This window comes from Microcaecilia unicolor, chromosome 2 (genome assembly GCF_901765095.1).
Source record: "Microcaecilia unicolor chromosome 2, aMicUni1.1, whole genome shotgun sequence".
Classification (NCBI taxonomy): domain Eukaryota; kingdom Metazoa; phylum Chordata; class Amphibia; order Gymnophiona; family Siphonopidae; genus Microcaecilia; species Microcaecilia unicolor.
Window position 1 is genome coordinate 368,499,794 of NC_044032.1, and position 72,089 is coordinate 368,571,882.

At 43.3% G+C, this 72,089-nt stretch overlaps 1 protein-coding gene across 2 annotated transcripts; it reads left to right on the forward strand.

Moving 5' to 3' along the window:
• The first annotated feature begins 18,920 nt into the window (after positions 1 to 18,920).
• On the forward strand, positions 18,921 to 54,892 carry SPINK2 (serine peptidase inhibitor, Kazal type 2). Of its 2 annotated transcripts, none has more exons than XM_030192472.1 (5): positions 18,921 to 19,198; positions 36,710 to 36,814; positions 42,115 to 42,152; positions 52,084 to 52,193; positions 54,686 to 54,892. In XM_030192472.1, exons 2-5 carry the CDS (start codon positions 36,715 to 36,717, stop codon positions 54,729 to 54,731), a joined length of 294 nt encoding a protein of 97 aa, XP_030048332.1. In that variant the 5' UTR covers positions 18,921 to 19,198; positions 36,710 to 36,714; the 3' UTR covers positions 54,732 to 54,892. The 2 variants fall into 2 exon arrangements, with proteins under 2 accessions (XP_030048332.1, XP_030048333.1); XM_030192473.1 differs by lacking the exon at positions 18,921 to 19,198 and adding an exon at positions 22,796 to 22,838.
• Positions 54,893 to 72,089: the final 17,197 nt, after the last annotated feature.

Consider the following 72,089-nt stretch of genomic DNA (forward strand, 5'->3'; position numbering starts at 1 on the left):
AGTAGTAGTATTGGAGTAATTGCAGTACTGAAACTGTGCTGTTTGCCATCACAGATGGTGTCAGAGTTAATGCAGATCAGGAATATGATACTACATGGTTGCAGCTTGATTTAAAAGCTGCATTCAATACAGTTGGTTGCAGATTATTGTGCCAGTAGATGTATGAGTTGGGGATTTCAGTTCAGCCACTGCTTCATTATTGGAATGTTTTTTATTCAGCTTGGCGTCGTGTGAGTAGTGGGGTCCTCCAACACTTTTTTTTATGTCACCTGCATTGTTTAACTTGTGCTTAGCTCCTTTAGGTGTGAAAATAGAGACATTTGAAATTGGAGGCCATTTATTTGCTGACATTCAATTGTTGGGTTTATGCGTCTAGTAATCAGCGAGGGATGATTAACAGGATGAATGATTATTATTTGACCATGATAAACACCTCACTACAAAGGAAGGGTTTCGATATTCAAAGCAATTAAACCGGACAGTAGAGCCTCCTGCTCAGCTCAATCACATGTGCCTGCCTATTCGATGATATTCACGGCACTTAACTAGACAGTGCATCTGAATATCAGCACTAACTGCCCTGTACCGTCCTGTTAACGCTGCTTCGGTCTGTGGGCGGAGCTAGTACTTAACTGGTTAAGGGGCCCTTTTACCAAACTGTGAAAAAAATTGCCCTTAGCACATCTTTACGCAGGTCATTCCCATGCGCTAAGGCCATTGTTACTGCCGGGGTGAAATGGACGATTTTCCAGTTTTCTGTATTAATGGTCACATGCTAGTTTTCCCATTAGCTTGTGGCCATTAGAGCATGAGCTTCTGCCACCACCCATTATATAGGTGGTAAGGACTCATGTGCTAACCATGCGCTAATTGGTAAGTGTGAGGCAATGCAGCTGAGCTAACCAAGTAGCGTAGAGCACACCCATTCTCTGCCCTTATACCTGCCCCAGTGCTAAAAAATAAATTTTAGTTTTTAGCTCATGGGTAGAGCACGCCAATCCCTAAATTACCACGGGACGCCTGAGTGCACCTGGAAATAAGGCATTTTTAGCTGCGGTGTTTGTTTGTGCTTACTGCAGCTTAGTAAAAGGACCCCTACATAAGCACATAAAATTAGAACTTTATCCACCAAAATAACCACGCACTGGTCTGAATATTGGGTGGTTCACAGTTAACTTCCAACTGGCCACCGTAGCCAAATACTCAGGGCAGGAGCCCGGATGTGGCCTGGCATTGAATATCTGGATTCAGTTCAGCCTGTGCTGACCACCATGAGCAAAATATTGCCCTCCAACCCCCAGATTCTATATAGCTTGACCAAAATTGTGCGCGCAAATCTGGTCATATTCAGGATTTGCATGCACAATTTAGTTACTTAACAAGTCAATCAGTGTTGATAATTGCCACTTAACAAGCAATTATTGATACAAATTGGCATTAATTAAAATTTATGCACACAGCTAGCTAGGCGTATTCTGTAAAGCGATGCATATAAATTCTAAGGTGCATAGCCAAAAAGGGGGCATGGCCATGGGCGTGGAATGGGCAGGTTGTGGATGTTTCTCAAATCTATTTTGTTATACATTACACCCAGTCCACACCTAATTTAGGCTTCAGCATTTATTTATTTATTTGTTACATTTGTATCCCACATTTTCCCACCTATTTGCAGGCTCAATGCTTACATAGTACCGTAAAGGCGTTCGCCAATTCCAGTATGAACTAATACAGTAATGTTTTGGTAGAACAAGGTTCAGGTGTAACAGACACTTCAGGGAATTCTGTAGAGGAAGAGGATCGTAGAGAGGAAGAGTTCTTGTATATCCGTTACGAGCTTTGGTTTCGTTGTGTTGCAAGGTATCGGCATTTAAGTTGGGTCGGTGGGGTATGCCTTTTTGAACAGGTTGGTTTTTAATGATTTCTGGAAGTTTAAGTGATCATATGTTGTTTTCATGGCTTTAGGTAGTGCGTTCCATAGTTGTGTGCTTATGTAGGAGAAGCTGGATGCATAAGTTGATTTGTATTTAAGTCCTTTGCAGCGTGGGTAGTGGAGATTTAGGTATGTTCGTGTTGATCCTGTTGTGTTTCTTGTTGGTAGGTCTGTGAGGTCTGCCATGTATCCCGGGGCTTCACCGTAGATGATTTTATGCACCAGCAGGGTGCAGATTTTGAAAGCAATACGTTCTTTGATTGGAAGCAAGTGCAGTTTTTCACAGAGGGGTTTGGTGCTTTCGAATCGCGTTTTTCCAAATACCAGCCTGGTCACCATGTTTTGTGCGGTCTGAAGTTTCTTTAAAATTTGTTCTTTACATCCTGCATAAATTCCATTGCAGTAGTCTACATGGCTTAGTGTCATTGATTGTATCAAGTTGCGAAATGTTTTCCTTGGGAAGAATGGTTTCAGGCGTTTGAGTTTCCACCAAGTTTACTTGACGTAACTGCCTGCGACTAGATTTAGTTGTGTGGATGGGCACTCGGCATATCCTATGACCCTCACAGAAATTTAGGCTTATTCTATAAAGTACACTTAAATTTAGGTGTACTTTATAGAATATGCCTAGGGTGTAGTTTTTTTTGGCACTGATTTTTTAGGTGTGACATATAGAATCTAGTCCCAAATGTTTAAAACTGAACCCAGAGAAATCCAGAGGTTTCAAGATTTCATAGCAGCAAAGGCAGTTGGAGAAAGTGCCTGCCCAATAAATCTTTTAGGAAGTTGATGATTTTGAGTTAAAAATTGATATGGCACTATATCCCCCAGAATCTATATATGGTGACTAAAGCTGCACGTGCAATTTTGACCATGTAGCCAAATTGCATGCACAACTTAATTGTTTAACAAGCCAATCAGTGCCAATAATTGGCTACTAACAAGCAATTATCAACAATAATTGGCACTAATTAGAATTTATACGCGCAACTTTCTCAGCGTATACTATAAAGTGGTGTGCTTAAATTCTAATGCATGGATCTCAAAAGAGGGTGTGGCCATGGGAGGGGCATGGGCAGGTCATGAGTGTTCCTAAAAATTACACGGTCTGTTATGGAATACGCCCGATCCGGCATGTACACCAGGTTTTCATTGGTGTAAATGGTCGCGCCTAAATATTAGTTGCAGGGACAGGTGCTACATGTATTCTATAAACCTCACCTAACTTTAGGTGAGGTTTATAGAATAACGCTAAGTGCTGTTTTGTTTGGCACTGATTTTTCAGGTGCCATTTATAGAATTTGATCCTATATATCTTCACTTATTTCAATGGTTATTAAATCTTGTTTTTGCAAACTTTGGGGGGGTCTTTTACTGAGGCGCGCTCACGTTTTTAGCGCATGCTAAAATTGGGTGCACGCTAAATGTTAGAGACGCCCATAGGAATGCATAGGTGTCTCTAACATTTAGCGCGTGCCTATTTTTAGCGCATGCTAAAAACGTGAGCGCGCCTTAGTAAAAGACCCCCCTATGGATGCTGTGTAGACTTCACCCATTTTTGGATAGGGAAAAGCTGATTTTTTTTTCCTCTGGCCAAAGCTCTTTCCAAACTTGGTCTCAACCCGTTCATCTACGCGGATGACATCACAATCTACATTCCTTTTAAAAAAGACTTAAGCGAAATAGCCAACAAAATCAGAATTGGTTTGCACACCATGCTTGCTTGGGCTAACTCATTTAAATTAAAACTCAACACTGAGAAAACTCATTGCCTTATACTCTCCTCTCTTTATAACAAGTATAAACCCTCCACCTTAATCACTCCTGAGCTTGCCCTACCAATCTCTGAGACTCTAAAAATACTAAGAGTAATTGTTGATAGAAACTTAACACTAGAGCAGCAAACAAATGCCACCATCAAAAAAGTATTCTTCTCTCTCTGGAAACTAAAACGTATAAAACCTTATTTCCCTAGAGAAGTATTTCGCAATTTAGTTCAATCACTAGTTTTAAGCCAACTTGATTACTGCAATGGAATATATGGAGGGTGTAAAGAAATGCTTCAAGAAACGTTACGAACTGCCCAGAATACAACTGCTAGACTGATCTATGGAAAATCGAGATTTGAAAGTTCAAGACCACTTCATGAAAAACTGCACTGGCTTCCTGTCAAGGACCGAATAACTTTTAAGGTTTGCACCCTGGTGCATAAAATCCTCTATGGTGAAGCTCCTGCTTATATGGATACCCTTATCAACTTGCCATCAAGGAATTCTCACAGATCATCTCGTTCGTACTTAAATCTCCATTACCCAGCATGCTGTGGCCTCAAATATAAGACCACTTATGCAACCACCTTTCCCTATATTAGCGCACATTTGTGGAATGGATTACCTAAATCTGTAAAAACTATTCATGATCATCCGACTTTCAGAAAATCTTTCAAGACACATTTATTTGGAAAAGCTTACGCCAAAGTCCCTCCTTGTATCCATAACTCCTGAACTGTAGCTATCATAACAACTTATTGAACCCTATTGCCCTTCTCCTTCTCTTCTCCTCTGTAATCACTCCCTAACCTCTTGAACTTCAATGTACTTGATTGTTTATTGCCTGTTTGATGTATGTCTTTCAGACTGATGTAAGCCACATTGAGACTGCCCATGGGTGGGAAAATGTGGGATATAAATGCTATAAATACATAAACAAACAAATAAATAAATAAATTTTGTTGATGCATTGTCTGGTTTTATCAAAAACTAAGGGTCTTGTTTACTATTCAGGAAATCTAGACTGCCCCAATTTGATTGTCTGCACATTTTGTCCATTAGATTGTAAGCTCCTTTGAGCAAGGACTGTCCTTTGTTAAACTGTACAGCGCTGCGTAACCCTAGTATCGCTTTAGAAATGTTAAGTAGTAGTAGTAGTAGTAGTAGTAGTAGTAAGGGACAAATCCTTTAATTCCACAGCAAGGATCAAAATGGTACATCAATCTCCCACAGCCCAGCTTAGTAAACAGTGCCCTGAATTTGTAATTCATTGTATCAAGGCCTTCCAGTGGTTTCTTTGTAGAGGTTACAGATATTACAGAATGAAGTTATCAAGTTGCTTTTGGGTTGGATGAAGGTTGGTCATATGATACCTCTGTTTTATCAACTTCATTGGCTATTGAGGCACAGGTGCACTTTAAGGTGTTGTGCCTGATCTATAAGTGCTATTATAAAGGTCGTCCTTGTTATCTGGCTAAGGTGGTTGTGTTTTATGTTGTGGTTCTCCCAAAACAATCTTTTGCAGGTGCCATTAGTGAATGAAGTATGGCTCATGTCCAGTAGAAAGCGAGCAGGCTTAAATTGTGGAATGATTTGCCTCAGGGATTGCATGAGGAAATAAATTATCTGCATGTTAGGAAGCATTTTGAAAGTGTCCTTTGTATGTGTGTTGATGAGTGCTGGGTGTGTTTACCGTAGAGTGTTCTTTAAAAAATGCATCTCTGATTTATTATTGTAAATTGCTTTGATATAATTTCTATTGTTAAAGGCAGTGCATACAACAAAATAATGGGTTCGTTTACTAAGCCACGTGTGCCTGGCAGTAATTTCATTTTTGTTGCACGTCCCCTATGCGTGTCGGAAAATAATTTTAATTTTCTGGTACACGGTGCTACCGGGCGGTAAAAGGCATTTGACATGCATAGACCACCCGGTTAACGTGTGAGACCTTACTGCTAAGTGAATGGGTGGTGGTAAGGTCTCAGACCAAAAATGGATGCACGTCAATTTTCATTTTGCCACACGTCCATTTTCAGTCAAAATTTTAAAAAAGGCATTTTTACAGGTGCGCTGAAAAATAATTCTGGGATGTAGATTGGAAGGTTCCGCCTGCGGAATCTGAAAGAAGTAGAGAGATCGTGGATGCTTTTCAAAGTGCTTTGCTCAGACAAATGGTGACGGAACCCACGAGGGAGGGAGCAACGCTAGATCTGGTACTCACAAATGGGGATAGTGTGTCAAATGTCCGAGTGGGTGCCCACCTGGGCAGCAGTGACCATCAAATGGTTTGGCTTGATATGACAGCTGAAGAGGAGGGTGGCCACTCAAAACTCAAAGTCCTGGATTTCAAGCATGCTGACTTTAGTAAAATGGGGGAATACCTGAGGAAGGAGCTGATGGGATGGGAGGAAATACAAGAAGTGGAAGGACAGTGGTCCAGGCTGAAAGAAGCTATAAATAGGGCCACAAACCTTTATGTAAGGAAAGTAAATAAAAGCAAGAGAAAAAGGAAACTGATATGGCTCTCCAAGCAAGTGGCTGAGAAAATAAAGGCTAAAGAGTTGGCGTTCCAGAAATACAAAAAAACTCAAGAAAAGGAACACGAGGAGGAATACCGGATGAAACTAAAAGAAGCCAAGAGAGAGATACGTCTGGCGAAAGCGCAAACGGAAGAACAAATGGCTAGAAATGTAAGAAGGGGTGGCAAAATTTTCTTCAGGTATATTAGTGAAAGGAGAATGACTAAAAAGGGAATTGTGAGACTAAAAGATACTGCGAACCGCTATGTGGATAATGATGAAGAAAAAGCAAATTTGCTAAATAGATACTTCTGTTCTGTTTTCACAGAAGAAAATCCTGGAGAAGGACCGCGATGGACTGGAAAAAGTACAAATGAGATTGAAGTGGATAGAGCACCGTTCACGGAAGAGAGTGTGTATGAACAACTTGAAAAGCTAAAGGTGGACAAAGCCATGGGACCGGATGGGATCCACCCTAGGATATTGAGGGAGCTCAGAGAGGTTCTGGCGGGTCCTCTTAAAGATTTGTTTAATATATCCTTGCAGACGGGAGAGGTTCCGAGGGATTAGAGAATGGCGGATGTGGTCCCTCTTCACAAAAGTGGTGATAGGGAAGAAGCTGGAAACTACAGGCCGGTAAGCCTCACTTTGGTTAGATGCTGAAGGACAGGATAGTGAATTTCCTAGAAGCCAATAAGTTGCAAGATCCGAGACAACATGGTTTTACCAAAGGGAAATCATGCCAAACGAATCTCATTGAATTCTTTGATTGGGTGACAGGAGAATTGAATCAGGGACGAGCTATGGACGTAATCTACTTAGATTTCAGCAAAGCTTTTGACACGGTTCCCCACAGGAGGCTCTTAAATAAACTGGATGGGCTGAAGATAGGACCCGAAGTGGTGAACTGGATTAGGAACTGGTTGACAGACAGACGCCAGAGGGTGGTGGTGAATGGAATTCGCTCGGAGGAGGGAAAGGTGAGTAGTGGAGTGCCTCAAGGATCGGTGCTGGGGCCAATTCTGTTCAATATATTTGTGAGTGACATTGCTGAAGGGTTAGAAGGTAAAGTTTGCCTATTTGCGGATGATACTAAGATCTGTAACAGAGTGGACACCCCGGAGGGAGTGGAAAACATGAAAAAGGACCTACGGAAGCTAGAAGAATGGTCTAAGGTTTGGCAATTAAAATTCAATGCGAAGAAATGCAAAGTGATGCACTTAGGGAGTTGAAATCCATGGGAGACGTATGTGTTGGGCGGGGAGAGTCTGATAGGTTCGGACGGGGAGAGGGATCTTGGGGTGATAGTATCTGAGGATTTGAAGGCGACGAAACAGTATAACAAGGCGGTGGCCGTGGCTAGAAGGTTGTTAGGCTGTATAGAGAGAGGTGTGACCAGCAGAAGAAAGGGGGTGTTGATGCCCCTGTATAAGTTGTTGGTGAGGCCCCACCTGGAGTATTGTGTTCAGTTTTGGAGGCCGTATCTTGTTAAGGATGTAAAAAGAATTGAAGCGGTGCAAAAAAAAGCTACAAGAATGGTATGGGATTTGCGTTACAAGACGTATGAAGAGAGACTTGCTGACCTGAACATGTATATTCTGGAGGAAAGGAGAAACAGGGGTGATATGATACAGATGTTCAAATACTTGAAAGGTATTAATCTGCAAACGAACCTTTTCCGGAGATGCAAAGGCGGTAGAACGAGAGGACATGAAATGAGATTGAAGGGGGGCAGATTCAAGAAAAATGTCAGGAAGTATTTTTTCACGGAGAGAGTAGTGGATGCTTGGAATGCCCTCCCGCGGGAGGTGGTGGAAACAAAAACAGTAACGGAATTCAAACATGCATGGGATAAACATAAAGGAATCCTGTTCAGAAGGAATGGATCCTAAGGAGCTTAGCCGAGATTGGGTGGCAGAGCCGGTGGCGGGAGGCGGGGATGGTGCTGGGCAGACTTATACGGTCTGTGCCAGAGCCAGTGGTGGGAGGCGGGACTGGTGGTTGGGAGGCGGGGATAGTGCTGGGCAGACTTATACAGTCTGTGCTAGAACGGGTGGTGGGAGGCGGGGCTGGTGGTTGGGAGGCGGGGATAGTGCTGGGCAGACTTATACAGTCTGTGCCAGAACCGGTGGTGGGAGACGGGGCTGGTGGTTGGGAGGCGGGGATAGTGCTGGGCAGACTTATACGGTCTGTGCCCTGAAAAGGACAGGTACAAATCAAGGTAAGGTATACACAAAAAGTAGCACATATGAGTTTGTCTTGTTGGGCAGACTGGATGGACCGTGCAGGTCTTTTTCTGCCGTCATCTACTATGTTACTATGTTACACTACTGCAGCCATTTTTCAGTGCACCTTAGTAAAAGGACCCCTAAATGAAATGAAATTAGGTGCCACTGTAGAATTGCAAAAGTAATTTATTTTTTTCAGAAAGGGGGAAATATTTGGAACTTTTAACACTGTGAAATCTTGCTTACCTGAGTAAAATGTTACTTTGAAAATGCCCCCTCCTCCAATGCGGATAAAAACCCTTGCAATTTCTTAGCATATGTAATTTGGCCTGCATTAAAAGTGGGTCAGAGTTAGGTCAGAAGGTAAATCACATGTGGTACTTTCATACTTTCAACCTGTGTGTGAACAGTAAATTCTGTGGAATGTTTCCCTTTGAAAATGAGCAGGCCTGCAAACCACCTGGAGGGACTGAAATTGTTCAGAAGGTGTTTTACACATGTAACCTTTCTACAGAACACTGTGAACTGCGTGTCAGCTCCAGACTCCATCGTAGACTCAAGGTTCGTAGGTCCAAATCCTGACAAAGCCAACTTGCTTTTTGATTCTTCCAATGGAGATAAAATGAACACTATTAGTAAGTAGAAAACTGTGTACAAAATGCTCTCAGACCTTAAGAATGATGAATTACCTTAACAAAAGCAGTGTCTGCCTGTGTGCCAGGAATGCAAGGTATTGTTCAAGAGTCAGGAAATCCATTAGCATGCTTCCAAGCTTCTCTCTTCTGCTGAGCTACTAGATATTAATCACCGAAAAGCTGTCGGTAAAATTTTGAGTGGGCAATTTTTTTATGCCCATACTAGAAACAAAATTCATAAGACCCTTTTGGATTGTGTGTGATTGCTTAATTTGTGGTCGTTTTCATTAGCTAAGAGCCAATTTCAAATACCATGTTTCTGTGTCTGGTTATTGAGGAGGGACTTGTCAAAACCAGGACTTAGAATCTAGCAGAAAGAATAATGGATGGGAGAGATGCCAATGGGCATATCTTCTCATCTTTCCTCGCCTTCCAATCCGTCAAAGGTGCAATTACGAGACTTTCCTCTTAGCCTTTGTTCAGTGTGGATTGCTGCCATTGTAATTAAAGGATTTGTAGTTATAATACGGATACATAAGTACTGTTCTGTCTTTTGAGATGAGATCACCTGAGGAAGTCAAACTTTTATACAGTATAAACCTTGTTTGTCCTCACTGGGAACAGAGAACAAAGTGGAATATATATATATTTTTTATTTTGCTATAGTGGAACGCCCTTTAGATATACAACCTTTTAGAAATACAAGTTTTGACCTAACAAGGGAGTTCAGTGAGTACAATGTCACCAGCTACATTCCATGAGGAATTATTAGCCAAAAAAGATTACTTTAAACACTGGTTATCCACAGGTACAATAAAATTGATGGATACAACAAGTTGAGTATTATGTTTGTGTTGGAACAGCATAGGCAACTGTGGTTTTGGCCATTGCTACAATCCAAGAATATACAATAAATAATACCATCTTAGATAGGTCGAAGAAGTAGGAATTGAGACATACAGGCCCAAGCGTCTCAATTTTCACTTGTATTTTAGATCAGAATCTGCCAATGTAGAACTTGTTATAAAATACAGGGAAATGGATGTTTATGCGCTGGGTGCATGCAGCATAAAGTCTATTAAAAGAAAGAAAAAAAACATATACTGGCCAATATTCAGCCCTATTTAACCAGTGAGAAACAGCCGCTGACTGGTTAAATAGCATTTTGGTGCCTAATCACAAATATTCAGTGCAAGATAATTGGTTCTCATAGCTGGCAATATTCAGCGTTGACCGGCTAAGTTTAGCAGACAAATTGGACTGCATAAATTGCAGTCCTATCTTCGGCTGCTATAAACTTAACCGGCCAGCACGGAATATTCACTTTGCCCCAGTTTCTATATATTACATTAGGTTTGGTTGCGCTGCCGAGATGTGCACACAACTTAATTGGCTAACGAGCTGTTAATCATTAATAATTGAATGCTTACATCCAATTACTGATATTAATTGGCACCAATTAGGATTTGAATGTGCATCTGACTGCATGGGCACCTATGTCCCATAACACATAACTCAAAAGGGGATGTGGCCATGGGAAGGGCATGGCTAAGTCCGAGGCCTTCCAAAAAGTTGCACGCAGTGTTATAGAATAATGGTTCTCTCTCTCTACGCCCAACTTGAGTGCCAGGATTTATACCAGGTTTCATCAGGCGTAGGTCTGGCACACAAAGTTGGGCATGGAAACCAGCTCTATTCTATAAAGCACCCACTTCTGAATACCATTTATATAATTTCTTCCTAAATATCTTTGAACTCACCATGCCCTTGTCCCACCCAAGACGTGCCCAGGCCACACCCCTTTTCCATTTGCATGCACTTGGGTCTAATGCGTGCATATTCCCACTGCAGCTCCTTGTGACTCTGGGCAACTCACTTAACCCTCTATTGCCCCAGGTACAAAATAAGTGCCTGTATATAATATGTAAACTGCTTTGATTGTACAGAACAGTTGGTTTGTCAAGTCCAATCCCCATAGCCCAGACTTTGCAAAATAGGGACTTAGACGTTTATGCAAGATGAACATTTAAATGCTGGTTTATAAACATATTAGCTCAAATAGGGTATTGTAAAATGAGGGCCAAATTCAATACAACAAGATCATACCATTGAGGAGCCAAATGGGTCAAACCCATTTACATTGTTTAAATAATGATTTACATATGCAAATCAGCTGACTAAAAGTTGCCCCCTTGATAATGTTAAAGTGTAGGTATTGTTCCAAGATTAGCAACGTTCAGGGCAGGCACTCCCAGGGCATGTATTGTGGGGGACTGGGAAAATAATATGTTAAACTGGATTTTCAAGTCTACATAAGTTATTTTCTGTAGATATCTACACATCCTGGGTACTTTGCATTCCTGAGCAGTTTGAAAGGGAAAATATGCATATAATTTCTGTTTGAAATTGGTGAATAGCCAGCGGACACTGAGAGGGGGGAGTGCAAGATTCTCTGGGCCTGGCCTCCAAGGGGGGGCCCTAATGTTGGCAAGGCTTCCAGAGGTAAAATACATAGCTTATGCCCCTGTAGAAAGGAAATCTTTGGGGATAAATGGTGTGACTATGCTTGTGTGAGTGTGAGTGTGTGTGTGTGTGTGTGTGTGTGTGTGTGTGTGCTAATATTGCAGGACCTTCCTAATAAGGACCACCACAGTAATGCATAGAAATACAAGATTAATAAAGGATTCTTAAGTTGCTTTAAAGTACTAATGAAAGGAACTGGAAAATATTGGCAGTTTGAAAAACAGGGTGTTACTAGCTAAGAAGCAATGTGGAAAACGAGATAAGCTATAACCAGTAGGTGTGTGTGGGGGGGGGGGGGGGGGGGGATGAAGCCTACCATGCCTGAAACTACTGATGCAGAAACAGCCTTCCGATAGCTACTGAAAACTGACCTGTTCAAGAAGGCATACCATAACGATCCATCGTAGATACAAAACAATCAGACTCTACATCATCTAGACAAAACCGAACTCTCTTCACTTGACTAGTTAACCTCATTGATACTAACGAAAATTACGCAATGTGCACTACCACTTTACCCCTTATACTGAAAATGAACTCTCTACAGTCGACTATCCAATATATGTTATAACTTACTCTACCACTCAGGAACCTCTATGTAATACCATAATGTACTCTACTTTACCATGTATGTATCTGCTTTAATGTAATACCATCTGTAATCTTCAACCCGGAATGGCGATCGCCATTACGGCATAATGTAAGCCACATTGAGCCTGCAAATTGGTGGGGAAATGTGGGATACAAATGCTACAAATAATAATAATGTAAGTCCTCAGGACACGAAGGTCTGAAGGCTGAGATAAGAGAATGTAAACCAAGCATAAGAGCTACCAGTGGGTAGACTCATGCAAGATAACACCAGAAATAGAAACTCTGTAACTATGGAAAATTTTCAGTTTTCAGAAGAAAAAAAAAGGGAACAGCAATAAGGGGTGGAAGTTGACATACGATGTTTAGAACTAATGTAATAGGTTATAGATATGAAATCAATATCCAGTGAAGAATTTAAGGGCAGAAACCTATGTTACAAGGAATATAAGCTAAAAGAATTAAGGGATGTGTGTGCCTGCTTACTATAAGAGACACCCATTCTTGCAAGATTGTATTTCAAATTAATTAATTAATTAATTAAGACTTGCTTCACCAATTTGTTTGTGAGAGTTCTTTCTTTGTATAGGTTCTCAGGTTATCTAGAACCCATTTCTAACACTATCTATTACACAAACAATGCAATTAAATACAAATAATACTCATATTAAATATACACAACAATACACCCTGCCTCCATGATTATGGAGGCAGAACAAAAGCTGTAAGCAAAACATGTGCCATGTCAGATAAGAAGTCACCTAGCTGAAAAGTAAAGAAGGAAGATCACTCTAGATGAGTACAAAGTTTATTTTATTATAAAAGAGATAAATATAAGTACATAAAAAGATGCATAACATTTGAAACGGGCCGATGAAGAAGTGAGCATATAAATCATGGCAGATTAAACATATGTTCTGCTACGTATTTTCAACTGAGGCCCTTTGATAAGAAGAAGAAGAAATGTGGTTTACCTGTTAATAATTATTATACTTCAGGTCTGGAAGTATTGCATTGATTTGAATTGTACCCTACCTGCTCTGTGAAATATTTGGCTCATACTTTTTAGCAGCAGTAAGTTTTCTAAGCTTGTAATCCAGTTACCTCTCTATAGTTAGGAAGCTAGATAGTTTCAGAGATCTACTAAATTAGGACCAGGTTTAATTTTGAGCAAAAGAAAAGGCAAAAAATGTGCAAAAAGAAACAAGCCAAGAAAGGGAAATGGGACTTGATATACGCCTTTCTGAGGTTTTTGCAACTACATTCAAAGCAGTTTACATATATTCAGGTACTTATTTTGTACCAGGGGCAATGGAGAGTTAAGTGACTTGCCCAGAGTCACAAGGAGCTGCAGTGGGAATTAAACTCAGTTCCCCAGGATCAAAGTCCACTGCACTAACCACTAGGCTACTCCTCCACTCCAAAAAAAAAAAAAAAACTAAACCAAAACAAAACAAACCCCTGTCCTATAAACTAGTTTCCTAGTATAGTCATGATGGAGTGCATCTTTTGTCCAAAAATGAAGCGAATCATTAAACATGGAAAGTGTGCAGCTGTGGACTTTGCACCACATTTCAAAAGGAAGGTAGACAGATACTTTTTTCAAGGAAAATAATGCCCATGAAATTGAAAATGTAGTCTGTGTGTGGTGTTATTATTACCATGCTAAGCACATTCTATGAACACTTCCTTTAAATGAAGCTAAAAGTATATGTATAGTGAAATTACTCATATACTTTAACTTGAGTGGAGTGGAACAGGTGGATGTGAAGTGTCTGTTCACGCTTTCCAAAAATACTAGGACTAGGGGGCATGCGATGAAACTACAGTGCAGTAAATTTAAAACAAATCGGAGAAAATTTTTCTTCATCCAACACGTAATTAAACTCTGGAATTCGTTGCCGGAGAATGTAGAGAAGGCGGTTAGCTTAGCAGAGTTTAAAAAGGGGTTAGACGGTTTCCTAAAGGCCAAGTCCATAAACCACTACTAAATGGACTTGGGAAAAATCCACAATTCCAGGAATAACATGTATAGAATGTTTGTACGTTTGGGAAGCTTGCCAGGTGCCCTTGGCCTGGATTGGCCGCTGTCGTGGACAGAATGCTGGGCTCGATGGACCTTTGGTCTTTTCCCAGGGTGGCATTACTTATGTACTTATGTAACTACACTAAGGGAGGGTCAGTTTCAAGCAGCCAATTGGGAAGAAAGATGGGAGAACGAAATATGATAGAGACATTTAAATACCTATGCGACATAATTGCACAAGAGGCGGGTCTCTTTTGATTGAAAGGGAGCTCTGGAACGAGGGGACATAGGATGAAGGCAAAAGGGGATAGACTCAAAAGTAACCTGAGAAAATACTTCTTCATGGAAAGGGTGGTGAATTTGTGGAATGGTCTCTCGGTAGAGATGAAAACTGTATCTGAATTTAAGAAAACTTGGGACAAGTACATAGGATCTCTAGGGGAGAAGAAGGGATAGTAGATGGTCTGGATAGGCCACATGGACTTTATCTGCCTTCATTTTTCTATCTTGGGGAAGGGAAATGGGACTTGATATACTGCCTTTCTGTGGTATTTTTCAACTACATTCAAAGTGGTTTACATATATACAGGTACTTATTTTGTACCTGGGGCAATGGAGGGTTACGTGACTTGCCCACAGTCACAAGGAGCTGCAGTGGGAATTGAACCCAGTTCCCCAGGATCAAAGTCCACTGCACTAACCACTAGGCTATTCCTCCACTCAAATATTGCTATTTGGTTGCCATATACAGTATATGGCTATGGAAATTGTTCTGCAACATTTGGAAAGGACTATAAGAACATAATAACCTAAGGGTCATCCTACTGGGTCAGACTGATAGCCCATCTAGCCCAGTATCCTGCTTTCAAAGGTGACCAATACAAGTATCTGGGAGAATCGCGAAGAGTAGCTAGATTCCATACTACCAATCCCAGGGTATATTCCATAACAATGATTCTATCAACAAAGGCTTGTGCACTGTGATGCTTTTGCCTGTTTCTTAAATGTAGCCATATCAGTCTCGGGATTTCTTGCAGAACACTGTCCACTGTTCCAGCATCAGCCACAGCCCCAGTAACACAACCCACTTCCCCATCTATCTACTTTTCTGTCTTTCTTGGCTGCACTGACACATCTTGCACCCTTTCACCTCCACTTCTCTCCTTCTTCCTCCTCTTGACGGTGGTATCATTTGTGAGCAGCTTGAAGATAGTGAGAATGGTCCTCCTTTGTGGCCAGTAGGATAGACTGTGCCTAATGCAGTAGTGGCTTTTTCCTTTATGGTAGGTGGCAGGAAAGCATGGTCAAACTGCAATCACACATCCTTCTCTACAGCAACTCCTTTCATCAGCAGTGGGTAGCACAGGCTCCTGGACTGGCCACTGTGGCTGTTACTCTCGGTTCTGTGGTAACCAGCGAGATGGGCTCTGCTGGTCAAAGCAGGTCGCCCTTCAGATAATACCCCTCAAATGTTCTGGCAGGGTCACTGGAAGAGGCAGATGAGCTGAGCTACTACTGAAGGCCCTAATGTTTTATGCCAGGGGGTGGGACACCACTGTTGCTGTTGTTAACAAAGCATAAATAAGTCCTTATGTAGCTGTTAGTGTGTGGCCATGACATGGCAGGCTGGGGGGGGGGGGGGAGGGAAGGGAAGGAGGGAGAGACCCTGTTAGCTGGGTGTATTATCAGAAGAGGATGAGCCCCCCCCCCCCTTCCCACTTTTGAAGGGTGAACCCTCTTGGAACTGTCTGGGGTTGCACTGGTTATAGATTTAGGATCCTTCTTTAAAAGTGCTTGCAGTGCCACCTAGAGGCTCTACCAGAATAATATACTTTACTGGGATATCACTGGTTGCTAGAGAGAAGGATTTTTGTCCTGTGTTTAGTAAAATAATCAGGTAAGGGGACTAATTTTAGAGGGAACATGCTAGCAAGGGTGGGGCGGTGGGGGCGGTCCACCCTGGGTGTCAACGGGCGGGGGGTGCATCCGTCCACCCCCCCCCCGGCGCAGCGCCTCCCCCACGACACGGTCCCCACCTGCCTACGAGCTCCATCCATCTGCAGCGCTGCTGTAAAGAAGAAATCGCTTCGTCGGCCCTTCCCTCACTCACTGTGTCCCGCCCTTGAGGAAATAGAAAGTTACGTCAGAGGGCGGGACACAGTGAGTGAGGGAAGGGCCGACGAAGTGATTTCTTCTCTACAGCAGCGCTGCAGATGGATGGAGCTCGTAGGCAGGTGGGGACCGTGTCGGGGTGGCGCTATGCCGGTGGGGGGGGGGGGGGTCGACGCCGGTGGGGGGGGAGTGTCGTGTTGGTCTGCACCGGGGGGGGGGGGGGGTGCAGCGGCGATCCGCCCCGGGTGGCAGCCGCCCCCGCTATGCCACTGCCTATACATAGTTTAAATCTTTGTCTTTGGCTCCTAGCTTCCCTGGGCGCCAACCTTCATGTTGAGGAGAGAGCTCATCCAGCCCAAAGGCCCTAGACATCTAAGCCCAAGCAAGCTCAGGAGATGGAGATAGATAGAGCAGTCTATAAGAAGAAACCTAGGAGCCTGTACAGTGACAGAAGTCACTAAAAATCTGTGGTGGGATTAGGACAGTGGGATTGAGGAACCTGCTGCACCCACTTTTGGACAAAGGAGTAAAGGAGGCTGTAGAAACAAGAACCACTTACAACTACCTAGCTCCTGGGGATCAGCCTACCTCCAACCAGGACCTTGACATCTTAAGTGTATGGGCGAATGCTCACATAAAAAATGTATTAGTTTGGAACCAGAGCGAGGACCGGCAGAAACCAGAAGCCCACGCTGTTCACAGTCAGTAGACAACAGCGTGTGCCTACAGCCTTCTGGTTTCTGCCGGTCCTCGCTCTGGTTCCAAACTAATACATTTTTTATGTGAGCAGTCGCCCATACAGTCTCCGGGCAAACACTAGAGGCTTGCTTTACACTGACACCAGATGTATGGCTTTGCATTCCTTATGTTAATTCCACAGAATGTTCTAAAGTATTTAGTAAATGCTTTTATAATCATGATTGTCACTAGGGTTACCATATGTCCGGATGTCCCCAGACATGTCCTCTTTTTCAGGGGACTGTCAAGGGTCCGGGCAGTTTTTTCCAGCCTGTAGCACTGTAGCAATGTCCGCTGCAGTGGTGTACCAAGGGGGGGGGGCGGTGGGGGCGGTCTGCCCCGGGTGCACGCCGCTGGGGGGGGGTGCCACGCGCCTGTCGGCTCTTCGTTTTCATGCTCCCTCTGCCCCGGAACAGGTTACTTCCTGTTCCGGGGCAAAGGGAGCATGGAAACGAAGAACCGACAGGCGCGCGGCACCCCCCTCCCCCAGCAGCGTGCACCCGGGGGTTCTTTCGCCGGGGGGGTCGCGCTGTTCCGGGGGGGTCGCACTGTTCCGGGGGGGGGGGGGGGGCTGCACCCGGGGGGCGGGGTGCATCGGCGATCCGCCCCGGGTGTCAGCGCCCCTAGGAACGCCACTGGTCCGCTGTAGAAGGTAAGAAAGGGAGGCCTGCAGATGGGAGAAGAAGTTAGAAGAGAGAGAAGGCATACAAGGATAGATCATGGAGAAGAGTAATAGGAGAGAGGAAGGACTAGGACACCCCCCCAAATTTGATAATAGAATGTCAAGGAAACCCATTTAATAGAGACTATGCCTTCCCTACCAAAAAAAAAATAAGAGCAGCGTCTATGCAAGTAAAATATCTATGGTTTCAATTATACCAAATGCTTGAAACCACAGATATTTCTCCAGGGTTCCAATCTTATAGACATCTATCCAAATGTTCCCATATTTCCTGCAGTCCTGTAATAATAATAATAATGATTATTATTATCATCACCATTTACATGTAATAATTGCTTCTCTGGTCAACTAGTATCAATCTACAAAATATCCAGAAATTCCAGTAGTTGGGAAACAAGGCCAGTATCGGGTGGACTTCTACAGTCTGTGCCCTGAAAATAGCAAGGACAGATCAAGATCAAGTATATATATATACTAGTAAAACATGCCCGTTTCTTGCGGCAATGAAACGGGCGCTAGCACGGTTTCCTTCCGGACCTCCCCCCCCTTCCGTACTCACTCCGTCGGCGTTCGTCCACCATTGTTGCTGACCTTGCACGCCACTTTCAATCTGCTGTCATTGCTCCGCCCTCGACGTCATCACGTTAGACGCGAGGGCAGGGCCTCAACACATTGTTTTCGGTGGCTTCACCACCACGAAGGCTTCGAACCGGAAGGAAATGCCCGGAGGACCTGACAGTGACGTCAGTGTCCTCAGAACGTTAAGGGTGAGTTTTATTATATAGGATATGTTATATTGCAGATCGGATGGACCATGCAGGTCTTTAACTGTCATCATCTACTATGTTACCACGTTATTATCCCTACCCCCCCCCCCCCACACACACACACACACACACATATATTTAAAGTGCAATAAAACAATAAAGCATCTTTGACAATACCTCATTACACAAACATTTTTTTAAATGTGTGTAGGGGGTACCATGAATGTGTCCCCTTCTTGACGTAGTGATGATATCAAATAGAGCACATGGACCACTGCTATGACTCAGTATGGCTACTCGTATGTTCGTATATAAAACTCATGAGCCCCTTTCATTCAAATTCTTTTTCCTTCCTCTCCTGGGAATGTGCTGAGACTTGAAGGAGGAGCTCTCAGGGACCCAGGAGTGGGAGTCTTTGATAATTGAACAGTATCTGTAGACCTGGAAAGGATAAGAGGGAACATTAGTGAAGAAAGGTTGACTCCATAATCCTGGGTCTCCTTATAGAAGTATCTCAGTGTGTGATCTGAGGAGTTTTGCTGTTGGGACCGATAGGGAAGACTTCCCCGCAAGGAGAAATTCTGCTGTGTTCTTTTGGGTCCAGGTTTAACAGCAGCTCACCATTTGTGGATAGAAGGAGTTGCTGCCTCAAGAACTGGTCTGCATGCAGGACCTCAGGTATTAAAAAGGGGAGAAACCAGGGAAGGTCCTGTTTCCTGTATCCCCTAAGAATGCTTAATAGTGTAATGTGTATATATGTTCTACTTATTGTGAATTTTCAGGGCTAGAAGCATTACAGTGGTTATTCGGTTTCTGGACTGTGTATTCTGTTTCTTGTTTGCACAAGGATTGTATTAGCATCGAGTGCATTGTATGTGGAATTTTCCATTTGCAACAAGTTACCAGTAAGGGATTTGCTTGTGCCTGACAACCTCAACAGCCTAGGACCCTGAAGGATGTTCTCTCCCCCTCCCCCTACTTCTTCTTCCCATAGGAGCCAACTTTGTGGGTGCAGTGGGTGATGAGCACCACCAGTATTGAGCAAGACTTTATTGTGTCCAGGGAGGGGCAATTTGTATTGTGTTTGGCACCTCGAATGATTTTGAAATGTTAGTGCCTGTGCTTCCTGCTATCCCCTCCCCCTCCCCCACCCCTCAGAATTCATAAAGAATCTAGGGTGCATGGGGTGTTTACCTATCCTGAATGTACCCCATAACCAGGCAAAATGGGTTACATTTGAATTCCAAAAAATCCCACTGCTTTTAAGAGACATCCTCCTGCACTCCCCCCCCCCCCCCCCCCCCACTGATCCTTCCCCAGCAGCAGTGATCATGTAACATCAGAAATCTAACAGCTAAAGTAGGCTGATTTTAGAAGTGCTGGTGTCATTCACAATGTAAAAAGCTGATTTGTCAGGAAATGCTTCTACAAACTTATTCGTTCTGTAAAATCACTATTAATAGGAAAAGCATTGAAAACTTTAGTTCATTCATTAGTCCTCACACATTTGGACTATTGTAACTCCTTATTTAAGGGTATTCGTGTGACAGAAATTAATCGAATGCAATTAATACAAAATACTGCGGTAAAGTTTATAAATGGGCAGTATTCTTTAAAGTACTAGCTCAAAGTACTGAAGTAAAAGTAAAAATAAATGCATATTCTAATACTTAAGTAAAAAGTACAGTGAGGAAACCATTAAAAAATGTACTTAAGTAAAAAGGTTATTGCCTAATATAATTTTTGAGTAAAAAGTAAAAGTACCACAACTACAATGATTGCAACTATTATTAATGTTTTTATCCCAACAACTTTATTGCTCTATAATTCAATCCACTTTGCTTTTAGTAAAACTAAGGGGTCCTTTTACTAAGATGCACTGAAAAATGGCCTGCTCTGTTCTTGGAAAAGGAGTAAACCCCTTAAAACATAGTAGAGGTGGCGCTAGGAGAGACTATAGGGGAATGCCCTTGATACAGCTCGTGGCAGAGCGAAACATGCATGTCGGGCAGCTGAACCCCCTAGTCTGATACTGAAAAAGATAAGATAAGTAATTTAATCAATAAGTGGAGCGGAGGAGTGGCCTAGTTATTAGGGTGGTGGACTTTGGTCCTGAGGAACTGAGTTCAATTCCCATTACCGCCTGGGGTTCGCGGTAGCCGGGCGGTAGTTCCAAATTGACCGCGCATAGGTGCCCATGCGCCTTAGTAGAGAGGCTCTTAAATTTTGACAATGACTGTCACTCATATGAGTGTGCTTGTGAGTCATTAATCCAGCACAGCTAAAAAGGTTTTCAACAACTGCAGTAGCAGGAAGTGGAGTGTTCAGTCTGATAAAATGTTCCTTTAAATCAGACTAGGCTGCAATATTACTGATATCTTCTGACTGGATTCTGCAAGTATTGATCAAGGGAATCTCTGTCTGAAACACTTGACTTCCTTAAAGCAATGAATATTTTATCACCATCATTATCACCCGAATTAGTAGTGCTGTCTAATTCATCACTTGCATCTTCATCTTCGTTATCATTGCCATGCTGTCCAATTACAGAAAAGGCATCCTCAAAGTTGGAATCATTGTGTTTTGTTCTAACAATTTTTTGTGATGGCAAACTCTGAATATCTTCGAGAACTGATGCAAGAATATCAAGAGGCTCATTTTTGAAACAGAAAAACGTCCAAAAAATGGCATAACAGGCAGATAAACATTACTCAATGAAAAACGTCTAAAGCGTTATAATCAAACAAACAAACAAAAAACACCCAAGTTCGCTATCTGCCAAAAAGAAGAGGTTCCCAGAGGGGGCATTTCCACATGGGTGGTATGGGAGCATGTATTGCCGATAATGGATAGCAAAATGACTTCCTGGGGGCGGAAAGAAAAATGCCTGGAATTAGACCTGCTTTAAAAGCGTCTAGGGTAAGGCCAAACCTGTTGATTTTGGAGAGTGAAGAGGTAGAAGTGGTCATTGGTGAGAAACAGTGGAGAGTTGTTGAGTGCTTTGTTACCTTTGTGTGTTTGCCCCAATCTGAACCTTTTGACTTTCACATTTCCTGCCTTGCCTCCTCTGTGTCTCACCTCCACAACTCCTTGCCTACACCTGCTAGTCCCCCCCCCCCCACCACACCCATCCCTTCCTCTGTATCTCACCCCCTTCCCTCACCAAATCCTCACTGTCCCCAAACCCCCACACCTACCAATATACCTCCCTTGCTTGTCCTCTGTCTCTCATTGTCCTCTGTTTGTCCATACCTAGTTTTTCACTGTGCTCTGTGCTGTGGCTGTGTGTGTGACGACTGTTTGGTGGTGGAAGAGTGAGTGCTTGGTGCTGCAGCAATGTGTGTTTGGACTGTGTGTTGGTGGTGGGAGAGTGAGTGTTTTGGGCAGCTGGTGTGTGTCTCACAGTTGTGTGCGGGTGTGGGTGCTGGTGCTGGGTCTCGCAAGGTACAGTGAGTGGAGGTGTGCACAGTGGTGTTTCTGGGGTCAATGGGTTGCATCTGTGGTAGTGGGACACCTGTACGACAATCATGGATGTGCTGAATGCTTTGGTGGCTCACACCTTACTGGAGGTGGATAAGAGTTTGGAGGGGAGGCCCCAGAGGAAATATCCCTATCAGAAAACCTTCAGGACCCTCACCTGCTTCCTGGATCTCACTGACCAGGAATGCCTGACTAGGTTTCGCTTCAACAGGGCCACCATACAGCACCTCTGTGACAAGCTACAACCCTTCCTCCAGCCCAAGACTTGCAGAAACAATCCTGTGCCAGTCCACCTGAAGGTCATTGCCTCCCTCGCTAGGGTTACCATATTTTGTCCTCTCAAAAAGAGGACACATGTCCCGCCCCTTTCACATCCTCGCCCCACCTCCTGTCACATATTCCCCTCCCCCTGGGTCACATATTCCTCTCCCCTACCCCGGGTCACCTCCCCTCCCCTCCCCTTACTTACTATCTACTGCCCTGGTGGTCTAGTGACCTCTTCGGGGTGTAGACCTCAATCATATCTTCCATCAGTCACCACTTTTCCAAGCTGAAGAGCCCTAACCTCTTTAGCCTTTCCTCATACAAAAGGAGTTGCATCCCCTTTATCATTTTGGTCGCTCTTCTTTGAACCTTTTCTAATTCCGCACCATGGAGCGATACAGAGGCATTATGGTATTTTTGGTCTTATTCACCTTTCCTTTCCTAATAATTCCTAGCATCCTGTTTGATTTTTGGCCACCACTGCGCACTGGGCAGACGATTTCAGCGTATTATCTACAACAACACCTAGATCTTTTTCTTGGGTACTGAACCCCAAGGTGGACCCTAGCATCAGGTAACTATGATTCAGATTATCCTTTCCAATGTGCATCACTTTGCATTTACTACTACTACTACTATTTAACATTTCTAAAGCGCTACTAGGGTTACGCAGCGCTGTACAATTTAACATAGAAAGACAGTCCCTGCTCAATGAGCTTACAATCTAAAGGACAAATGTACAGTTAGTTAAGTAGGGGTCAATAAATTGGGGCAGTCTAGGTTTCTTGAAAGGTATAGAGGTTAGGTGTCGTAAGCAACATTGAAGAGGTGGGCTTTGAGTAAGGCTTTGAAGATGGGTAGGGAGGGGGCTTGGCGCAAGGGCTCAGGAAGTCTATTCCAGGCATAGGGTGAGGTGAGGCAGAATGGGCGGAGTCTGGAATTGGCGGTGGTGGAGAAGGGTACTGAGAGGAGGGATTTGTCCTGAGAGCGGAAGTTTCGGGTGGGAACGTAAGGGGAGATGAGGGTAGAGAGGTAGTGAGGGGCTGCAGACCGAGTGCATTTGTAGGTAAGAAGGAGAAACTTGAACTGAATGCGGTATCTGATCGGAAGCCAGTGAAGTGACTTGAGGAGAGGGGTGATATGAGTATATCGGTTTTGGCGGTATATATGACGTGCAGCAGAGTTCTGAATGGATTGAAGGGGGGATAGGTGGTTAAGTGGGAGGCCAGTGAGGAGTAGGTTGCAGTAGTCAAGGCGAGAGGTAATGAGAGCGTAGATGAGAGTTCGGGTGGTGTGCTCAGAGAGGAAGAGGCGAATTTTGTTGATGTTAAAGAGGAAGAATTGACAGGTCTTGGCTGTCTGCTGGATGTGCGCCGAGAAGGAGAGGGAGGAGTCGAAGATGACTCCGAGGTTGCGGGCGGATGAGACGGGGAGGATGAGAGTGTTATCAACTGAGCATTTGTCCACATTGAATTTCATCTGCCATTTGGATGCCCAGTTTGTATGTATTTTAACAACCTTGGGAAAAATATCCTGCAATTTTTCCCAGTTTGTACTGTATGTGTTTTAACAACCTTGAATTGTTTTGTGTCATCTGCAAATGTAATAACCTCACTCATTGTTCCGATCATTTATAAACATGTTAAAAAGCACCAGTCCCAGTAAAGATCCCTGTAGCATTCTTGTATGCACCCTCCTCCAATGAGACAAGTAACCATTTAACCCTACCCTCTGTCTTCTGTCCAATAACCAATTCCTAATCCACACCTATTCCATGACTTTTTAATTTTCTCAGGAGTCTCTCATGAGGAATTTTATCAAGCTTTCTGAAAAGCTGAAGAACTTGAAGATGGACTAACACGGCTACCACATCTCTCTACTGAAAATCTAGATACACTACATCGACCGGCTCACTTTTATCCATGTTTATTCACGCCTTCAAAGAAATGAAGCAAATTTGTGAGGCAAGACTTCCCTCGGCAGAACCCATGCTGACTCTGGCCCATTAAACCATGTTTGTCTATGCGTTCTGTAATTTTATTCTTTATAATAGTTTCCACTATTTTACCCGGCACTGACATTAGGCTTACCAGTCTGTAATTTCCCGGATCACCTCTGGAACCCTTTTTAACAATCGGCGTTACGTTGGCCACCCTCCAATCTTCAGGTACTACAGACGATTTTAATGACAGGTTACAAATCACTAACAGCAGATCAGCAATTTCATGCTTGAGTTCTTTGAGTAAGCCTTGGATGTATGCCATCCAGTCCCACAATCTAGGCACTGTTTCTACAGGATTTGTATTGAACAAAAAGACACATAGGCTAAAAATAGATGCCTTTCTGACCTAGGGGTCCTTTTACAATGGTGCGTTAAGGGATTTAGCACACACTAATGAATTAGTGCGCGCCAATTGACATGCAGCCCATAGGTATACAATGGGCTGCTCGGCACTTATAGCACTGTAAGAACATAAGTACATAAGTATTGCCATACTGGGACAGACCAAAGGTCCATCAATCCCAGCATCCTGTTTCCAACAGTGGCCAATCCAGGTCACAAATACTTGGCAAGATCCTAAAAAAGTACAAAATGTTTTATGCTGCTTATCCCAGAAAAAAAGCAGTGGATTTTCCCCAAGTCCATTTTAATAATGGTCTATGGACTTTTCCTTTAGGAAGCCGTCCAAACCTTTTTAAAACCCTGCTAAGCTAACTGCCTTTACCACATTCTCTGGCAACGAATTTCACAGTTTAATTAAACGAGCGAAGAAAAATTTTCTCTGATTCGTTTTAAATTTACTACTTTGTAGCTTCATCAAATGCCCCCTAGTCCTGAGCCCCTACGTCTTGCCCCATCCTTGGCCAACTTTAAATCTAGACTGAAAGCCCACCTCTTTAACATTGCTTTTGACTCGTAACCACTTGTAACCACTCGCCTCCACCTACCCTCCTCTCCTCCTTCCTGTACACATTAATTGATTTGATTTGCTTACTTTATTTGTTGTCTATTAGATTGTAAGCTCTTTGAGCAGGGACTGTCTTTCTTCTATGTTTGTGCAGCGCTGTGTACGCCTTGTAGCGCTATAGAAATACTAAATAGTAGTAGTAGTAGTAGTAGTAGTATTTTTGGAAAGAGTAAACAGACGCTTCACGTCTACCCTTTCCACTTCACTCATTATTTTATAGAATTAATGTGTGATAAACGCTGCACAGCTCATTGTATACCTATGGGCTGCATGGCACTTGGTGCACACTAAGGGCCTTATTTACTAAGGCGTGTTAGCATTTTTATCATGCCTACAATTAGCGCTTGCACTAACCGTGTAGGTGCCTATAGGGATACTGTAGGCACGTACACTGTTAACACGCATACATGGTTAACATGCATTAAAAATGCTAACGTGTCTATAACGCAGCTTAGTAAACAGGGCCCTAATTCTTTAGCATGTGGTAAATCCCTTAGCACACCTTAGTAAAAGGACCCCTAGTAAGCTAGGCACCCTATAATAACATTACACTTTTAGGGGCCCTTTTACTAAGTTGCGGTAAAAAGTGGCCTGCAGTAGTCTGGATGCATGAATTTGGTACGTACTGAGCCTTTTTTTTTTTTTTACCATGGCTGGACAAAAAAAGGCTTTTCTTAGTAGGGCGGTAAAGGGCCGTGTGCTAAAACCAAAAGTAGCAGCTCTAATAGTTCCATATGTTCCATTGCGCTCCTCCGTTAGTGAATGGCTTGTTGTTCTCAATCTGGCACACACTAAACTACGACTAACTCATCATTCAGTTTTCTTCTTCCTCAGTCCCTCTCTTCCTTTTTCACTTAGATCTGAACAATCTTATTCACGTTTCAAGATAGCTGCTCTGAAGACCCATTTATTCTCCATTGCTTATTCTGATTGATCCTCCCTAGCTTGCTGTTATTGTTGGGTTGCTCTATGTAATGCTCCGGGTAGCGTTGTCCTTTGGGCAGTGGCGCTGGTGTCTCTGCAGCTTTTTTTTCTTGCTTGCTATTTTTTTCTGATCTATTTTCTCTTGGGCCAATGATCAAAAGTCAACGTGAGCGCTAAAGGCCATTAGCGCCATTTTTGCGCTCGCACTCACCAACATGGGATGATCAGTGGGGTTACCGCAGTAAACAAAGAGTGCGCCAGGCACTTGCACAGATGGCATGTAAATGTAGTCCATCTCATGTAAATAAAGCCATTTCCTATTCCTCCTAGATGATCAAAAACTAGTGCCGCAATGAACAGAGGTGTTGAATGGCGTTAGACAGAAAACAACACCACAAAATAATGCCCGGTCCTGGCTGGTGTTATTGTCGAGCAGGTCCCATCAGAGCTAAAAAAAAAAGTTATATATGTGAAGGCAAGGGGACCGTCAATTGGAGCAAGGACAGGCACCTGAAAAAATAGAAAACAAAAAAGCATTACTTTTAAGCCCCCCACACAAATAATGGGGATACTGAAATACACATGTCTAGTCCAGGGGCATAGCCAGACTTCGGCGGGAGGGGGGTCCAGAGCCTGTGGTGAGGGGGCACATTTTAGCCCCCCCCGGTGCCGCTGCCACCACCACCAACTTCGACCTCCCCCTGCCGACGACCTTCTCGACCCCCCTCCTGCCGCCAACCCTCCCCCGCCGCCGCCTACCTTTGCTGGCGGGGAACCCCAACCCCCACCAGCCGAGGTCTTCTTTCTTCGTGCCGTTTCTGAGTCTGACGTCCTGCACGTTTTACATGCAGGACGTCAGACTCACAGAAACAGAACAAGGCCTTGCAATCTGCAGGGCTTTGTTCTGTTTCTGTGAAGTCTGACGTCCTGCACATTGTACGCACAGGACGTCAGACTCAGAAACAGAACGAAGGAAGAAGAGGACCTTGGCTGGCGGGGGTTGGGGTCCCCCACTAGCAAAGGTAGGCGGCAGCAGGTTCGTGGCGGGAGGGGGGGTCGAGAGGGTCATTGGCAGGGGGGTCCAGGGCCAAATCTACGGGAGCCCAGGCCCCCGTGGCCCCACGTAGCTACGTCCCTGGTCTAGTCACTTACCTCAAACTGGTCTGTGATGCAACAAAAAAAGCCAGGAAAGGTGCTACAAGCACAGTCAAACGAGGTAGAAAGCCAATGCAAACAGACTAAGGCCAGCTATAGAACAACAGGACAAGCTATCTTTTTACGGTATTTTCAGACAGCATGTTTTGTCACGCTTTACGGCAGGGCGCACTTTATGACACACCGACGAGCTGTCCTACGGAAGGACACACACGATGGCGTGCCCCACCTATGCACATGAGCGTTGTTCCTGGCTTCTTTTTAGCTCATCAGATTAGGGCGCATGCACCCCGGCTGCTTAGCATATTTTATCACGCTGTTTTAGAGGGGGTTAGCGCTACTACAGCACTGCTTATATCTGCATATATTAACTCTGATCCTGACCGCACTACTATTCTGCGCTTCTATGGCGGTGGAACAGCAGTATTTTGAGAGCGCTATCCTGAATAGTGCAGGGATTTGATCATCGGCCCATCTGTGTCTTATTGCATTGTAGCTTTGGCCTCGTTAAAGGCGGTATATTAAATTTTATTAAACTAAAATACATTTATGTGCTTAAGTCCCAATTAAATCTAATTAGTGTCAATAATTGTGTGCTTGTTAAAAAGTCAATTATTGGTACTAATTGGCTCATTCTATTACATTTACATGCACAAATTGGGGCCATGACTAAATTTGTGCACACAATTTATGATGACTTTTATAGAATTAGGGAAGAGAGCACATAAATGGAAGTGGTTGTCCACCTGGGTGGAGCGTGGAAGGCGCTGCCTCTTAGGTGTGCAGCTTGCAGAATGCCGATAGTTAAGTTTGCTCTTGCCACATTTATAGGATCAGTTACATCAGCTCTATGGCTGGTGTAGCCGCTGCAAGTACATAATGTTAGGCATGTTGATATCAGGTCACGCTAGTATTCTGTAACGAGATCTAGATGCCCAGATATCATTATAGAACAGGCTCTCAACCAGGGCGTAGCCAGGCTTCGGCGGGAGAGGGGTCCAGAGCCCGAGGTGAGGGGGCACATTTTAGCCCCCCCCCCCCGCCATTTTTGACCCCTCGCCGCCGCCATCACCACCAACTTTGACCCCCCCCCCTGCTGACGACCCTCTCAACCCCCCTCCCGCCGCCGTTGCCTACCTTTGCTGGCGGGGGACCCCAACCCCCGCCAGCCGAGGTCCTCTTCTTCCAGCGCAAGGCTTCGTTCTGTTTCTGACTCACAGAAACAGAACGAAGCCTTGCGGATTAGCCATCAACGCGGCCACTGGCTGATCTGCAAGGCTTCATTCTGTTTCTGTGAGTCTGACGTCCTGCACGTTGTACATGCAGGACGTCAGACTCACAGAAACAGAAAGAAGCCTTGCGCTGGAAGAAGAGGACCTCGGCTGGCAGGGGTTGGAGTCCCTCGCCAGTAAAGGTAGCCGACGGTGACGGCAGCAGCGGGGGAGGGTGGGGTCGAGAGGGTTGTTGGCAGGGGGTCCAGGCCAAATCTATGGGGGCCCAGGCCCCCGTGGCCCCACGTAGCTACGCCACTGGTGTGGCATTGGGGCACCTAAAAGGAGGTACTTATTTATAGAGTTGTGTCTTTGAAAGCTGCCCTCTGGGGCCCTTTTACCAGGGGCGTAGCTACGGGTGGGCCTGGGTGGGCCCAGGCCCATCCAATTTCGTCTCAGGCCCGCCCACCCAAGCGCACCACACACACTGCAGCAGCCCCGGCCCTTTTCACGTTTTCAACTGTCTGAGACTGTAAATCGCGACTTGCGTAGACAGCAGAGAAGGCACGGCACCCGATCAGCTGATCTCCGGTCCAGGCTCCAGCCCACCTACCTACCTTTCGGGCTTGCAGGTCGCGTCGCGAAGCTCAGGGGCATAGCTACGGGTGGGCTCTCAGCTCAGGCCCACCAAGGCGGTAGGCAGCTCTTCAATCCTCCTCTTCCCTGTCTAAATGTTTTTCCTGATCCTGAAGTCGTAGGCCATTGTAGCGCTGCACACTGGTGCCACCCACTATTCACTCCGTGTCTGGTTTCACTCCGGAGTCTTTGAACTCTGCTTTGCTGCTTTGACTTGTTCCTCCCCCCTGTGTGCATGATGGCACCGCACCGCAGTACTGCATGGGAAGGGAACATGTACCGGCTGCCGTCAGTGTCGCGGTTCCTCCCCTCTGCCCTGCTGTGTTTGTCATGTTGGTGCCTTGGTGGGGTTTTGGGTGCAGTGCTCGGGTTAAAATAAAAAAAAAGTTTTAAATTTAATGTAGGCAGATTTCTGGGTGGCGGTGGGCTCTGCAGTGCCCAGGACATTAAACAAAAAGTCTTATATTTAATGCTGGTCTGCTTCATGGTGGGGTTAGGAGATGCCAGACCATGGGAGGGGGGGATTGGAGGGGGTAGGATAGGGCTGACACTAGGCTACAGGAAGGGGTGGGGAGTAGGGTAGGGCTGATACCTAGATATGGGATGGATGGTGGGGAAGGGAAGACCTGATACCAGACTATGGGGATAGATGGGAGGGAGAGTAAGGTAGAGAAGGGAAGGGCTGATGTTGGGCTATGGTGATGGATGAGGGGTAGGGAAGGGAAAAGCTGATGCCGGGCTGAAGGGCAGGGAATGGCTGATGCCAGGCTACAGGACAATTTCTAATTTTTGGTCCTCTATTCTGTAATTGATAGGAGTTGGTATGTTTTCTGCATGTGAATAAAGTGAGAGATTCTGCTGGCATGTGGTTTCTGTGGGGATGTACGAGTCTGACCTGTCTGACTTTTCCATTGGGATGTACATTGCTGTTATGTATATTTACTGCTGCCTTTATACAATTACTGTTATTGGTATTCATGTTCAGAATTGATGTTGTTTGAAACCTAGGCTCTAAGCTTCTTTGCAGAATTTAGTGTTACTTCACAAAGTACCTGGCAGTGAACGGATTTTCTATTGCTATTATTGAGGTGCTACCAGAATTTGAAGTACATTTTTCCTATGTAATTATATTGCAAGATCCTGTCATGTGTGTTGAGAGGTTTGCCATTGTGGTAGACTTATGTCGGTCAATTTTAAGATATGGGATAATGTAACTATATTTAAAAATATCGGTTTCTCCATTAAGTATGTATGTGGTTTCTGCTAATGCAGGTCAGCTATTGGGCAGACTGCTTAGAAATCCTCCAGCAAGTGCAAAATTGCCCACTCATATTAGCTCTGGGCCCGCCCAAAATGTCAAGTCTGGCTACGCCACTGCCTTTTACTAAAGCGCTGGTGCATGGCAACAAGCTCGCCTTGCGCCAATCCGGAACTACCTCCGGGCTACCGCAGGAGCCTTGTGGTAGTTCCCACCCCCCATCCCCCAGTGCACGCCATTTCTGGCGCTACAAAAGTTATCTATTTTTGTAGCGCCGGTGCTTACCTGGTAGTAATCGGGCAGCAGTTACCACCAGGTTAGCATGGGAGCCCTTACCTGCCATCTCAATGGGTGGTGGTAGTGCTCCCTCCGAAATGGCCACGTGGTTCGCTTACTACATGGCTGTTTCTTTTCCAGAAAAAAGACAGCCTTTTTACCCACTGTGGTAAAAAGGGGCCTCAGCACACATGAAAAACTCGCACTAACGCTAGCGCAGGCCCACTTCTACCCCAGCTTAGTAAAAGGACTCTTGTGTGAAGTAAAATTTGACGAGTTTTTTTTTCTGTTCATGATTTCTTAATATTCACGTTAATTAGCAAGAAAAGAAGCAGTCAGTTGGAATATTGTGAATATTTAAACAGATGAGAAAGGACAAACATCATCCCGTGCTCTGGCCAGTACTTCATTAGAAAAATCATTTTTATTTCTTTTTGGATAAGCATGGTGCATCTGTGTTGTAGCTCTGCCCCCTGTTTTTGAAACTCTGCCTCCCAGCGCCCTCTCTTCCCTTGTTTGTGCTTTGTGTGATGGCTTCAGGGCTGCCAAGAGACTGGGCCGAGCACAGGACAAGGCCGCCGCTCACCCCCTCCATCCCCTCTGTCCGCCACCGAGCCGGGCCCTCTGCATTGAAATCACAGCGTCTCTCACCTCCGTGTGAAAGCACTTCAGGCAGCAGGGCAGCAGATCGCCATCCTTCGGCCCTCCTTCCCTCCTTGTGTCCCGCCCTCACGGAAATTACTTCAGACGAGGGTGGGACACAGGGAGGGAAGGAGGCCCAAAGGGAGGCGATATGCTGCCTGCAGCGCTTTCACACGGAGGTGAGAGGCGCTGTGATTTCAATGCAGGAGGCCCAGCCCGGTGGCAGACTGTCCCGGTGGGACTGTGGCGCCAGGCCCCCCTTAGAGGCCTGGGTCCGGGGAATTTTGTCCCCCCCTGCCCCCCCTCTCGGCGACCCTGGATGGCTTCATGGGTTTGTGACAAAGGAGCAGAACCGCAGTGACTGAAGAGGAGCTGAACAATTATTTCTCCTCTAAACACACATCAAAATGAAAAGAGGGTTTCTTCAGGATTTATTCAACTGTTGGCTGAGCCTTGATTGTTTGTTTTAAAGGGTGCTGTTGCTTTTATTCCCCTGCTACTGGTATATGAATAAATGGGGCTGTGTCCTGCAGCATGCTGGTGTTGTAGCACCATCTAGAGGACAGAGAGGAATGTGATGAAATATCACATCCCTCCCTTCTACTATGGAGTTTTCCTAATGGCAATACGATTTGGGTTTTTTTGCTTTACTACATGATTTCCTAAATCTGAACCCAATGCAAGTTACAGTCAGGGACACAAGTTATTTCCCTGCCCAAATGGGCTTGCAATCTAAGTTGTACCTGGAACTGAGCACGTTCCATCCTGCTTCTCTCCTACCCCAAAGATGCCAAATTACCCAGTTCCAGACTGCAGACTTTTTGGCCAGTCTTAGTTTTAAATTACATCCCAAAACAGTGTGGGATGTGTGGTGCCTGATCCTGCCCACTGCAATCAGTACTGCAACTCCCATAGTGCATCAGGATTGGGTGGTCAGAAATCCAGGACTGTGCTAAAATCTCCTTCCTGGAACTGGGCAACTTTGCATCTCTGCTACCCACCTCATTCCCTGCTTTTCTGGTGGCCTTATCCAATTAGATAAGTGACTTATCCACCCACCAAACTGCTTTCAATTTTAGCCTAGGCTCTAATGGATAAAACCCAGCTGGTTTAGTATCTGCCAGATCTAGCTTTCTCAACAACTTAATGCCTCCTATTTATGTGTATTTACACTAAGTAATTGCTGATAAGTAAAATATACAGAACAAGAATTGACTATTAAATATTTACAGATCCCAACATCTTACTTAGCTCAAAGGCTTAGTGGGACTGATAGTCAAAGCAATTTAGCCAGCTGCTGACCAGGGCTAGCCACTAATATTCAGCAGCACTTAACCGGCTGAGAGCCAATGAATATCGAAGTTAACACCAAACTCAAAAGCCGGCTATGTTGGGGGTGTTCTGGGTGCAGAGTCAGAATTTGGCCACTTAAGTGCTGATAGTCAGCCCTTAAGGGGGAGATTCTATATATGGCGCCTAAAACATCAGCACTGAAATCAGAGCTGACAAAGCGTATTCTATAATCGGTGCCTATGAAATGAAAATGTGGCGTAAATCCCAGCACATTGATTTAGGCGCACTGGGCCATATTTTTTACTAGACGCGTACATTTTGGAATGCCCATTTTCCCGCCCATAACCATGCCCCGTTTTGCCTGCACGTGTTAGAAGTTCGGCACACATTGTTACAGAATAAACTTAGTGAGTCATGCGCCTAAATTGTAATCAGTGCCAATTAGTTCTCATTATTGCTTGTTAAGTGCTGTTATAAGTACATAAGTACATAAGTAGTGCCATACTGGGAAAGACCAAAGGTCCATCTAGCCCAGCATCCTGTCACCGACAGTGGCCAATCCAGGTCAAGGGCACCTGGCACGCTCCCTAAACGTAAAAACATTCCAGACAAGTTATACCTAAAAATGCGGAATTTTTCCAAGTCCATTTAATAGCGGTCTATGGACTTGTCCTTTAGGAATCTATCTAACCCCTTTTTAAACTCCGTCAAGCTAACCGCCCGTACCACGTTCTCCGGCAACGAATTCCAGAGTCTAATTACACGTTGGGTGAAGAAAAGTTTCTCCGATTCGTTTTAAATTTACCACACTGTAGCTTCAACTCATGCCCTCTAGTCCTAGTATTTTTGGATAGCGTGAACAGTCGCTTCACATCCACCCGATCCATTCCACTCATTATTTTATACACTTCTATCATATCTCCCCTCAGCCGTCTCTTCTCCAAGCTGAAAAGCCCTAGCCTTCTCAGCCTCTCTTCATAGGAAAGTCGTCCCATCCCCACTATCATTTTCGTCGCCCTTCGCTGTACCTTTTCCAATTCTACTATATCTTTTTTGAGATACGGAGACCAGTACTGAACACAATACTCCAGGTGCGGTCGCACCATGGAGCGATACAACGGCATTATAACATCCGCACACCTGGACTCCATACCCTTCCTAATAACACCCAACATTCTATTCGCTTTCCTAGCCGCAGCAGCACACTGAGCAGAAGGTTTCAGCGTATCATCGACGACGACACCCAGATCCCTTTCTTGATCCGTAACTCCTAACGTGGAACCTTGCAAGACGTAGCTATAATTCGGGTTCCTCTTACCCACATGCATCACTTTGCACTTGTCAACATTGAACTTCATCTGCCACTTGCACGCCCATTCTCCCAGTCTCGCAAGGTCCTCCTGTAATCGTTCACATTCCTCCTGCGACTTGACGACCCTGAATAATTTTGTGTCATCGGCGAATTTAATTACCTCACTAGTTATTCCCATCTCTAGGTCATTTATAAATACATTAAAAAGCAACGGACCCAGCACAGACCCCTGCGGGACCCCACTAACTACCCTCCTCCACTGAGAATACTGGCCACGCAATCCTACTCTCTGCTTCCTATCTTTCAACCAGTTCTTAATCCATAATAGTACCCTACCTCCGATTCCATGACTCTGCAATTTCTTCAGGAGTCTTTCGTGCGGCACTTTGTCAAACGCCTTCTGAAAATCCAGATATGCAATATCAACCGGCTCCCCATTGTCCACATGTTTGCTTACCCCCTCAAAAAAAATGCATTAGATTGGTGAGGCAAGACTTCCCTTCACTAAATCCGTGCTGACTTTGTCTCATCAGTCCATGTTTTTGTATATGCTCTGCAATTTTATTCTTAATAATAGCCTCCACCATCTTGCCCGGCACCAACGTCAGACTCACCGGTCTATAATTTCCCGGATCTCCTCTGGAACCCTTCTTAAAAATCGGAGTAACATTGGCTACCCTCCAGTCTTCCGGTATTACACTCGATTTTAGGGACAGATTGCATATTTCTAACAGTAGCTCCGCAAGTTCATTTTTTAGTTCTATTAATACTCTGGGATGAATACCATCAGGTCCCGGTGATTTACTACTCTTCAGCTTGCTGAACTGACCCATTACATCCTCCAAGGTTACAGAGAATTTGTTTAGTTTCTCCGACTCCCCCGCTTCAAATATTCTTTCCGGCACCGGTGTCCCCCCCAAATCCTCCTCGGTGAAGACCGAAGCAAAGAATTCATTTAATTTCTCCGCTACGGCTTTGTCCTCCTTGATCGCCCCTTTAACACCATTTTCGTCCAGCGGCCCAACCGACTCTTTGGCCGGTTTCCTGCTTTTAATGTATCTAAAAAAATTTTTACTATGTATTTTTGCTTCCAACGCTAATTTCTTCTCAAAGTCCTTTTTTGCCCTCCTTATCTCCGCTTTGCATTTGGCTTGGCATTCCTTATGATCTATCCTGTTACTTTCAGTTGGTTCTCTTCTCCACTTTCTGAAGGATTGTTTTTTGGCTCTAATGATTTCCTTTATCTTACTGTTTAGCCACGCCGGCTGACGTTTAGTCTTTTTTCCCTTTTTTCTAATACGTGGAATATATTTGTCCTGAACCTCCAGGATGGTGTTTTTAAACAGCATCCACGCCTGATGCAAGTTTTTTACTCTGCGAGCTGCTCCTTTCAGTCTTTTTTTCACCATTTTTCACCATTTTATCAGCGCCCATTAGCTTGTTGAGCTTGTTAAATTATGCACAGTTATAGAATCTGCACTGATTTCAGCACCAATCTTTAGGCACGCTACTGTATATAGAATCAGTGAGTAAGTGGCCAGGCTTATTGCAGAAACGGGAACGCATATAAGTCTGTCCTATTTCTAAGCCTAGGGAGTATGGACTATATTGGACAGTTGCCATTGTTGCTTCTTTTGATTATGGACTGCTTTGCCTGGATTTGGTGCTGGTTGATAATGTTTTTGAAATTGTTTTTTTTGTTATGTATGTAATTTTTATGTATGTTTCTTTTGTTCGCCACCCTGAGTAAGGGCAGGTTGTAAATAATAAATCTAAATCTGACTGGTTACATGGGAAGAAGAGGTGACTGGACAGAGCATGGGTGAAAATTGGGTATGGACTTCATATTGCAGTTAGTGGACAGTAAATATATACACTGTCAAATGTGCACTTAACACTGGTATACTTAATACCACCAGAAGTGGCATTAGGTGAATCCATTCTAATTGTGCTTCACATTAACATGCCATCAGGAATCTGTGCAGTTACTGCAGGGGGAATGCTGGACACAGAGGCCAATCAAAACTGCCACTAACTGTCCGAAAGCTTTCGGCCAAAACCAAATCAGCAGCCAAAGATGAGCTGAAATATTAGTTCAATATAGGGTGTTAACAAGGTAATTTCCTATTCCCTTCCCAATGCTCGGAGAACGCACAAAACAAAGCCACCCTTACAGCTGCAAACCAGCTCGGATCTGGCATTAGGGTGTATTGAATTTAGAAGTAGAAGGAAGCCTCTAAGCCCTGGGAGTGCGAAACACATGTGTGTGAGTCCAAGCAAAGCCGAAAATTAAAGCACACGTTGGCGCCTATTTTCTGCACTTAAATTATAAGCCTTCAGTGAAAAATAAATTTGAAAGGCCTATATTTAAAGGTGCAGAGGAACAGCACCAATGTATGCTTCACTTCCGGGTTTGCCTGCCACATGCGCACAAGAGACACGCTTACTTATGCACGTTCCTCCCCCTTACTTTTGGTCTTACATTGTGCATGTTATTTGCATGCAATTAGTGTTGAGCATCGGGGACCTATATTTCTGCATGGTTCCTGTGCTATTCCTGGACACTGTTCGCTATAGTGCTGGAGTTCTGAGCATCGGCCCATAAGAAGTGTGAGTTTAGGCTGGACAAGTGACATTAAAAATTCAGTCTAGCTTCAGCTGTAGAGGTCTCTGAGGTGCAAGCAAGCTTAGCAATGTGGCTGAACCTGCTGCAGAATACTGTGCACTTGTGACATAAAATAATCTGTACAAATGTTTGGAATGTTTCAGGGATTATGAACTCTAGAACCCTGGCACCAGATGGAAAGTATCACTCAGGAGTCCCTCCAAGCATGAAGCAGCTACTTCTCTGTACCTTGTTCATCCTTACCACAGGTATGGCTAAGTAAAGAAAGTGAAGGGCTGGATGGTCTCGATCAGTGCATTTTGTCTAGCAAAAAAGGTGCTGGTACTCAAATGCCAGGCCACCCTTCAGGGGTGGAGTGATCATTGATGGACCCACCCTACAATATGCCCCTGCAACCAGTCATACAATCTATGACAAGGCAGAATTTGAATGTAGAACCTGAGCTCTTTCATTAAAATATGAGAACCATGGGTCAAGTTTAGCAGGCAGTGGAAAAGGTGCCAGTACTCAGTACCCTCAAGTACCCCCCTCAAAAAAGCCCTGGTCTCGATGCTTCTCAGTTGTTCCAGACATCCTTAGTTTCTGATAATCTTCCATCTACACTTGTGATGACATTTGCTTTGTGTTGTGAATGTTTAGGCTGTAACGCCTCTATTTTTCCAGATGTTTCTTGGTTTGTTTACTGGCCTTGTGGCTTCAAGCCCTCTAAGCTGAAGCTCAGTTTTTTTCATTGTTTTCCTTCTAAGTGTTTACTTAAATATCAGGGGAACAGCTATATTTTGGGATAGCCAGTTCATTTGAAGCTGCTCCTTTCTGATACATTGCCTGCTTGCGTTTTTTTTGTTTTTTTTTTGCTTCTGAGTGTAATGATTAGCATTATGGATTCTTTTTTGTTCTGCTGTTTTCTCTTGTTTATGTTTATGGGCTTTTGACTACCTTTGACATTTTTCTGTTTTTCTTGTCTGTCCTCTTTATTGTGGTCTAACGGGACTTTCCAACAGTTTCTTTTTTTTTCTAGTATTATTAATTGCAATTTTCTTTTTCATGATATTTCTGTTGGTGGATGTTATTTCTGATTATTGTATTGCTATAATTGATTAATTTGAAACTTACTAAATCATTTTAAAAAATAAAGGGTATCTCACTGTTCTCAGCATGGCTACTAGACACAGAACTGCCAAGGGGGTCCAATTTTTGAGAGGGAGATTTTTTTTCCCGAATCTTTATTGATTTTCAATGAACATACAATAGAACGAGAGGGATATTTTAGAACATGCCCCAGTCCTGCCTAACTCCACCCCCAGACCTGCCTCCTAGCTTCACCCCTGTAATACCTCAACCCACAGCCATTTCAAGAATACCTTATTGGCACTGATGAATACTGGGATGGAGGAGAACTACAAATAACTGTTTCCCCTATTCTTACTGCCATCTCCTCTCGACTCTTCCTTCAATTTAGCTTCCCTATCAGTCACTTTCCCCATCTTAGGATGTCTTACGATTAAATTTACAGATGAAACAAAACTATTCAAGTTTGTTAAAACATGTGCGGACTGTGAAATATTGCAGGAAGACCTTAGGAAATTGGATGGCTGGGCATCCAAATGGCAGATGAAATTTAGTGTGGACAAGTGCAAGGTGATGCACGTTGGAAAGAATAATCCGAATCATAGTTATCTGATGCTAGGGTCCACCATGGGGGTCAGCACTCAAGAAAAAGATCTAGGTGTTGTAGATAATACTCCGAAATCTTCTGCTCAGTGTGCGGCAGCTGCCAAGAAAGCAAACAGGATGCTAGGAATTATTAGGAAAGGGATGGTGAATAAGACCAAAAATACTATAATGCCTTTGTATTGTTCCATGGTGCGACCGCACCTTGAGTATTACGTTCAGCTCTGATCGCCTTATCTCAAAAAAGATATAGCGGAATTAGAAAAGGTTCAAAGAAGAGCAACCAAAATGAAAAAGGGGATGGAACTTCTCTCGTATGAGGAAAGGCTAAAAGAGATTAGGGTTCTTCAGCTTGGAAAAGAGACGGATGAGATGAGATATGATTGAGGTCTACAAAATCCTGAGTGGTGTAGAATGAGTAGAAGTAAATCAATTTTTCACTCGTTCCAAAAGTACAAAGACTAGGGGACACTCAAGGAAGTTACATGGAAATACCTTTACAACAAATAGGAGTAAATATTTTTTCACTCAACGAATAGTTAAGCTCTGGAACTCTTTGCCAGAGGATGTAGTAACAGCGGTTAGCATATCTGAGTTTAAAAAAGGTTTGGACAAATTCCTGGAGGAAAAACCTATAGTCTGTTATTGAGACAGACAATGGGGATGCAACTGCTTGCTCCGGGATTGGTAGCATGGAATGTTGCTGCTAATTGGGTTTCTGCCAGGTACTTGTACTAGGCTAGATGGATCATTGGTCTGACCCAGTATGGCTACTCTTATGTTCTTATGTATAAGTATTACACTAGACCCTAGAACACCAATACAATTACTGTTGAGAAACTACAACAAGTGGGGCTACTATAGATCCCTGCACAGCAACCATATGCTTAGCATGCAGAATACAGACAGACCCTCTCTGATAATAATAGACCCTATCTTAGAAAGAAATGCAGTGGACAGGCAGCTGATGAGTAATCCTGAACCCAAGGGTGTATTGGGAAGTCCATCCTTGAAAGGGGCCTCCCTGAGTCCTCCTGCAAGAACGCTTCCACCTCAGCCAAGTTTACTGGTTCATTCTGGAACTCTTGAGAAGCAAACTCCTGATGATGGACATGCTTCCCAGACCCCATTGCTGATTCCTAAGGAGGTACCTTTTCCATCTGACAGCCATACGTATCTCCTATTTCTGATAAAAAAAAAGTAACTTTAAAGGACATTTGGTCTGTGATATCTAGAACTGAGACTTTACTTAGGGATGTAATCCCTCAGCTTTGTCAATTTTCCTCAGACTCAGTCCTTAAGTTTAAAGAAGTGGACAAAAATTATTTACAATTATCTTCATAAGCTAGTTCTATGGGAAATAAATTGTCCATACTTCAAAACGTTAATCTCTCTGCAATTAAGGAGTCTCTCTTCTTGCGTCACAACTTTGTTATAACTTCCCTCTTTGTTTCCTGTCAGGTTAACTTCTACTAGAAATAGAATCTTCATAAAATCTTGAAGACTTGTTTAATTAAACTAGTTTTGGTTTTCTGAGCCTTAATTTCTCTTTTTTTTAAATCTCTGTTTCATTAGAACTGTTTTAATTTTCTGTGTTGTGTTTTACCTTTGTTATCAGCATTGTTTGTATTTATGTTATTAATTTACATTTAGTTCTTATTTAGTGATTGTACCATATTTGTTATCTTTAATTATATTTTGTTCAAAATGTTATTGTAAACCGCTTTGACACTTTATTGACTTAAGTGGTATATCAAATCAAATCATACCTTTGGCCTATTCTCACTCTCTGTAAGGCCAGGGGTTCTCAGGACACACCCAGCCAGCAGGTTATTCAGGATAACCCACAATGAAGTAGAGCGTGCATATTTCATTCATGCATATTATTTGCGGATATCCTGGAAACCATACAAACTAGATGTGACCCGAGGACAGGGTTAAGAACCCCTGTTCTAGGCTATGACTCTGCAATTTTCATTCTAGTCACACTGGGGTCCTTTTACTAAGCAGCAGTAAAAAGTGGCCTATGGTAGTATAGGTGCGTGTATTAGACGCGCTCCGGGCCAGTTTTTACCGCATCTACAAAACATGGCTTTTTTTTTTTTAATGGGACGGGAAAGGGCCTGCAGTAAAAATGAAACCAGTGTGCGCCCAAAACTGGCCTGCGCCCTTAATGCCACCCATTGATCTAGCAGTAGAGGCTCATGCGCTACACATGCAGTGACTGGTCGGCATGCGCCGGTTACTGCCAGAGGAAATAAATAAATAATTCAGTCACGTGTTATGGGCGCGCACCAAATCTGAAATTACCGCCAGGAAGGCACAATGGCCTGGCACTAGTCTCATTTGGGCGTGTGCTGCACAAGCGTAGAGCATACTGCGACTTAGTAAAAGGGCCCCACTATCCACTGTACCAGGGCACAGATGCACCTCTACCTTGTTAAAAGATAAATTAAGTTCCCTTATCTGTTTCCATTGCACAGTGTAAGGTCTCCACCACCAGGAGACTCTTGAGTCCCTCGGCCCTTTAGCTGAGCTGTGTGCTGTAATCCACTGCTAAAGAGCACACGGCAATCTGCAAGGTCAGATCATTATACTTTATTGTAATCCCTTTGTGTAAACTGCTCCTCCAAAGGTAGTTCCCACCACAGCATTTCTCAAGAAGCATAGCAGTTCAACAGCGTAGTATTCAAAACAAAACAAAATTTAAAAAAATTAAAAAAAAAAGGTTCCAAAATCTCAGCAGTTCAAATAAGAAGTTATGCAAAGCAATTCTTCAAACAAAGTAGCTCAAAAATGACAAACTCCCAGCAGTTCATGTATAGCAGGTATGCAAAGTAATTCTCCAAACACAGTAGCTCCAGAAAGGGTTCAAACCCTCCCCAGCAGTTCGTGTCAGCAGTTAGACAAAACAATTCCCCAAACACAGCAGTTCAGAAAGGGTTCAAACTCCTAGCAGTTCATGTATAGCAGTTATGCCCAAAACCACCACTCCTCCTCTCTCCCTTTCAAAAGAAATCAACCTAGGGAGAGTGGCAAGGGTCCCTCCCCAACCAGGCCAGCATTATACCCTGACCACCACCCGCATGACCCTTCCGTGGTAAACCTGATCTCGCAGCTCCCCTCATGGGATAGCCACCTTTTCCCTTCTTCTACTAGGCTCTCCTCCCGAGTAGCCCTCTCCTGTTTCACCTCCTTTCCTTTCAGTTTAATCAAAGCAGCAGTCTCCATCGGCTCCTCTTGCTCTAGTTCCCCCCACTTGTCTTCCCCTTGCCAGTCCATAGGTTCCTCCCCACACCCATTGCTCAGCTGCTCTCCATTTGCTTGATTGGGCAGGTTCAGAACTCCTTCCCTCATCCTGGCTCTCTGGGACAGGTTTTTCCAACTCCCTTCTCCTGACCTCCTCTGGGGGCTGTTGGGGATTAAAGTCCCTATTTCTACCATGGGACCTACTCAGGGGCTGCTGGGAATTGTAGTCTTTTCCTTTTCTCCAATCCCCCGGGGGAAAAGCCTCCTTCCTTTCTCTACCCAGTCTCCCTCCCTCTCGAGCCTCCTCATTCCCCCATGTGCCTTCATTCTCCCTCTCACCCTCATATTCCTCACAACAGTAAGCATATATCCATAAAATATGGTGCTGCACACCCTGAGGAGAGAATATTTTAATAAAATGTAATGTTACTGATGGCTTGTTAAACCTATGAAACTGTTTCTTAGGTCTTCTGCGCACAAGGATAAAGTACATTGTACAATATTAAATCAAAAAATGTCTTGGTATGTGTTGAAACTCTCGTAGCAGCATCTACAGAAATGATCTTTGCAGTATTGTGAAGTACTGTGATGAAATATCAACATTCTCTTTCTTTCTAACCTTTTCTAGGGATCATCTTTGTACCTAAGACTGAAGGTTACTTAACAGTAAGTAAACATTAAAATGCCCTTCACTTTTCTGAATATACAGACTGCTGAAAGGTGAGATTGCTCAAGCAGGTGCTTTATTCCTAACCAAGGGGTTGATGCAGCAGAAGTTCATAGATGTTGGTGCACAGCTCAAATGAAAGCTTCCTGCATTGGCCCAGTAATGAATAGAGAAGATGTACATTCATTTGAAATCACCCAGGATATGTCGTTTCATGCCATTGTATGAACATAAGAATGTAAGGATAGCCATACTGGGTCAGACCAATGGTCCATCTAGCCCAGTATCCTGCTTCCAGCAGCAGCCAATCCAGGTCACAAGTACCTTGCAGAAACCAATTTGTAGCAACATTCCAATTAGTAGCAGCTAGCAATCCCAGGGCAAGCAGTGACTTCCCCATGTCTATCTCAATAGCAGACTATGGACTTTTCCTCCATGAACTTGTCCAAACTTTTTAAAACCCAGATACGCTAACCACTGTTACCACATCCTCCAACAACATTGAATGATAAACATTTCCTCCTATTTGTTTTTAAAAATTTCCATGTATCTTCATTAAGTGTCTCATAGTCTTTGTACTTTTTGAAAAAGTAAAAAAATCGATTCACTTCTTGTTCTACACTACTCAGAATTTTGTAGACCTCAATCATATCTTCCATCAACCATCTCTTTTCCAAGCTGAAGAGCCTTAACCTCTTTAGCCTTTCCTCATATGAGAGGAGTTCCATCCCCTTTATCATTTTGGTTGCTCTTCTTTGAACCTTTTCTAATTCTGCTATATCATTTCTGAGATGCAGCAACCAAAATTGAATGATATACTCAAAGTGAGGTTGCACCATGGAACAATACAGAGGCATAATATTCTTGGTCTTATTTTGTATCCCTTTCCAAATAATTCCTAGCATCCTCAAGGTGAGGTTGCACCATGGAGTGTCACAGAGGCATGTGAGGGGGTATACAGAACACTGCCCCTCACTCTTAAGAAGGATTCCTCAGGTATTGCGAGCCACTTTAAAACCCTTAGCCCAACCCAAGGAGGAAGTGAGATGGAAGGGGTGGAGCCAAAACCAGGAACTATAAAAGGCAGGGCCAGAGTGGGGTTAAAAAGGCCCAGAGATGAGTGAAGACCTACTGCATATACCCCATCAGGTACCTGTGGAAAGGAACTGCAACAATCAGGTAGATCAAGTGAAACTTGGACCTCGTAGCTTTGCATGTTGGATCTGGCCTGAGGCAGGCTGGCTGGTGAAATACTAAGAACTGTACTTATAATTTTGGGAAGAGTCAAGAAAAAGCATTTCCTTACCAAGAGACTAGTGCGTGCAGTATCCTGCAGGAGCAGGCCATGGAGGACATTCTTCTGTTCAAAGACTGGCTATTTCTCCTTCCCCTGTGAACTAAACAGGCCCCCCTTTCCCAACACCACTAATAAATACTAATTTCGCTCACCCTAAGCTACTGCATGGTGTCACTTTATCCGGACCCTGAGTCCGCCCATGCTCATGGTATCGCATACTATGGCAGTGGTGGGATTTGGAGCTTATCCTGCCAGAGGAAGCCAGGACTCATGACCTCCGGGACTCTGGACCTTTTACAGATACCATGCCAGAATATTGGGCAAGGACCCCCCTTTAAGGTAGCACTCCCATATTTCATAATAAAGAATGACTTCTTGTACAGGGTGGCCAAGGAAACCCTAGAGGGGGAAGAGGTAGAGCAACTGATAGTCCCTCAATCTTACCATAGGCAGGTCATGCAATTAGCCCACAGTCACCCGTTAGGAGGTCACTTGGGGGAGGAGAAGACCCAGGAATGGATTTTGGCTCTGTTTTTCTGGCTGAATGTATTCAAGCAAATTAATCTCTTTTGTCAGTCCTGCTCGATCTGCCAACTGAGTAGTCCTGCAAGGGTTCCACCTGCCCCTTTCATGCCCATGCCCATTGTCAATATCCCATTTGAAAGAGTGGTGAAGGACTTTATGGGATCCCTAGAACGTACCACCCATGGCAACAAGTATATCCTGGTTATGTTGGACTATGCCACTCGCTACCCAGAGGCCACTGCCCTGTTTAATTCATATCAACCCTGGACCTGACCAAGGAATATTGACAGGTACTCCTTACTTCAGCTGCTAAGGAAAAGATAGCCTTTTCCATACCCCAGGGTTTGTTCCAGTTTATTATGTTGCTGTTTGGCTTTCATAGAGCTCCAGCTACCATCTAGATCCTCATGGACCGCCTGCTTAAACCACATGGTTACTACATGGCTACTTACTTAGACGACATTGTTATCTACAGTAAGAATTGGAGGACCCATCTTATTCAGGTAGAAGCAGTATTGGATAGTCTACGGACTGCTGAGCTAACAGCAAATCTGAAAAGTGCTTCCTGGGAGGACAAGAAGTCCAGTACAAGTGAGACCCCAGATTGGGAAGATAGAAGGAATCACCCAGGTACCAGTACCTCAGATGAAAAACAGGTATGAGTCTCGGGCTCGTTGGTTATCACTAATGATTTATTATAACTATTAACCCACTTTCTGCAGAAGAAAGCTCCAGAAAAAATATACTGGACTGTAGAGCTGGAAGCTGCCTTCCAGACCCTGAAGAGGGACATTTGCTCAGAGCTGGTGCCAATCAGCCTGAACTTCAACCGGCCCTTTACTGTGTACATTGATGCATTAGAAGTTGGACTTGGGTCCGTTCTGTCCCAGGAAATGGATGGGGAAGACCACACGGTGGCCTATATTAGCGATAATTCTTTCCAAGAGAGGAGAATTATGCAGTAATTGAAAAGGAAACCCTAGCTATTAAATGGGTCCTGGAGACATCCCAATATTATTTAATGGGGCAACACTTCCTATTGGTCACCGGCCATCAACCCTTTCAGTGCATGACTCACCATAAAGACTCAAATGCATGCACTGTGCACTGGTTCCTCAGCCTCTGGCCTTTTAGCTTTTGGATGAGACATTGGGTGGCCCGAGAGCACGTTAATGCTGATTGTTGTCTCGAGAGATGGATCCTGATATTGCAGGCGCTCAACCAGGCATGGTTTTGGTGAGGGGGAGGGTATGTGAGGGGACATACATAACACTGCCCCTCACCCTTAAGAAGGATCCCTCAGGTAATATGAGCCACCTTAAAACCCTTAGCCCCGCCCAGGGAGAAAATGAGATGGGAGAGGTGGAGCCAAAACCAGGAACTATAAAAAGCAGGGCCAGAAGGTAGGAGTGAAGACCAACTGCATATGCCCCAGTAGGTACCTGTGGAAAGGAACCACAAGAGTCAGTTAGGCCATGTGAAACTTGGACCTTGTAGCTTTGCATATTGGATCCGGCCTGAGGCAGGCTGGCTGGAAAAGTACTACGAACTGCACTGATAACTTTGGGAACCAGACCAGAGTTAAGAAAAAATATTGACTTACCAAGAGACTGTAGTGCATGCAGTGGCAGGCCATGGAGGACATTCTTCTGTTCAAAGACTGGTTTTGCATTTGATTTCTCTGTTCCCTGTGACCTCAACAGGAACCTCTTACCCAACACCGTTAATAAATAGTAATTTTGCTCACCCTAAGCTGCTGCGTGGTGTCACATTATCTGGGCCCTGAGCCCGCCCTCGTTCACGGTATCACAAGGCATTATAGTATTCCTGGTCTTATTTACCATTCCTTTCCTAATAATTTGTAGCATCCTGTTTGCTGTAACCCAGTGGGGGGGTTTTGTACCTATGGCTCCAGAGGCGGTCCTGGGCTGTTTCGGGGGGGAGGGGAGCTTTGATGCCCATCGGGGTATCCTGGGGGAAGTCGCACTGTTTGCAACCTTCTCCAACACTGCCTAGCTGAGGAGCTCTGTTTCCCGGCCGGGAGCAAACTGCCGAATGGCCGGTATCATGCATGCGCAGTTCTGAACTTTGGATTTGGGGTTTTTTTTTTGAGTGGGCATTGCTTGGGCATATGTGTGCGGTGATGCAGAATTTATTTAGAGTGAACGTCTCTAGTTTTATAGAAGTTTTGATAGAGATTTATGATAAAAATCTGTAAACATCTTTAAATGTGTGTTTAAATTTATAGTGGAATCAACTACTAATGACCAAGAGGCTGTTGAAAGACTTATTGGTATTTAAGAAAACTTTGAAATGCCGTTTGTTTGGAGAAGCCTATGGGACTGTTACTGCATAGGACCACTTTGAGTATCTAGGACCTTTTTTGTTTTATTTGGACTGTTATTGTTGTGTATTTGTAATTATTGTATATTTTTTGTTTGTATTTTAATTATGTATGTTTTATTGTGCCCTGCCTTGGGTAAACTAATAAACCTGTAAACCTATATAGAGCATTACAGTAGTCCAATGAGCTAAAAACTAATTGCTGAACTACTGTACAAAACACTTCTTGTAAATACAGGTCTTTTAATTTGAAATACACTTGACAAAGTACCAAAGAGATGTGCTTTTGTCCAGCCCCACCCTCTTCTAACATAATTCCTAGCACTTTGAGGGTTCTATATATAGTAAGATGCCTTTTCTCATAGCTACTTGTATTCCAAAATTATCCCCAAAACAGAATATGGTGGATTTTTATAACATTCAAAACCAAACCACTAGTAATAACCCAATCACTAACTCTATTCATACATTAAGAAGATTTCTTATATAGATGCTCCATCTGCATTTAAAGGTAACAAGTTGAATGTTGCCAGGATAGACTTAAAAAGAAAAACCAACACTCCTTACTATCTTGCCAAATGGAGACATATAAAATATTGAATAACATGGAGAGAGGGGAGCCTCGTGGGACTCCCCATTTCAACTTCTTACTCTGAGACCAGTCTCAACTGAATCGTACTTTATAGTTTCCATCAGACATGAAAAAATACAACCATTGTTCAAATAATCCAACCAGTCCAAGGTGCTGGCATCTCTCCACCATGTCAAATGTTACACTTAAATCTATCCAACTATATTTCCCTTATCTCACCAGTACTAAACTTTATCTAACAATAATAACATAAATTCTGTGCCTGATCCTTTCCTGAAGCCAGCCAATCCAACATCCATTACACTACCATCTAAATACTGGCTAATCTGAGCTGCTATCTCCTTCTCCTGCAATTTTGTCGTCATAGGCAAATTGGAAACTGGCCTAAAATTCTCGCAAGTGGTTCTCTTGTATACCCTGTTTCTTCAAGATAAGGGTCACCACTGCTTCTTTCAAGGATGTTTAAGTTTATTAAAACTAAATATACTGCTTGGCTTTGACAGAACACATCAAAATATACAGATGCTGGTACAACGCCTTGAGATAAGGAAGAATTTAGTAGATCCACAATCATTTTTAACTAAAAAGGTGGGATCTAGGTCAAGAGGCATAAAAGATGAGCTTAGAGAAGTTAATTTCTGTACTCGCTCCTCTGTAACCAAAGAGGAGTATAATACTGTTCCTAATGGATATGATCCAGATCTAAGATAGGATCCTGATCTATCTTTCCTTGATTGGAAAGGGAGATGGCCTTCAAATCAAAAACTGTTAAAAAAAATCTACCAAAACTTCAGCTGACAGATTAATAATCTTTTTTTAATTAATATGCAATATATATATACAATAAACAAAATCAAGCAAATAATCAGAATATACATTAGGAACAAATGTCATCAAGGCAAATATAGAAAAGACCAACAATGATAATAAATGGTGGTTGTGCAATTTTGCTACATCCAGTTAGTATATTATCAACTGTTCCATCTTTGTCTTTGCACAGACTGACTACGAACCAGACATGATTAAGTAGGCAAAATATTACATTAGCTTTTCATAGTTTTTATAATACAGAAAATATGGATTCTCACTCAATAATAGAATGTTTGTACGTTTGGGAAGCTTGCCAGGTGCCCTTGGCCTGGATTGGCCGCTGTCGTGGACAGGATGCTGGGCTCGATGGACCCTTGGTCTTTTCCCAGTATGGCATTACTTATGTACTTATGTACTGGAAGCCAGGGTCAGCTCAAAGGACTGTGGCTCCCTGAGCCAACTTTTGGTTTGACACCCTCCCATTGGCGCCTTCCTCTATCAGGCTATCCCCCTCTTCTCCGGCCTATGTTTAAAGGCAGTTTCCCCATTCTGAATACAGACAGAATTTCACCTAATGATACCTGCATCAGCCCCTGTGTGTTCCCTATGCCACGCCCCTGTGAAAACAGCAAGTTAATGTTAAAGGAGGGGTGGGCGCCGCAGAGAAAAGACACCAGGGCTGATGTGGGTAGTGTTAGGTGAAATGCTGTCTGTGTTTGGGAGGGGAAAACTGCCTTTAAAGGTAGATGGGGGGGGGGGGGGGGAAGGTGGCATGAGACAGAAAGAGGAAGGGGGCTCCCAGCTCTTCTTTTTCCCCTTCACACACAATGCTGCAAGGTAATCTCTAAACTGGCTTAACCTATAGGGCCAGTGACATCATAGGATCAGTCATTTGGCATCCTTTATCTCCAGCACCCTGGGTCAGAGCCTCACCTGGTACATAGGTTAAGCTGGTCCTGCTGGAAGCATGAAATGATGCATAAAATGATTGAAGTAATCAAGCAAACATTTTATGGGACTTCAAAATCCATACTGACAGACACTAGAATATAACACCTCAGACATTACTGCCATTGAAATGAGCCATGTTTGGTTTATTGATATTTCCATTCCAAGAGACAGTAATATGGAAGACAAGAAATTCAGAAAGGTCACAAAATACTGAGATTTGCAAATAGAAATTGCAAAGATTTGGAAAAAGAAATCAACAGTGGTACTGATTGTCATCGGGGCACTAGATGCAATACCACAAGGACTCTGAAGAAGTTGAGACTGTCTAAAACTGAAACAAATGACAATAGCCTGACTACAGACAGCAGCATTGTTAAGTACCTCATACATTATTATTAGATGCCACCTACAAGATTCCTAAGCCCTTGGATAGAACTCAAATCACCTGTGTGGGTCCTGCGGGCCATAAATGATCACCGTATGGTCATACTGGGATCTTGCTTTGCACAATTGGAAACAACTCGTCATAGTGCTTTTTTCTTTGTTGTTCCCTATCTTTGGAACTCAATATAAAGAAATTTAAATCACTGTTGAAAGCGTCGTTATTCAAGCAGGCCTATACTGGTGACTGAGAAGGCTCATTGGGCTCCTGGTGCCTGGGAGAGAGAGTGAGAAGAATGATTTTTTTTAACTGGTATGACTTTGTTAATTTGTTTTGGGTTCTGTTGTGAATGTAGATATCACTTTTCCTATCAAAATATTGTAGTTCCTTTCTTTTGCCCTTTGTTATTTTATGTTTGTTAATCGCTGTGTTCTGTTTGACAGTTAAGGCGGTATATCAAGTTACAAATAAATAAATGATGAAGGGAACCAGCCAACATTGTCTGCAACACACTATTTTTATTGTACACCGATGTGAATCTTTTCAGCAAAGCGCTTTATCAAATTTTAATAAACTAAACTAAATTATTTGTAAATTGTGGATAATAATCATAATATTAGTCACCACATGACACAAATGCCGGTAAATAAAGACTTGCATGGTCCATCCAATCTGCCCAGCAAGGCAGTCAGAGCTGCACCTGCCACTCTGTGCAGGTTGCTTTTCTTCATAAGTGAACACTGGTATCACAATCAAGGCAGCTGGCAATTTGTTACCATCTCAATCAAAACTCCATGCCGGTAGTCTGAAGAGTGGTTTATTATTACAGCCTCAGCATAATTACATTCATTATGATTACGATTAAACCAACAATCTAACCGTATTGCTCATTAAGAACATTTTACTCTCAGAATTTCAACCTTAAAATGTCTTCCCCTCCCCACAAAGAGATATATAACACCCACACTCATAGCGTGTGATATAAATGTGATATAAAATATGCATGCTTGATTCTGACCTATCTTTGCCATTTTTGGTGTAGTGCCTAAAGAAGTAGGGAAGGGACGTAGGTCAACCAAACACACATGGAGCTCCAGAGGTAGAATACATAAAGGTCTTTATTGTCAAAGCACAAATACAGTGGACTTGACACGGTCTCATGTTTTGGCAATCAATATGCCTGCTTCAGGAGTCTGTGTAGTTGTCGCAAAGTCTTTCCAAACAAATAAATAATTAAAAAAAACAATAGATACTGTGTAGTTGTCGCAACGTCTTTCCACAGAAATAAATAATTAAAAACCAACAAGTACAACAGTTGATTCAAATCGCCACATAAGACTACTATGTCCCTTTCCTACTTCGTTGGACAGTACTTTCTCTATAGGGTTCCTTCCTTGTTTATCAAGTGTCGGTTTGCCATTTTTTGAATAGACTGTAGACATCTGCCTAGGATTAGCCTTATTTCCCAACTTCTGGAGATGCCATTGAAGCCCAGTCCAGCCCATCCTGATCTGTCTTTACATTTTCAGGACATAAACTGTAGAAATCTGCCAAGTACTGGTTTTACATCCCAAATTGTTGGAGTACTGCTCCTGTCCATCATAGCACATCAAGAGCTATCAATGCCAGTCACCTATACTAGCCAAATTGAGGTTAATTCTATAAGACAGGCACAAACATTTACATGCCAGTAACATGTGTAAATGTTCAGAACACTAGAGTATACTCATACATGCCAGATACATGCATATCTTACATAGCATATATTTATAGGTGGACATACACATAGGCAAAGTTTGGGTGGTGTGTGGGCAGGGTGCACATTTACGCATGTCGTTTATCTAATATTATAAGTTATGGGCTAGATTCTATATATAGCATCTAAATCATTGGTGCTGAAAGAAATCCGCTTAAACGTTATTCTATAAGCCATGCCTACAGTTTAGTGCAGTTTTAAGTGTTATAGTCGTGCGTAAATTTAGGCACCACCATTTGCACCAATGAAAATGTGGTGCAAATGCCCGCACCTAAATTGTATGCGTAGAGCACCCTTATTCTGTAATTACGCATGTAATCAAAACTATGCCTCCATTCCACCCCGAAACACTCATGACCCTTTCCACGCCCCCTTTTTCAAGACACATATAACTTTTAGGTGTGGAGCTTGTGCCTAACTTTATGCGCGTATCATCCAATTAAATCTAATTAGTGCCAATAATTGATTGTTAAAAATCCAATTATTGGCACTAATTGGCTTGTTATCCTATTAAATTGTGCACACAAATTGGGACCGCAGCTAAATTTATGCACGCAATTTTTGGCGGCCTTTATGGAAACAGGGGGTATTTGTGCATTACCAGCTGGTAAGTGCACACACTTAACACCAGCTCTATGGTTGCTTAAGCACTTATGTGCATATATACTGAGTCATGCTAATATTCTGTAAGGGAGAGAGTTGCCTAGTTTTCTGTATAAAAGAGGCTCTAATTAGACAACCTCTAGGCATCTAAATGTTGGCACCCCTTTAAAGAATTGCCCTCATTACTTCCACCATACAACCAGACCTCATTAACCCCATTCTGGCCTGGTGTTAGACAAGTGGGTTCAAGGCAGAAATTAAGGCATGGGTTTGGCTGGTGCCAGATACCTTGCTGCTGTGCCTCAATTGCATAACACAGGTTAGTCAAAGGGGCCTCTTGTGAGGCTGGGGCCATGCTCTACCTGCTTTTGGTTGCCTGACTAATCAGAGAAATGCATTTTCTAAACCTTCACAAGAGGCTGAGAATCATATGCTGCACATTATAACCTATTACCAGTAACTTATTTTTACTGTTTTTGTAGATTCAATAGATGATGTGAAATGTTTGCATTTGGACCCTCTGGGCACCTATGTCTAGGTGCATAGTTATAGAATTATTCTCAATATGCTAGATCCGCCTTTGAAATTTTCACAGCATTTCCTGGGAGGTTTTAATTCATTGCTTCAGATTAATTCCCAAGTTTTCAAAATAATTTTTTTTTCTGTTACAGCCAAACTGTGAGCGGTATCCTTTGCCTGGATGTCCAAGGAACCTTAACCCAGTATGTGGAACGGATGGAGAAACCTATTCAAATGAGTGTATGCTCTGTTACTCAAACAGGTAATTGTATTTCTTACATACTTATCTATAAAGCCTTGGTAATATATTGAATAAAATGCATGATGTGTTTCTCAGATGAAAAGAAAAAATTATGGCTCATGACGCCCAACTCCTATTTATTAGTTCCCCCAGAGCGTCTACTCTTAACTAGAATAATGACGTTGCCTGCTCATTCATGCAGTCAGTAGCTTGGAAGGACAAGTCTTTATAACATGACATTCAGAATTAATACTACATATAATTAATCTGTTCTCCCTGCCTACATTCCCTGGATAGAAATTGGAAGACTAGATGCTCAGGAGAGTTGAGGGCTGGTCAAATGACAGTGGGAAGATTGATCCAATATATCTGAAAGAACAGCTAGAAAATGAGGGAGGGAGGCTTTGGAAACTCACATGCAATATTATTTGTAGTATGTTTAACAAGTTCATTGACCTAGAAGGGGTGGTTGCGGTAACTGAATCATGGCTCAGTGACAATCACGATGGAGTGGTTAACAAAGGACAGGATACATGAAAAGGTTTTATATGTTAGGGCCAAAATAAATATTATTGAGATGCCAAGAGGGGCATAATCGAAAGGGGCGCCCATGTTTTCCTGAGGACGTCCCGGCGAAGGGGCAGGGAAACCCGTATTATCGAAACAAGATGGGCGTCCATCTTTTGTTTCAACACCCAAATCTTGACATTTAGGTCGTCCCTAGAGATGGTCGTCCTTAGACTTGGTCGTTTCTGATTTCGGCGCTAATGGAAACTAAGGACGCCCAACTCAGAAACGACCAAATCCTAGTATCTATAAATGATGCTCAGAATTTGGTGCCATAAAAATCATCCCTGAACCATATTCTATATTGTGCACTCCAGGATTGGTGATCTTTATAGAATAGTACATAGCGCCGACATTCACGCTGAACTTCGGGCTCAAGGAGTTACATTAACTGAAACCAGGTGTAAATCCCAGCATGCAAGTTGGGCATAGATCCCTGAATTCTATAACACTGCACGCATTTTAAAGGGAAGACTCCTGACCTGCCCATGCCCCTCCAATGGTCACACTCCTTTTGCAGATCCACACAGAAACATTTCGGCCCTATTCTATAAATGGACGCATAAGTGTGTTTTCGTGCAGATCTGTAATATCTGCTTCATTTCAGCGCCTTGCATCTGTTAGAACACTTTTTTTCTGCGCCAAAAATTGGGCCCGGAAGTAGTGCCTAACATTCGACGCAATAAATAGAATTTCCCCCCATGTGCATAAGTATTCAAGCCTAAACACATATGCGTCTATATACTCAGTTATGCTAGTAGTATTCTATAAAGCAGGCTTGTCCAACCTTTTTATATCAGGGGCACCATTTTATATTTCGTAACATTTCAAAACACACATGTGCGCACATATGTACACACTCACACTCTCTCGTTCTCTCTCATGTACACCCCCCCCCCCAGCCTTCACCTCTGTCTGTTTCTCGCTCATGTACCCCCCCCCCCCAGCCTTTCTCTCTCATATACCCCCAGCCGTCACCCAGTGTATCTCTCTCTCTTACCCCCCAGTCTTCACCCAATCTCTCTCTCTCTCTCTTTTCCATGCCCCCATCCTTCACCCAATCTCTCTCTCTCTCTCTCTCTCTCTCTCTCTCTCTCTCTCTCTCTCTCTCTCTCTCATGTACCCCCTCCCCTGCCTTCACCCAGTCTATCCCTTCAGCTTGGCTTCAGCTGCAGATTCATACCGCAGGATTCCTGCTTCCCCTCCACAAACAATCTATTTGTGAATTTGAGCCGCATTGGCTTCGCAAGTTTCAGTTGCTCTTGAAACCATGAGACCAACCTGAACTTCCAGCACTACATGCCTCAAGCTCAGGGATAGATGAGTCATAGTGGGGAAGCAGGGATCCCATGGTAGAGATCTGTGTTTCACCACAATTGCTAAGTTGTACTTGGCGGGTTGGGCGTGGGCTGTACGTTGGACAAGCTTGCTATAAAGGAAAGCAGGTGCTTAGTTTCCATTATAAAATAGGCTCCAATCAGGCACCTAAATGTAAGCAGCCCTTTATAGAATTGTCCTCATTACCTCCTCCTTGTAACCAGACCTCACTAACCCCATTCAAGACTGGTGTCACAAGTGAGGATGAAGGGAAAAATTAGGGCATGGGTTTGATCAGTGCTAGATAACTTGCCCCCCCCCTAAAAAAAAATAAAGCCAGCCCTGCCATAACTTCTTTTGGCTGCCCTCATTTCAAATGCGGCACTAACTAGAAAAATTGAACTAAACCAGGGATGCAAGAGTTTAGGCCAGGTTTTCAGGATATCCCTAATGAATATGCATGAGAGAGATTTGCATGCAGTGGAGGAGGTAGATATGCCAATGCATGAAGGATATCCTGAAAACCTCCGCTGTTTCCAGCACGCAAAGCCTAAACTCCTGCATCCCTGAGGGTGAGGATCATATATTGTGTGTTGTAACCTATTAACTTGTTTTTACTCTATTTGTAGGTCCAATAGAAGGAATGTGAAAATTGTTACATATGGATACTGCTGATGTGATTTTATCAACCTATAAACACATGGAGACGTATGAATTATTTTTAACATAAGCAATAAGCTTGTTTAACGTTCAGAAAATGGTTTGTACCAACTTGTTTGAATAAATTTTAAACCACACAACAGTACCCTAGAAAGAATATGTACAGTTTCTCATCATCAGGACTGTGATATTAAATTGTGTCTAGTCAAGAATACTAAAGCATACGTGTTTGTGTATGTGTTTGTGAGGGGAGTGGAATCCATATCTATATTAATCTCTTTATAGCTATCTATCTGCACTTACACACACAAATATATACCACTGGCATAGCTAGGTGGGGCCACAGGGGCCTGGGCCCCCAAAATTTGCTCTGGGCCACTGGTTGGCTGGCAGGGGTCCCCAACCCCCACCATTTGAAGACTTCGTCCAGCGCTGGTCTGTGGCGGCGCCACCGAATTGCCTTCCCTTCTCTCTCTTCCCCTCATGTCGGGCACGCTGCTTTTAGTGAAATTGAGCATGTTCAGTTTCACTAAGAGGAGCACGCCGGATGTGAAGGGAAGAGACAACAGGGCAGGCAATGCGGTGGTGCTGGAGACCAGCACTGGACGAAGTCTTCAGATGGCAGGGGTTGGGGACCCCCGCCAGCCAAGATGTACAACAGCGGCAATGGGCAGCGAGAAGGTGGGGGGGGCCATGGCGGAGGGGGGCGGTAGAAGGGCGATGACCAAAATATGCCCCCCCACCTTGGACTCTATGCCCTCCCACCTCGAGGTCTGGCTACACCCCTGATATATACATATAGCCCATATACATTTCTGCCTGTTCCTTTAGTCCATTTAGAAGTGTCCCTACTCCTGGATTCTGGGCTGCAGCTAATGTCAAAACAAGTGTTACTAGTACCCTTGATTACTTGAGAGACAGTCAAGCAGATTTCTATATATATATTTTTACTCAAAGTCTTCCTGGGATTTGAGCATGCCAATATCAATACATGGTGAAGGTTAAACAGTATAAAATAAACCACTAGATTCACTTTTAAGATTACAGGAGGATGTGTTTATACAGTTTAACCATGGGTGTCAGTGCACAAAGAGGGGCATAATTGAACGAAAACGTCTATCTCCATGGGCGTTTATCTCCGAGAACGGGTCCGTGAAGGGGACCATATTTTCGAAAAAAATAGACGTCCATGTTTTATTCAACAATTTGTGAGCTGGGCGTTTTTGTTTTTCAGTGATAATGGAAAATGAAAGCGCCCAGCTCAAAAACGAATAAATCCAAGGCATTTGTTCATGGGAGGGGCCAGGAGTCGTAATGCACTGGTCCCCCTCACATGCCAGGACACCAACCGGGCACCCTGGGGGGCACTTTTACAAAAACAAAAAAAAAAGGTAAAAGAGCTCCCAGGTGCATAACACCCTTCCCTTGTGTGTTGAGCCCCCCAAATCCCCCTCAAAACCCACTGCCCACAAGTCTACACCATTACTATAGCCCTAAGGGGTGAAGGGGGGCACCTACATGTGGGTACAATGGGTTTGGGTGGGTTGGACGACTAAGCATTAAGCAGTACAATTGTAACAGGTGGGGGGGGTGGGCCTGGGTCCACCTGTCTGAAGTCCACTGCACCCCCTAACAACTGCTCCAGGGACCTGCATACTGCTGCCAGGGAGGTGGGTATGACATTTGAGGGTGAAAATAAAAAGTTGTGAAACATCATTTTTTGTGGTGGGAGGAGGGGGTTAGTGACCACTGGGGGAGTCAGGGGAGGTCATCCCCGATTCCCTCTGGGGGTAATCTGGTCATTTAGGGCACTTTTTGGGGCCTTATTCGTGAAAAAACAGGGTCCAGGAAAAGTGCCCTAAATTCTAGCTACAAACGCATACTTTTTTTCCATTATCGGCGAAAGGCGCCCATCTCTCCTTGGCCAATAACCACGCCCCAGTTCCACCTTCGCCACGCCTCTGACACGCCCCCGTCAACTTTGTACGCTTCCGCGATGGAGTGCAGTTGAAAACGTCCAAAATCGGCTTTCCATTATACCGCGTTATTCGTTTTTGTGAGATAAACGTCTATCTCCCGATTTGGGTCGAAATCTAGGCGTTTTTCTCTTTCAATTATAAGGTGGAAAGTGGTATTTCTATAGTTCACTGCTAGATTGTGGTACACATAGCTGCTGTTAACAAAACTATATGATTCAGTCACTAGGGGGCTCATTTTCAAAAGAGAAAACAGTCCAAAAAGTGGCATAAATCTGCATTTAGACGATTCTCTCACAAGAACGTCCAAATTGGTATTTTTGTAACTAATTTTTAATGTTTTTCTATGAAGTCCATCAGAAGTGTGTTCAAATCACAAGGGGGCGTGTCAGGGGTGTGTTAAGGGCAAGATCTATGTGTTCCTAACACGTGGACATTTTTCTGCCATAATAGAACAAAACAAAAACATTCGGGGCTATAAACTGAACATTTTGGTCTAGACCTGTTTTATTAACCAATAAGCAACAAAAAAGTGCCCTAAATGACCAGATGACCACTGGAGAAAATAAAGGATGACCTTCCCTTACTCCTCCAGTGGTCACTAACCCTTCCCACCCCTCAAAAATGTGATTTAAAACATTACTTACCAGCCTCTGTGCCAGCCTCAGATGTTATACTCAGGTCCATTAGAGCAGCATTCAAGTCCCTGGAGTAGTCTAGTGTTGGGTGCAGTGCACTGCAGACAGGTGGACCCATGCCCATAACTCCCCCTATCTGTTACACTTGTGGTGGAAACTGTGAGCCCTCCAAAACTCACCAGAAACCCACTGTATCCTCATACAGGTGCCCCCTTCACCCATAAGGGCTATTATAGTGGTGTACAGTTGGGGGTAGTGAGTTTTTTTTTTGGGGGGGGGCTGAACAGACAAAATAGCAATGGTGAGCAGTGTCCCTGGGAGCATTTATTTGAATTCCACTGCAGTGCCCCCTAAGGTGCTCCATTGCTCTTCTGGAATGTCTGTGTGGCCAGTCTACTAAGAATGCTGGCTCCTCTTACATGGCTTCATTTTGTGCATTTTTCACTTGGAATTTTTTTTTTTTTTTGAAAATGGACCAAAAAGATAAAACGTACAGAGCATGAGAACATCTAGCAAACAGCCATTTTTGAAAAAAAAAAAAAAAAAAAGACTTTTTCTGTTTTGAAAATGGCTATATTCCCCACTTGAATTTTGGACGTTTTTAGAAAAACGTCAAAAGTTGGACTTAATCGTCATATCAAAAATGCCCCTCCACGCCACACAGTAAGAAATAAAAAAAATGATTTGTCCCGGCCGTATGGGCGTGTGCCAAATACGAAATTACCACCAGCAGGGCACACTAGCCTGGCAGTAGTCTTGTTCTGGCTTGCACTGCAAGTGCATAGAGCCTACCCCACCTTTGTAAAAGGGCCCCTCAATTAAATAAGATAACAACGGTTGCCACTAGTAAGACCCAGCTGTGGACCTCACTTTCTAAATTGAATAGCAAGAGGTTCCAGTGCTAAAGGGAAGGCAAGGGGTGATCATGGCAGCCCTGATGTGTACTTTGAGAAAGGAAAATTTATGTGGGGATGAATCAAATTATTCCCTCACACTACAGCTGAAGGGGAAAGAGTATAAAGATTTTATCCAACCAATAAATTGTGGACCTACATTAATTATTGATATGGCCATGCAACCTTACCAAAAGCTTTCAAGTAATTGCACCAGTGTCATCATAAGATTTAAGGTAATGTAAAATATTAATATGGGGGGGGGGTCAATATTCAAACATTTTAATTGGCCAGAAATGGCTCCTGCCCATTTAAATCACTTGTCTGGGACTAATTGGGCATATTCAGCAGCACGTAACTAGATAGTGTCTCTAAAAATGCTCAGTTACTGCCCACAATTAGCCAGTTAAGTGCCGATATTCAACACTTGATAACTGCCCAAATAGCACCACACAGTATCTTTATAGATAGCGCTACTGAAAATGCCCGGTAAGTGCCCACAACTATTTTGTTAGTGTTATGGGGGCATAACCATCTCAAAGGGGCCCTTTTACGAAAGGGTTGACGCGTGCCAATCTCGACCTACCGCAGGAGCCCAGCGGTACTTACCACCCCCAGCGCACGCCATTTCAGGTGCCCCCCCAAAATGGCCGCACGGCAAGTGGTTCACTTACCGCACAGCCATTTCTTTTCCTGAAAAAAGACAGCCTTTTACCCTGCTAGGGGGGGGGGGGGCTCAGCGCATGTGAGAAACACACCCTTATGCTAGTGCAGGCCCCCTCTTACTGCAGCTTAGTAAAAGGACCCCTTAACCAGTAAAGGGGCACTTTTATTAAAAGGTGCCAAAAAGTGGCCTGCGTTGATGTAGGCGCGTATTTTGGATGCATGCAGGTTCATTTATCAGCACGCCTGGAAAAAAGGCCCTTTTTTGTGGCTGAAAATGGACATGAGGCAAAATTTAAATGAGCATGCATCCATTTTCAGCCTGGGACCTTACCACCCATTGACTTTGGCTTCAGCTGCAGAAGAAACAGTAGGATTCCTGCATCCCCACCACAACCTGGCTCTCTGCAAGCTTGAGCTGTGTGGTGCTGAAAGTTTGGGTTGTTTTCACGGTTTCAAGTCTCGTGATATAAATCCGAACTTCTGGCACAGCATGGCTCAAATTTACAGAGAAGAACCAAGTTGTGATGGGGAAGCAGGAATCCTGCTGTAAGCACCACAAGAATTGCAAAGCTTCCAAGGGCCAGAAAAAAAACACTTGGTGGGCAGATTGTGGTCCATGGGCTGTGGATTGGATAAACCTGCTGTAAACTGAGCAAGAGTCCTCCAATTGCATTGCCACCAGTGGGGGGGGGGGGGGGGGGGGGTTCAATATTGTGTGTTCAATGGCTAGAGACAGGCATGTTCTCTGGAGTCGCCCCCCCCCCCCCCCGCTAACAGAAATATAGGTGGACTGCCATTCAGCTTAAAGTAAACAGTGCTACCACCTCTGAAACTGCCCCACCCCAAAATCTACTCCCCCACAACTGCTTCATTACCCCACAAACTGCCCACTCTCAAAAACTACACAACTGCCCCTACCCTGAAAAACCACCCCACCACAATGGTTACCATCTCTCAAACTCTCTCCACCATCCCCTCTATGGACACAATACACGCACAAGACATAAGCACAGTTTGGAAAGAATTACATGAGCCATTCTCTGCATGCTTTCCCCACTTTTAACTCATTTGACCCTTTTTACCCTTTTTTTTTTAAGCTTTTGTGGTTTGATCTGGTTTATATACAAAGTTCCATTTTGCCTTATGATTTTTTTTTTCTTTGTCTAAGCATTTTTAATCAGAGTTACTAAATAAATACATGACAAAATTAAAAAAAAAGCATGTTCCTCATTTGCTGAAATGACATGTATTTTGTCCTTGGATTGTCTGTGTCAAGAAATATTTCTGAAAAATGCAGTACTTTTTTTTTTTTTTTTTTAATAGCAATCCAAGACTCTTGTGTTTTCAAGCAGTATCCAAAGACTGCACTGGTGGGGGAGGGGGCAGAACAAACTGGTATTGTATGCTAGGGGAGGGGCAAAGGGCTGATAAACTATACAAAGCTGGAACTCTGCTGCCTGTCCATAAGTCTTTGTGGAAAGCTGTAGTGGTGATTGCTAAGCAAAAGCTTAGAAAGAACAGATAATTGCCCAACTCAGTAACACACTGACATAGGCAGATTTCACACAGTATAGTAATCCTCTGTACTCATATCTAAGGGGGGGGGGGGGGGGGGGGGGGTTGGTACTACAGAAACCAAAGATTCTTTTTCCCACTGGTAATACCCAATGAAGCAATATGCCAAAGTGCAAAATATATGTATCTTTATTATATAATTATAATAATAATAATATTTAACCGCTCTCTTCTATTGGCCACCCTTAAGATGCCACCCGTATGCAAGCTTCTATTGGTAAGTTACTTGCTTTTCTTCTGGTGTCTCTGTTCTTATGCTCTTGATCCTACTGCTACTTCTCAATTCCTACTTTTACCTATCCCTGTTTTCTGGGGCAATTGCCCTTTGTACTATGGCCATAAAGTGCATTCTTCCCCCCCCCCCCCCCCCCCCCCCCCCACCCCCCCCCCCCCCCCCCCCCCCCCCCCCCCCCCCCCCCCCCCCCCCCCCCCACACTAGTCCTTCTGGCTTCAACCCCACATCACTCCAACACGAACCACTGCTTCAAGCAGCATCTGAGTTGGTCTCTTAAACTGTAGATCACTACAATCTAAATCCTTTCTTGTTCGTGACCTAATTAAGGAGCCTCACTGCTCCCTTTTCTGTCTTGCGAGGAGTCATTCCTTTATGCTTGTCTGCTGCAAACCTTTTATGTTATCTCTCATTCTTGCCCTGTTTAGACATTATTCCTCTCACCCTGTTTTGACATTATTTATGCAAGTGATCTTAAGGTCTCTAAAATTTCCTCGCCCTTACCCTATCCTGAGCTCTTGATTATTAAAATTGACGCTCCTCAACCTTTACATGTTCTTTTCCTGTTTTCTATTTTATTAGCCTGTACACTACTTTGTTCTGCCAAGGCATCTTGAGCAGTCTAGAAAGTCTGAATAAGCCATAAACCATAAGAATTAGGGAAACAGCAATCAAGCACACAAAATAAATACCACTAGGATTACACCAAAGACATATCACTAAGAATTATACAAAAATAGAGTTATACCTGAGACCCAAAAGCCAAAATATGTCTGCTAATAAACCATGCTCATGACCTAACACAGCATTTGGCAGACTAAAATGGTAACTATCTCTTCCCCAAACTACAGGAATGAACCCTGGATTCTCACCATAACAAGACACTTGCTTCTTAGTCGATCTCTGGGTGAAAGGCAGGGTTTCTTCCTCCAGCTCAAACTGTGTACACAGCGAGCTTACAATTAAAGAGAAGTGTCAGTACAGCCCTCAGTCAGCGCTGGTGGATAGTCAGTAACACAAGGTTAGCAACTGTAATGATATTTGTTCTTCCCTGTGAGTGTGATTAGACAGGGAAGTTCAGGTCTTAGGCACTCTCCAGAGCTATCAGAGATGCTTCTGTTCTGGTTTAATGCTAAAACTCTTCTCCTTTGCCTTTCCAAGATTCTAGATTCAGACCTCTGTCCACTGTCCTCAGGTGACTGGTTTGGTCCAATCACATCACCCATTCCTCCTGTCCAGCAGGCCTGGAGAACAATCATGTCCATAGTTGTTATTACAGACACCCTCTCAATGAATGCTGGCACTGGCCAAGAGGCCCATAAGCCATATCACATACTTGTGTTGGTATAAATCTGTCTTGTACCCAACTTTACCCTCAAAGATGAAGTGCAGATGTTCTCAGTAAAGTCAGTGTCCTTGGGCTGGCAGAGATGCAGGAAACATTCAAGCGGCCATGACAGTCTTGCCTAGTCAGGCTTCTGATGATAGGCTACAGTTGCACAGTAGGTGACACATTGGGGACACTGCTACAAAGTGAAGAAGCCTGCATGGGAGAGGAACTGTGCACAACTCTTAAACTGAACAGTCACCTTCAATTCCCTCAGGGATAAGAAGTTTGAGAATACACACACACACACTGATCAGATTATTTTGACACAAGGAGGAGTGGGGCAGAGTCAAAATGGTGGCAGGTGCTGAGGCATGCTGAGAGATCTCGCTTTTACCTTGCAGTTTTGTTCCTTATGGCTCCTAAACAGTACGGCAAGAATCAGGTTTACACGTGACATTTGCCACTTCTGTTCAGCCAGTCTCAAAGTAAGATTGAATGATTTGCTCAGCCGCTTCCCTTAGTACTTTTAGCCAGGCTTCTGCTGCGGCACTCGTCAGTGGAGAGGGAGGATTCTCCAGGCCGAAATGTTCTCTCTTCTCCCATGAGTTCTCCCGGGGTTTTTGCTAATGGAGATTTGTTGTGGCAGGAGGTTACTCTTGCTGCTCCTTGCACTGGAACACTGAAAAACCCTGCCAATATAGGAGAAGTTGGTGTTGGGACTCCAGGAGGAAACAGTTCTCTGGACTCTAGAGAGATTGCTGATCCAGCGGGGAATGTGCAAGGACCATTTGTGGCTCCAGGTTTGATTCCAGCTTTGCCTGGACCCGAGGTCTCATTGCAGTCCATTTGGCAAATGCTGGTTAAGATGGACACCGCTTTATCAAAATGCTCATTTGATATTACTGCTTTAGTAGCTAATGTTTCCAGCCTGCCTCAGAAACAAGAAAGTATTGCCCAGGAGTTCCATCAGAGGTTAATTGAAACTGAGAAGGTTGAGGAAAATAAATCTGCTGTGACTGCATTGATTATGGATTAAGTAATCATACACAGGACATTTGAAAATGTTGAATATTATGAGACATTTAAATTTAGGAGTTTTAAATTTTCCTTGAATTATTGGACAAGATCCTATAACAACGTGGAAAGAATATATGGTGGAAGTATTGGAACTGACTGATTCATCTATTCCCCTTTTAAATAAGGTTTACTTCCTTCCTGTGAAAAAAACCAAAGGCCATGGAACTAATATTCAAACTTTGGAAATTTATTGAATTCAATACTGAGATTTAGGAAATCGATAACTCTTCCTGAAAAATCAGAGAATTTGGATCTATCCAGATGTGTCACATGCCACGCAGGAAAGAAGAAAGTTTTTTTTTAATAAGTAACAAGGTTAACACTCAGTTATGAGAAGAGAGAAAGAAAAGAGGGAAGGGGTGCTGGGGGATATACAACAATGTTTGCATGAGGTACATCAAATTTGCACATATCACTGCAGAGCACTAAAATGAGATGCAAATGGTAGCCATTTTTCTCTATAAGCTGCAAAACTTGGGCGTCCCTTTCGAATATGCCCCTCCACATATCTCTTTACATTTCCGGATAATGATATATATCTGTTCTAATTTGTGAAAGTTCTATAAATAATTTTTTTAAAGAAAATACACACTCAAAGCCAGCCAATCTGAATAAAAGCAAATATTCAAACTTTTTCACAGATTATCAAAGGCATGTACTGAGGTAGCAGATTATGCAGTATAATTTTTCTTCTTCAATACAAAAAAAAAAGTGGTATAGAAAATAACAGGAAATGCCATCTGGTGGCCATACATAGGAACATCACTCATAACAAAAATCAGTATTACATAGATTTATTTATTTATTTATTGGTGCTTATATTCCACATAATACAAATGTTAATTATTCAGTTCTATGTGGCTTACAATAATTAACAATATAATCAAACAACAATATCCTTGAATTCTATCGATATTTTTTAAATAGAAGGAGAAAAAGCCTCAAATTATAAGGGATTACTCCGTCGTTGGTGCACCAACATAAGGGAGGTCCCTCATATCATCATGGGGAAAAAACTTATAACATAAGGCTACTGCTCAGAATATTTTCAAAAATGTAGTTGTAAACATATGGCTACTGCTCAATACCAATTGCGGATCTTGTGCACTTATCTTTTAAGTCTTTTGAACACCATCCACGGCCCGACTTTGGCCTAAGTTTTGAATCCTTCCTCAGGGTCCGTGGTGTCTGACTCTAAAGATCTATCAAAAAAGCATAAACATATATCAAATGAATCTCTCGGAACATGACTTCAAAAAATATTTTCCAACTCAATGGTTCTTACAAGGTGCTTTATGATCTGTTCTCTCTAGCTTCTCAAAGCTATAAAAATGGCCGCGCTTTATCTATGCTGACATAAGACGCCTCCAGCTCAGTCCCTCCCTCTGAAATGTCAATCAACAGGAGTTACAATACAATTAAAGGCACATCGCCGGTTCAAAAAAACTTGTTCCATTCTATTCTAGTATTTATCCCATATGGATATAATGTATGTAACTTAAAAATCCAGCGCTGTTCTTGTCTCAATAGGAGGAGTTTTCTATCTCCTCCTCCTATGTGCCATTTAGGTTGTTGAAGCACAAAACATTTCAAGCTCTCAAAAAGATGTCCTTCTTTATTACAGTGAGCTGCCAATGGTGCTGTAGTCTTCTTAATATTGATGTCACTTTTGTGTTCAATTAATCTCGTAGACAATTTGCGTGACGTCTGACCTATATACAATTTATTGCAACTGCAGATAATACAATAGACAACCCAATCTGATAGACACGACATGCTATGTTGTAAAATACTGTATATTTATTCTTAGACTGGAGTCTATAAATTCTTTTCTATTGAGCATAATATCACACATATTACACTCTCCACATCTAGTACGTCCCCTTTCATTTTGTTCTTGTGTAATTGGCATTTGTCTTAAAACTGATGGTGCTAGGATCTCCTTTAAATTTCGACCTCTACTATAGGCCAACCTTAATCGACTATGCTCAAAACCTGGCAATGTTTGTATAACATGCCAATTTGATCTTATGGCATTGGCAACTTCATTTACTCTCATAGAGTAACGCAACACACAAGTCAGCGTATCTTGATTGTCTTCCTCTTGGACTTGTCTCGGTGTAAGAAGAAAGTCTCGGTTATTGTATTTAGCTCTTCTATAGGCTTGCTGTATTACTTTTTTAGGAAAACCCCTCTCCTTCAGTCTAGCGCTTAGTTCTTTAGCTTTCCGTTTATATTCAGGCAAATCAGAACATATACGCCTGTAGCGGAAAAATTGAGAGAAGGGTAAACTGTCTTTTAACTTTCTTGGATGGCAACTATCATAATTCAATAACGTATTTCTGTCTGTTTCTTTTCGGAAAACAGTAGTCTGAAATCCAGTGTCTATCTTCGTAACAGAGACATCCAAAAAGGAGATAATCTTTTTATCACATTGCATAGTAAATTTTAATGATGAATGGCATTGATTCAAATATCTCTCAAAATCTTCAAGTTCTATCCTTGTTCCAGTCCATAAACAAAATACATCATCTATAAATCTTAGCCAAAGCTTGACTTTATCAAACCAAGGTGTAACATAGACATGCTTTTCCTCAAAATCTGCTACAAATAGGTTGGCAACGGAGGGTGCGATAGTCACCCCCATTGTCACTCCTGTTATCTGCTTGAAAAGTCTCCCCTCAAACTGGAAAAAATTGTTTTTTAATGCTAGCATTGCTAACTCCAATATAAATGCTGTGGGTACTCTACATATTGTTCTCCGGTTCAATACTTCCTCTAATACACTTAGCGCTTCCTCTTGTGGAATGACTATATAAAGGCTGGTAATATCCATTGTGACTAATAACCACTCTTCTTCTGGATTTTCAACTGCTTGAAGATGTGTCAAAAAATCTGTAGTATCCTTAATATAGGATCTAGATAGTTGCACAAATGGACGCAGGAAAGTATCAACATAGATAGACAACGGTTCAAGTAGTGAGTCATTACAGGAAACAATAGGACGACCTGGTGGATTGTTTAGCCTTTTATGTACCTTTGGTAAAGTGTAGAAAACAGGAATACGAGGTGCTTTTTTGTTTAAATATGCAAATTCCTTCTGGGTAATAAAACTGCTAGCATATCCTCTTCCTGTCACTGAAAAGATATTTTTCTTGTAGGAAAGGAGTAGGATCTTGAAATAATTCTTCATAATCATGTTGATTCAATAACTGTCTTAAAATTTCATTTACATATTCTACTCTGTCTTGTATCACGAAAGAACCTCCCTTATCCGCTCTTCTTATTACAATCTGATTATTGTTTCTAAGGGATTCAATCGCGGATCTTTCCTCTAAGGTACAGTTTGAATATTTCTTCTTTGGAGATTCTTCTACTTTTTCACATTCTTTTATAATCAATTGTTTAAAAATAGTCAATGCAGGCTCTGGTGGAGTAGGAGAAGTCCATTTAGATTTTAACTTGACCCTCGAGGTTTCTATGCTCCCAGTGGTTTAATGTGTATAGGCCGCAAAAATCTTTCAAGATCTATCCTGCTCTGGAAAGGATCGAAAAACACCGTAGGAACATAAGATAGTCCTTTCGCTAGTACTCTATGTTCCATTGTAGACAAAACATGACCAGATAAATTTATTACAGCTGAATCTTTCACTGTTGTGACCGAGTTGTTGGTCAGTAGCTCCTGTCCATTCCGTAATTCCGATCTTGTCTGGACCCTCGTCTCAAGGTTCTGCCTCTGCCTCTGCCTCGTTGTCCTCTGCCTTGTCCTAAAAAACAAAATGCAAGCAATATATTTTGCGAGTTCGAAGAAAACACAGTGAGATTTTCAACAGAGCAAACAAAGATATCATAACATTTGCCGTTTAGTTCATTGTCTAACAATGCAATGACAGGACTTATTCATAATGAAATTATTCCTCATCATAAACATGAATCAAACATACATATGCCACTAGGCAGTACAACATTACTGTAACCTGTGCAATTTTATTACAGTGAAACTAATTAAATTTTGTTCAGAAAACATTTCAGCATTCAAAACCTTTTACCAGGCAACGAAACAACTGGAAAACTCTCCAGCAACAACTTGAAAGAAAGCACAATGTAGAACCACGGAAGACAACATAAGAACATTAAGAGTAGCTCTTATTGTATCAGACCAAGGGTTCATCTAGCCTAGTATCCTGCTTCCAACGGTGGCCAGTCCTGGTTACAAGTACATGGCAGAGTCTCAAAAAGTAGAAAGATTCAATGCTACTTAACCCCAGGGATAGTCAGTGACTTTTCCCAGGTGTACCTTAATAACGGTATATAAACCTTTCCTCCAAGAACTTGTCTAAACCTTTTTTAAACCCTACTATGGTGTCTTTTGCAGCCTCACTATCGGGATACCCTATCTTCCCTGTTTTGGTGATATCTTTGAAAGATACCTTATCCTAGGGTTACCATACGTCCGGATTTACCCGGACATGTCCTCTTTTTGAGGACATTTCCGGGCGTCCGGACGGATTTGGCCAGCCTGCCCGTTTGTCCGGATTTCTGGACAAATGGGCTGGCTGGCAGGGGCGGGACTCCTCTCCCCTACTCTACTCTACTATCCCTGGTGGTCTAGAGGTACCTCTTCGTCTTTGGGGCAGGAAAGAGCCCCCTCTTTCCAACCCGGAGCGCTACTGCTAGCTGCCCTGCATACTGTGAGTCTGGCTCTTGGCATTTCAAAATGGCTGCCGAGAGGTGAAGCAGCCTCGCGAGACTTCTACTCTCGGTGGCCATTTTGAAACGCAGAGAGCCGGACTCACACAGGATGCAGGGCAGCTGGCAGCAGCGCTCCGGGCAGGAAAGAGGGGGCTCTTTCCTGCCCCGAAGAGGTACCTCTAGACCACCAGGGATAGTAGAGTAAGGGGAGAGGAGGTGACGGGGGAGGAGTGGAGATGACAGGGGAGGGAAGGTGAATATGCATCAGGGGCAGGGCAAGTGCGTGAAAGGGGTGGGGCAGGGGACGTGAAAGGGGTGGGGCAAGTGTCCTCTTTTTATGAGGACAAAAAATGGTAACTCTACCTTATCCAGAACCATGCGCTTTTGAGCGACTGTCGGCCTTCCTCCAGTTTCTAGTTTAAAAGCTGCTCTATCTCCTTTTTAAATGTCGAGGCCAGCAGCCTGGTCCCACCCTGGTTAAGGTGGAGCCCATCCTTTCGGAATAGGCTCCCCCTCCCCCAGAATGTTGCCCAGTTCCTAACAAATCTAAAACACTCCTCCCTGCACCATCGTCTCGTCCACGCATTGAGACTCTGGAACTCTGTCTCTTGGGCCCTGCATGTGGAACAAGTAGCATTTCAGAAAATGCTACCCTAGAGGATCTGGATTTGAGCTTTCTACCTAAGAGCCTAAATTTGGTTCCAGAACCATCTTGTTTCGATAATACGGGATGCCCCACCCCTTTGCAGTGCCATCCTTAGAGATGGGCGCCCTTAGAGATGGTTGTCCCCGTTCGATTATCCCCCTCCACGGCAACCAGTTAATGATGTTTGCTTTTCTCTCTCTTTTTATTCTCCCCCTTAATACTAAACTAGGTCCTGCTTGCTTTTCCCTCTCTCTCTCTCTCTCTCTTTTTATTTCCCCTTAATACTAAACTAGATCCTGCAGTGCCTGCTAGATTCTATCTGTTAATGCTGTGGTACAAAGTTTTTAAAACTAAGTGGAAAAGACTATGGAGATTAGTTGATAAAATTTGCTTTTTATATTTTTTATTTTGCCTATCACTAACCTACAATTCCTCTTGTAAACCCCAATCTTTAAGTTCCCAAAGCACAAAGCAAAATAGTGTTCACTTACCAGAGAAATGTCCTCTTCTCTCGGAACTTCTCAGAAAGAAAGTTCAGTGGGACCTTTCCTATTTGTTTTAAATGTGTTACTATGTAACTTTTAAGTACTTTTTGAAAGAGTAAACAATTGATTCACATTCACCCATTCTACTCCATTCAGGATTTTGAAGACCTCTATCATATCTCTCCTCAGCCGTCTTTTCTCCAAGCTGAAGAGCCCTAACCTCTTTAGCCTTTCCTCATATGAGAGTCCTTCCATCTCCTTAATTATTTTTATCACCCTTCTTTGAACCTTTTCCAGTTCCACTACATCTTTTTTGAGATGCAGTGACCAGAATTTCACAGAATACTCGAGATGAGGTCTCACCATGGAGCGATACAGAGGCATTCTGATGTTCTCTGTTTTATTCTGAGCCCTAACCATGTCCTCTAAGTAGAAGCAGTTCAGCTGTACTACTTACTGAGTAGTTTGAAAGCAGAAACTCCTCCAGGTAACACTTTTTCTTTTTGGTACAGTGTGCAGGTCCTATCTAATCGGATGATATGGACCGCATGCATACGTATGCTTCGGCCTACATATCATAGTTTGAGACTGGTTTTCAATGTACTCTGCACCACAGGGTGTCTGGCAAGATAGTAGTTATTGTAGAAGGGGTCCCCAAACATCCCCCTTATCACTTCCACCTGAACCCAACTGCCCAGTTCACTTCCACATTGGACTTACATTCAACGGCTCAAATGGATATCTCATTCCAAAGTACTGCCCCACACGCTTGTGTTTATATTTCCCATTGTGGGACCACTGGATAAATTTCTCTTGACCTTACCTTCCTTGATCACACCATGATTTCTCCTGTAGCAAGAGTGGAATAAGCAGGTCCAATACACTACATGGTGATTATGATATGGAGGTTGGTGACTGTAAAGGATCATGGGGCATTTGACTTTCCCTCTCTTCAACACACTCAAATGAGATCCAGTCTAGGTTTTAACAGTGTACAGAATTTACTTATTTCAATATTTAAATGTCCCAATTGGCTAGGGGAATCTTTGTCCATGTTTCGCCTGTTGGCTTTTTCAAGGACCATCCCCTACAGTGGCATAAATCAATTCCATTATGCCTAATATCATTTATGATTATTAATTATTTTTAGAAAATCTTATAAAAATATATAATTACCAAACGCCTCTCTTCCCCAGCTTTACATAGGATAAAGATGGTGTCGGCATTACAAACCTCTCTTATTCTAACCTAACTTTCTGTTTCTGCTTATGTTGCTTATGCTGCTATTTGAAAAAAAAATGTTTTTCGTGGACGATACTGGATCACTTTGGTCTTCTCTCTTTTTGCTGAACTCCTTTTTTGTCCTTGTTTGATTTCTTCCAGAAACATCTTTAGATTTAGAACGAAATCAAAGGTTGAGTGTTTTATTCTTTCAGGGGCCCTTTTACTAAGCTGCGTTAGGCGCTAACACACACCGATTTTTAAGAAGGGTTCCAGAGGAGATCCGGGAAATTATAGACCGGTGAGTCTGACGTCGGTGCCGGGCAAGATGGTGGAGGCTATTATTAAGAATAAAATTGCAGAGCATATACAAAAACATGGACTGATGAGACAAAGTCAGCACGGATTTAGTGAAGGGAAGTCTTGCCTCACCAATCTAATGCATTTTTTTGAGGGGGTAAGCAAACATGTGGACAATGGGGAGCCGGTTGATATTGTATATCTGGATTTTCAGAAGGCGTTTGACAAAGTGCCGCACGAAAGACTCCTGAAGAAATTGCAGAGCCATGGAATCGGAGGTAGGGTATTATTATGGATTAAGAACTGGTTGAAAGATAGGAAGCAGAGAGTAGGATTGCGTGGCCAGTATTCTCAGTGGAGGAGGGTAGTTAGTGGGGTCCCGCAGGGGTCTGTGCTGGGTCCGTTGCTTTTTAATGTATTTATAAATGACCTAGAGATGGGAATAACTAGTGAGGTAATTAAATTCGCCGATGACACAAAATTATTCAGGGTCGTCAAGTCGCAGGAGGAATGTGAACGATTACAGGAGGACCTTGCGAGACTGGGAGAATGGGCGTGCAAGTGGCAGATGAAGTTCAATGTTGACAAGTGCAAAGTGATGCATGTGGGTAAGAGGAACCCGAATTATAGCTACGTCTTGCAAGGTTCCGCGTTAGGAGTTACGGATCAAGAAAGGGATCTGGGTGTCGTCGTCGATGATACGCTGAAACCTTCTGCTCAGTGTGCTGCTGCGGCTAGGAAAGCGAATAGAATGTTGGGTGTTATTAAGAAGGGTATGGAGTCCAGGTGTGCGGATGTTATAATGCCGTTGTATCGCTCCATGGTGCGACCGCACCTGGAGTATTGTGTTCAGTACTGGTCTCCGTATCTCAAAAAAGATATAGTAGAATTGGAAAAGGTACAGCGAAGGGCGACGAAAATGATAGTGGGGATGGGACGACTTTCCTATGAAGAGAGGCTGAGAAGGCTAGGGCTTTTCAGCTTGGAGAAGAGACGGCTGAGGGGAGATATGATAGAAGTGTATAAAATAATGAGTGGAATGGATCGGGTGGATGTGAAGCGACTGTTCACGCTATCCAAAAATACTAGGACTAGAGGGCATGAGTTGAAGCTACAGTGTGGTAAATTTAAAACGAATCGGAGAAAATTTTTCTTCACCCAACGTGTAATTAGACTCTGGAATTCGTTGCCGGAGAACGTGGTACGGGCGGTTAGCTTGACGGAGTTTAAAAAGGGGTTAGATAGATTCCTAAAGGACAAGTCCATAGACCGCTATTAAATGGACTTGGAAAAATTCCGCATTTTTAGGTATAACTTGTCTGGAATGTTTTTACGTTTGGGGAGCGTGCCAGGTGCCCTTGACATGGATTGGCCACTGTCGGTGACAGGATGCTGGGCTAGATGGACCTTTGGTCTTTCCCAGTATGGCACTACTTATGTACTTATGTACTTATGTACCTAAAGCGGCTTAAAATTGGATACCACGCAACATGCTCAGGAGTCTAGCAGTAAATGCCAAATGTGCATGTGCTCACTGAAGAATTATTTTTACAACTTTTTGAGGCGGTGTGTCGGGAGGCGGAGAGTAAGCATTCCTGTGCTAATCAGCACAGCTACATTACCGCGTGCTAATTGATTAGCA

Coding starts and splice junctions, on each gene's coding strand:
- SPINK2 (XM_030192472.1), top strand. CDS start 36,715: ATGAACTCTAGAACCCTGGCACCAGATGGAAAGTATCACTCAGGAGTC. Junction 42,153..52,083: donor AGACTGAAGGTTACTTAACA/GTAAGTAAACAT, acceptor TTTCTGTTACAG/CCAAACTGTGAGCGGTATCC. Junction 52,194..54,685: donor ATGCTCTGTTACTCAAACAG/GTAATTGTATTT, acceptor CTCTATTTGTAG/GTCCAATAGAAGGAATGTGA.